General features: G+C 34.6%; 4 protein-coding genes across 5 annotated transcripts; 2 read left to right on the top strand and 2 right to left on the bottom strand.

The window, feature by feature from the left end:
* Positions 1-17,479: 17,479 nt before the first annotated feature.
* On the top strand, positions 17,480-17,907 carry LOC139857075 (uncharacterized). The gene is made up of 2 exons (XM_071845791.1): positions 17,480-17,666; positions 17,739-17,907. The coding sequence occupies exons 1-2, from the start codon at positions 17,519-17,521 to the stop codon at positions 17,846-17,848; spliced, it is 258 nt and encodes an 85-aa protein (XP_071701892.1). The 5' UTR covers positions 17,480-17,518; the 3' UTR covers positions 17,849-17,907.
* A 4,262-nt stretch (positions 17,908-22,169) lies between these two features.
* Positions 22,170-25,155, bottom strand: LOC139856932 (UDP-sulfoquinovose synthase, chloroplastic-like). The gene is made up of 3 exons (XM_071845641.1): positions 25,023-25,155; positions 23,402-24,459; positions 22,170-22,668 (listed from the first exon to the last, which is right to left on the bottom strand). Exons 2-3 carry the CDS (start codon positions 24,437-24,439, stop codon positions 22,267-22,269), a joined length of 1,440 nt encoding a protein of 479 aa, XP_071701742.1. The 5' UTR covers positions 24,440-24,459; positions 25,023-25,155; the 3' UTR covers positions 22,170-22,266.
* Positions 25,156-26,854: 1,699 nt separating this feature from the next.
* LOC139856873 (T-complex protein 1 subunit beta-like) lies at positions 26,855-31,682 on the bottom strand. 2 transcript variants are annotated; one of them, XM_071845580.1, is made up of 12 exons: positions 31,601-31,682; positions 31,160-31,208; positions 31,001-31,057; positions 30,845-30,910; positions 30,642-30,753; positions 30,321-30,449; positions 30,090-30,161; positions 29,821-29,936; positions 29,575-29,651; positions 29,004-29,489; positions 27,896-28,211; positions 26,855-27,237 (listed from the first exon to the last, which is right to left on the bottom strand). In XM_071845580.1, the coding sequence occupies exons 2-12, from the start codon at positions 31,163-31,165 to the stop codon at positions 27,091-27,093; spliced, it is 1,584 nt and encodes a 527-aa protein (XP_071701681.1). In that variant the 5' UTR covers positions 31,166-31,208; positions 31,601-31,682; the 3' UTR covers positions 26,855-27,090. The 2 variants fall into 2 exon arrangements, with proteins under 2 accessions (XP_071701681.1, XP_071701683.1); XM_071845582.1 differs by having other exon boundaries at positions 31,608-31,681.
* A 1,173-nt stretch (positions 31,683-32,855) lies between these two features.
* Positions 32,856-35,800, top strand: LOC139856874 (zinc transporter 4, chloroplastic-like). The gene is made up of 3 exons (XM_071845583.1): positions 32,856-33,008; positions 33,879-34,648; positions 35,175-35,800. The coding sequence occupies exons 2-3, from the start codon at positions 34,067-34,069 to the stop codon at positions 35,628-35,630; spliced, it is 1,038 nt and encodes a 345-aa protein (XP_071701684.1). The 5' UTR covers positions 32,856-33,008; positions 33,879-34,066; the 3' UTR covers positions 35,631-35,800.
* The last annotated feature ends 36,289 nt before the right edge of the window (positions 35,801-72,089 follow it).

Here is a 72,089-nt window from a genome sequence, read left to right on the forward strand (position 1 = left end):
CGTCCCCATCATAATTTCTAATCCATATCTCGGTTTCTTTTTCATTTAGTTATCAAGTGGGGTTACATGATACAATTGGACTTATGATATTGGTAGTTGGATCTTTCGGTGGTGTGGGGTTCGAGTGAGAAAGAAATAGAAAGACAATTATAAATGCAACCTTCATTGATTCCATTTTCATCTCATTCTTAACGAACTAAAAAAAATAAGCGTGCAGTCGACTTGTTTGGTGTTCATGGCGTTTTTAAAAAAATATTTTTAGAGAGAGTGTATAGAGAGAGAGAGTGTCGGTTTGTGTGGTTTGTGGTGGAGATTGGCCACGGTTTGTGGTGAGGAATAATAACCGAGAATAAATAAGTAACCACGAAGCAAGTGACAATATAAGTTTGATAATTTGTTGGTGTTGAATAGTTTAATGAACAGATAGTAGCATGGTGGCGGTTTAGGGTTTTTGTGATGTTTTTGGGTTTGATTGTAATCACAATAGAAAGAGAAAGGAGTATGGTTGTTTATGGTGGCGACATATGGTGGTGATTCATGGGATGGTTAATGATCGAATTTAGAGAGAGAGACAAAGGTGGTGATTGTGTTTTGATCGAAATAGAATTATATAGCAGCGATGTATCAATCCTTGTTGCAGGAGATTGATGGTTAATGGTTGTCGAGTTGTAGAACAGAAATATAGAAACAAGGTTCGGTTTGTACATGGTGATGATTCCCGAATAGTTAGTGGTCGATGGTTATGGGTTTACGAAGAAAAGAGGTGAAGAGAGTGGCTACTTGGGTTATATTCGAAGTGAAGGCTAAATGAATAAGAGGTGGTTAAATGGGTGTCGTCAAGGTGGTGGCTTACTATGATGATCGTAGGTGATAATGTTTGGTGAGGATGGTGAAGATAAAAGAGTTAATTAATTGAAATTGAGAATCGTTTGCTATATAATCTGAAGGTGTCGACAGATTTTATTTTAGCAGGTACAAGAATAATAATAAAAAATAAAGAAAAGGAGAAGTCGATTGATAACAGAATTTGGACTGGTTCCAATGCTTAAAGTTGATTTGTACAAATTTGTTTGCTAACATCACTTAGTTGAATTCGTTGAACCAGTTGGTAGCCAAAAATCGATTTACAGCACAGTTCAACAAGGATTGGAAATAGATTACCTAATTATATGTATTTATGTACGTATATACAGCATCCATATATATTTAATCGTATCTCCGTATTTTATACATGTATATGTATGTATTTATAGAACTTTATACATATATTGATTATATTTCTGTATTTATATATATATATATATCTAATTCCTATTTTTATATGATTATCTAGTATAATCATATTAATACTATTAATATTAATAATAATAATATTAATAATAATATTAACAAAATCTAATAATAATAAAGGACAATTAATAATATGTTAATATTAATACTAACAATAATGATAATTTCAATTATTAGTAATGTTATTAATAATAATAATAATAATCTTATTGGTTATAATAATATTGGTATTATTAATGATACTAATAGTATCATTAATATCATCACTCATACATCACAAATGTTATAGATACATATATACTTTATTTTATAATTGTTTAATATTAAAAATACACGTATTAATATTAACAATAATGATAATGATAATAATGTTAATATACTAATTATATATTCATCTTGTAATTAAATAAAATATATTAACATTTATTATACCATATCTATATACACATTACTGTTCGTGAATCGTCGAGAATGGTCGAAGGTCAATTGAACATATGAAATAGTTCAAAATTTTTGAAATTCAATTTAATAGACTTTGCTTATCATGTCGAAACCATATAAAGATTGAGTTTAAATTTGGTTGAAAATTTCCGGGTCGTCACATTCTTCGCTTATCACCATGAATAATTAACTCTCCCCACTAGGGGTCTTCATTCGAATAGATTTTTCGTGGCATGCAATATCGGCTCTATTATGATCGAGCCAATCCATACCAATAACGATATCAAAATCACCCAAACTCATCGGAATGAGATCAATTTTAAAGTTTTCGGCACCAAACACAACATCACAAGTTTTACATACATCAACCACTAGCACCGTCTTGTCGTCTGCTATTTCGACTTCTACCGGATGACTTAACTTAGCTAATGGTTTATTAAGTTTAGGCACAAATTTTGGTGACACAAACGACAAGTTAGCACCACTATCAAAAAGTATCCTCGTCGGATTAGAATTAACCATGAAAGTACCTGAGATAACTTCATTGCATTGCTTGGCCTCCTCATTAGTCATCAAATAGTTTCGCCCCCTAGCCGTACCCGCCGCCTTCTCTAACCGCTTAACATGATCATTATTCAAATCGGGATATTTCGGCCTCTTGTGCCCTTCTTTACCACAATTATAGCAAGTAAATTTGTTCGGGGCATTGGTACAATCACGAGCCATGTGTCCTTTTTGTTTACAATTGAAACACGTGGGTCTGAAATCCCCGGAAGCACCCTTCTTCACACTATTAACATTTTCGGAGCCTTTCTTATTTTTCTTGTTGGAAAAGTTAGAATGACTTGACCCCTCAAACTTCCTCTTAGAAAAAGAGAAATCACTTTTCCTTGGAACTTCCGACTCGAAACCCCGAGCCAATTCGAATAACTCTTCAAAAGACTTAGCCATTCCCCGACTAATCTTACCCTTCAATTCATCATTCAAGGTACGGTAGAAATCTTTCATCAACTTGTGATCATCACCAACATATTCCGGACAAAAACGAGTCTTTGCCAAGAAGGTAGACTTGAGAGTAACCAAGTCCATTGAACCTTGCCGCAAATTGTGCAACTCGTCCCAGATTCTATCAAGGTCGGAAGAAGTTCGGTATTCTTTGAAGAATTCTTTCTTAAACTCCTCCCACGTCAAACTCATGCATTGCTCTTCACCATATAATTGGATTTTATCATTCCACCACAACTTGGCCTCTTCTCGTAACATGCTAGAACCATACCTCGCCTTCTTCTCGGGAGGACATTCCGCGGTACGAAAAGCTCCCTCGATATCGGAAATCCAACATGTGCTTTTCAACAGATCTCGTACCCCATTAAACATCGGGGGTTGAGCATCCTTGAAATTTTTGTAATGGAAGTCCCGCCTTCCATTCCCACTGTTACCATCACCCCCTTCGCCACGAGGATGAATGTTTCTAGCTTCTAATGCCTCCTCGATCGCGGCATTCATTCACTCATTAATCATTTCGGTTACTTGCCCATCAACCAATTCTTGGAAAACCTTTCGGACATCGTCAAGAAATTCCGTTTTTAGCCTTTTAAAGATGGCCTCAACCTTGGTCGTGAGTTCAACGTCCTCGCTCGTGCCTCCTTCATTGGTATCATGTCCATTTCTCATCTTCATTCTATAAAACGAAGTAAATTAAATAACGAATGAAAAGACATGACACAATATACATGAACAGCTCACCGCCCCATCTTGCTCAACAATCATCGTATATCGCTTGTTCGACACGATTTGAACCCGTAATAATGGTAGCTAATCATTGCTACGCGATCACGTCGCATTAACTCGCTAGTACAACGTCTATCTAGCTTGATGATTTCAAAAACACAACATAAAACAATTATCGCATAGTTAGTTCACCTAAAACTAGGCACTAACCAATCCCCGGTCCGACCCGTCTCCTACAAGTCCCGCATAACGCGCATACAAAATAAAGTCTAAGTCTAGGCACCTATCTCAAGTCGCCTAAATCCCTTAGACCATGCTCTGATACCACTTGTAACAACCCAAACCAATAACCAACCGATTACGCCAAACAAATTTTTTTTTTATATATATCAGGAGAGTGTGCCACGCGCACCACCTCAGGGTGCGCGTTGCGCACAGGCCCAAATCAGTTCTGTCCGGTTTTGTCCATTTTCAAATAAAGATCTCCCACTTCCTGACATATTGTGACGATCGCTCCAAATCCATATGGACGAACACGTCATTCATCGATTTCATTGCGAGGTATTTGACCTCTATATGATACGTTTTGTAAACATTGCATTCTTTTGAAAAGGCACACCATCAATGAATATTTAAATCAAAGGCTCTCGACATCTGATGATTTCTATATATAGACAATCACCGTAAATAATAGTTTACAATAGTAATTCCGTTGACAATGCAGTCAAAATAAGATACATGGTGATGATTTTTGTGAATGCAACGTTTTCTTGAATAAAGCATGCAAGACTCCATGCACATAGCTTGTATAACATGTAAGCAAATAGCGGAAGACTTCTAGCAAACCTGAGAATAAACATGCTAACAAGTGTCAACACAAAGGTTGGTGAGTTCATAGTTTTAGTGTTTTGCATAATATGTATATAAAAGTGATCACAAGATTTCAGTTGTTTCATCCAGAAACGTTTATCAATAGATTCTACATAACAGAGCACCCTGATAACTAAGCTTTAACGTTATAATGATAAATACCCCATTCGTTTTAATACACGCAAACCAACGTGTCCTAAACTCAAATAACACACGTCCGTTAAAAGGCTAGCGCTCTAGGTCAGACGGGGATGTCAAGCCCTATGGATCCATATACTGTTATTCGCGCCCACCAGTCCATATCCTATGTACTGGCAGCTACTAGTTACCAAAGCTAAGGGATTTTCGGTTCAAACTCAGTGTAGAATTTAGTATGTACTTGCATCCATTGCGTTTTAAATAAATTGCATGTATTCTCAGCCCAAAAATATAGATTGAAAAAGCAATTAAAAAGGGAGCAATGAAACTCACCTTAGCAGCATATAAAGTTGTTCATCAAAATGTGACCGAAACTCGGATTACCAATTAATCGTAGATCTCAACCTAGAGAACATATGTTGGTCAATAAATGTCTATCAAGCTAGGTCAAGTCATAGTGTATCACAATTCTAATGCTCGAGATCGACATATAATAGTTATCCAAAGTCGTTTCAAAAAGTCAATTTTGACAATAGTTCAACAAAACGAGACGTGCCTTATATAAGGATTCATTTACTCGGTTGGTAATATTTATAATTCACTTTATCAATCTCATAAACAAGTTGTTTAAATCTTAATTGCAGATTCAAAAGCAATTTCAATTAACGTCAATCATAATTCAGTTGATCATATCTTTTAATCCGTTCATCGAAACTATTCGATATCTAAATGAAAAGTTATTGATTTTTCGCCAGCTTTCCAAAAACATGTATATCATATACCTTTTACCAGTAATATATGTATTTAATTAGTGATTCATTATAAACTGTTTAACGACAAAATTTAGCATACAAGCATATATAAATATATATACTCGAGCACTAGACATGGATACATAATTAATATATAAAAGATAAGATATGAGTGCTTACGTATCAGTATTGAGATTCAATATTGTAGGAAAGTACGTAGACGTAACGGAGATGATAAACACTAGGTTTGATTTACAAATATACCCTCGAACATTACCCATAACCTCCTTGGCAATAACCCATAATTTCCTTAGCTCTATCCCGCTTGAAAACCATTTTGAAAATAACCCACTCATGACCTCGTCGTAGTATTTTATGTATAATACATAATTAATAATACTAATAATAATAAGATTAATAATAATATTAATCTTAATAATATAAATAATAATAATAATAATAAAATAAATTAAATAAATATTACAGAGTAATAATACTAGAGAAAGAGAGATAGATTTAATTGAGCCAAAAACTGGGCAATTTATAGAACATTTTCTGAAAAAGTACCCCATGCGATCGCATGGGATTTATGCTTTAAGGCCATGCGATCGCATGGCCCTCTGATCCAGCTCACAAACTTTTAACTTTTTGTTTGTCGACATAATTTTATATAATATATATAATATATTTAATTTATATAATTAATTATATATTATATTAAATTCACATGCATAGTTGACTTGTAATTTTTGTTCCGATAAGTCGTACGTCATCACTCGACTTATGTCCCGGTTCCGGTTTTTCAAATGTCCTTTCGTACGCTGAGAAGACTTGTATTTTACATTTCGTGTCACGTACCTTTGTCAAAATATAGCTTTAAATTATCCCTAAACTATACCACACAAAGTATATCTTAAACTTTCGAGTATTTTGATCATTTACTTCTATAAATCATCGTCTCGCTATTTGTTAATATATATATAATAACAATTCATTTTTATGACCAAGTTAATATTATATTTTATCGTATTGTTAAATATATATTTTCAATATTAATAAACACGTTTTAAAATACATATCGCAAGTTATTCATATATCTAATTCCAACAGTTGATATTCCTTATTATTGTATGTGTCCAAATTACGTTATTTAAACAAACACTTTACCATTTATTCTGAATACCGTTAAGAATGAATGATTTCCCAAATCAACGTGGACCTTACAATAGAGACCCGTAATAATATCATAATCCTTAAGGAACTCAATAATTATCTTTTAATTCAATCGTTTGGCATAATCTTTTAACTCTGTATCTAAATATATCAATCAGATAATCAAACCAATAAGTTTAATGCACAGTATCATATACTTAATACTTTATTACGTTTTCAAGTTATGGTATATATATGTATCTATTTACATATAATTGTTCACGAATCGTTGAGAACAATCGAAAGGTAATTGAATAGTTCAAAAATTTTGAGATTCAACTTTACAGACTTTGCTTATCGTGTCGGAAACGTTAAAGATTAAGTTTAAATTTGGTCAAAAATTTCCGGGTCATCACAGTACCTACCCGTTAAAGTAATTTCGTCCCGAAATTTGAGTGAGGTCGTCATGGCTTACAATAAAAATATTTTCATGACGAATATGAGTTGGTAAATAGAATTTTATCACCATTGAATAATACGGATAAAACAATTCGATTACTCGAAGCGTATGAGAGAAGTTATCGTAATAGAGTGAAATGGAGAATAGAGATTCGTCTTATCTCTTGATGTAGTAACGATTTATTTCCGGAATTTAAGGAATAGAAAATCTTCATAATTTAAATAAGATTTGATTCTTCGGAATTTAAGGAAATTAGGATTTCCTTTGATTAAATGCGTAATCTGCCTCGATTGCTATGTCTGATATTTTGCTATAAATTAACCTCTTCCGTTTCATTTATTTTCACCACTCCTATAATCTTCTTTCTTATTTCATACTTACAAAAGATTTGTGAAAATGCTTCATCCAGTTCTGATTCTTGATATTTTCTTGGCTATCATATCATTCATTCTTCTTTTTCATCTGCCACCAGAGGAGGTTATTTTCTTCTACTATTACCTTGGGGTTATATTGTTTTTCATTCTCCCGTGTCTTTATATTGCTATACGCATTGATATACACGGTTTGTAATTTCGGGGTTGTTTTCGGGCTTTATATTTTCCATTATATTTCGGAGCTTCATGCTTTCGTTTTCTCTTCCCGACTTTAAGTCAAGCGAATAATGGTCCAAAATTCGTAGGTATGGATTTTGAAATGAACATAGTTAATGTTCTAAGAAAGAAACGGTAATGGCACAATCTGACTTGTCAAATTACCAGAATATCCGAAAAAGACCGAATCATCAAGAAAAATATTTTCTTGATATGTTTAGAGGTTAAATAGAATAAAAGAGTTATGTAACATGGTTCATGATGAGGGTATGATCTGTGAACCTTTATCACATTCCATTAGAAACTCAGCATGACTTACTGTAATATAATCACGTTGATCAAGTGTCATTATATTATACAAATTCATGCTTCAGTTCCCAACATTACTTCAAAACATCCATTTTTCGAATTTTTCAGATTTTAGAAACTAAAATAGTTTCTTTTATGATGTAACAAAGATAGCGTAAAGAGATAAATGATTTCAGATAAGAATAGTTATGAAAATATGTTCAGAAATATGGAGGATATTTATAATGGAAGATACGATGATATCTTAGAATGTCTAATATCAGAGGATGATGCGGAAAATCTGTCTGTGAAGGTTTAGAATAAGAAGTAAGGTTCTTATTAATGGTTTCAGCAGACACTGAATCATTTGGATTATTTGATGGTAGATTTCGTCTTTGTGATTTGTCCACAGCCTCCTTCATGGTCTGCTCAATCCGTTTTCCAGTTCCAAACCTTCTATTTTTCTCAGCTTTACCACCATACTATTCTTTATCATCAAACTTTTGACTGTTAAGGTCGTTTACAGTTTTTGCTGCTTCATCAACATTTTTCCAAAATTCGGAGAACTAGTTTCGTAGTTTGGGGTGTTTTTCGGAAACTTCACATTCTATGTATGTAAGTTCAGGAGGTAGACGTTATATGTACACATATAACTGTTGGCGTAGACGTGCTACAAGATTTCAAAATACTGATTGCTAATTCCCGATAGTTGGTATGTCAATTGCTGTTACAAGATGTGGATGAGTACATGATACGGTTTCAATGAGTATAAGGATTTTTCGGAAGGTCAAAGATCAATGAAGTTGTTGGTAAATTTACTGCTAATGTGGTGGAACATGAAAGGTTCCCCAGTAACAAAAACGTATATATCAAGGTTATAATAAGGCTAATCTGAAAAGTCGAAGTTGACTGGTTGGAAGTGTGGTAAAACTGGATACTTTGAAAAGAAATTGCAAGATTATTTTCGGTAATAACAATGCTAAAGGATCTTTCACCGTTTTGAAGTCAAAGTATAGCTTTGAAAGATGTAGAGATCTAAGAATGATGTCACTTGTTAAATCTTGACTTGGATTCTGCTCTGTCAATATCAGAATATGTAATTGAATTTGTATGGAAACGATTGTATATCACTGTGAGCATAGTTAATAATTTTTGAATCAAAGTTGAAGAATGTACAGTGTAACATATTAATTGTGAACTTATATATTTCCCAGGTATTACCTACCCATTAAAGATTTCACAATTAATACTTTGTACAAAAGATTTTTTTATTACCGTCTTTATGAAAATATATGTATGTTTCAGATGTAACACAGATTTAATGAGTTAATATCATATTAAGCTCATTTAATTTTCGGCTTAACTTAGAAATGATTAATCTCTAAAACATTAAAGATTACATAATCTTTGCGGAGTATTTCGCTAATGTAATCGATACTTCATTATTTATTATTATTGATATTCCTCGGTGAAGGATGTTGGTGCTCGTGGAATTTTTGTGAACCTTACAAGGCACAGATGATGTTTTCTGAAAAGTTTCGAGTATATCGAAATTGAAAATGTAAAATCAATTATGTAATTAATTAATACACTTGGTTTATTATGAAATGGAATTCATTGGGTTGAAACAGAGATTGTAGTTAACAATGGTTAAGTTGTTAAGGAAGGATGTACATCATTGTATATTAGTAATATGAACTAACTGAGTAGTACCTACCAGTTAAGATTCACACATAATAGCTTAGTACGAAAAGATTTATTTTGATTTCAAAATTCATATATATTAAATATACATAAAATTTCTTCAGGGAGAAATGAGTTAATACTTCATCGATTATTGTTGCTGGTTTTCTTGGTAACTATGGTGCGTATGACGTTTGTGCTCGTGGAACAGATTGTGAATTTGAGGTTTGCGATGCGGATGTGATTGTTGGTGGTGGTAATGATCCTGTTGGTGTGGATGATGGTGGTACCAGTTATGCTGCGGGTGCTGCTGCTGGTGTTCGTAACCCTTGCACCATATTCTCCAAAGCCACTACCCGAGCACGAAGCTCATTGACTTCTTCTATTATACCGGGATGATCGGTGGTTCGGACGATCGGATAAATAAGATTTATAATATGGGATAGTATATAATCATGATGAGATACTCTGGAAATGAGAGAGAAAATAGTATTACGAATAGGTTCGCCGGTAAGTGCTTCAGGTTCTTCGCCAAGAGGTGAATGTGGTGGATGGAAGGGATCACCTTCTTATTGTCTCCAATGATTAAGTAGTCTACGAACCCATCCCTAATTCATCCAGAATAGGTGATGGCTGATTGGTTGGTCCATTTCGATTACACTTTCTTCAGAGTTCAGGTGAATATCCATATCAGAATAGCTGTCGGAATTTAAGGAATTTGAACTAGATACGGGATCCATCTTGTATAATTAGAGAGATGATTTTTGATATGAAATAGATTATAGAATTTAGATTGGTACTCTTCAATACATAATTTACATATGTATATATAATACCAAAATTCCATAAATCACGGAGGAATTTTCAGAAGATGTCAGGAAAAGTTTACAGTAACAGATACGCTAAGATATGAATCTTTGTCTATACACTATTTATGCAATAAATGCAGGAAAACGTGTCTAGACTTAAGAATGATAAGCAGGTAATTTCCGACACGAAATGATAAGCAAAACTTTTGACATGCAGACACAGTCGAAGTCCAGACTTATGAATGCATCCTAACAACTATCAGTTAGACACACTTATGCAAGACCTGGTTCACTATGACCAACGCTCTGATACCAACTGTGACGATCGCTCCAAATCTATATGGACGAACACGTCATTCATCGATTTCATTGCGAGGTATTTGACCTCTATATGATACGTTTTGTAAACATTGCATTCTTTTGAAAAGGCACACCATCAATGAATATTTAAATCAAAGGTTCTCGACATCTGATAATTTCTATATATAGACAATCACCGTAAATAATAGTTTACAATAGTAATTCCGTTGACAATGCAGTCAAAATAAGATACATGGTGATGATTTTGTGAATGCAACGTTTTCTTGAATAAAGCATTCAAGACTCCATACACATAGCTTGTATAACATGTAAGCAAACAGCGGAAGACTTCTAGGGAACCTGAGAATAAACATGCTAACAAGTGTCAACACAAAGGTTAGTGAGTTCATAGTTTTAGTGTTTTGCATAATTTGTATATAAAAGTGGATCACAAGATTTCAGTTGTTTCATCCAGAAACGTTTATCAATAGATTCTACATAACAGAGCACCCTGGTAACTAAGCTTTAACGTTATAATGATAAATACCCCATTCGTTTTAGTACACGCAAACCAACGTGTCCTAAACTCAAATAACACACGTCCGTTAAAAGGCTAGCGCTCTAGCTCGGACGGGGATGTCAAGCCCAATGGATCCATATACTGTTATTCGCGCCCACCAGTCCATATCCTATGTACTGGCAGCTACTAGTTACCAAAGCTACGGGATTTTCGGTTCAAACTCAGTGTAGAATTTAGTATGTACTTGCATCCATTGCGTTTAAAATAAATTGCATGTATTCTCAGCCCGAAAATATAGATTACAAAAGCGATTAAAAAGGGAGCAATGAAACTCACCTTAGCAGCATATAAAGTTGTTCACCAAAATGTGACCGAAACTCGGATTACCAATTAATCGTAGATCTCAACCTAGAGAACATATGTTGGTCAATAAATGTCTATCAAGCTAGGTCAAGTCATAGTGTATCACAATCGTAATGCTCAAGATCGACATATAATAGTTATCCAAAGTCGTTTCAAAAAGTCAATTTTGACAATAGTTCAACAAAATGAGACGTGCCTTATATAAGGATTCATTTACTCGGTTGGTAATATTTAAAAGTTCACTTTATCAATCTCGTAAACAAGTTGTTTAAATCTTAATTACAGATTCAAAAGTAATTTCAATTAACGTCAATCATAATTCATTTGATCATATCTTTTAATCCGTTCATCGAAACTATTCGATATCTAAATGAAAAGTTATTGATTTTTCGCCAGCTTTCCAAAAACATGTATATCATATAACTTTTACCAGTAATATATGTATTTAATTAGTGATTCATTATAAACTGCTTAATGATGAAATTTAGCATACGAGCATATATAAATATATATACTCGAGCACTAGACATGGATACATAATTAATATATAAAAGATAAGATATGAGTGCTTACGTATCAGTATTGAGATTCAATATTATAGGAAAGTACGTTGACGTAACGGGGATGATAAACACTAGGTTTGATTCACAAATATACCCCCGAACATTACCCATAACCTCCTTGGCAATAACCCATAATTTCTTTAGCTCTATTCCGCTTGAAAACCATTTTAAAAATAACCCACTCATGACATCGTCGTAGTATTTTATGTATAATACATAATTAATAATACTAATAATAATAAGATTAATAATAATATTAATCTTAATAATATAAATAATAATAATAATAATAAAATAAATTAAATAAATATTACGAAGTAATAATACTAGAGAAAGAGAGATAGATTCAATTGAGCCAAAAACTGCGCAATTTATAGAACCTTTTCTGAAAAAGTACCCCATGCGATCGCATGGAATTTGTGCTTCAAGGCCATGCGATCGCATGGCCCTCTGATCCAGCTCACAAACTTTTAACTTTTTGTTTGTCGACATAATTTTATATAATATATATAATATATTTAATTTATATAATTAATTATATATTATATTAAATTCACATGCATAGTTGACTTGTAATTTTTGTTCCGATAAGTCGTACGTCATCACTCGACTTATGTCCCAGTTCCGGTTTTTCAAATGTCCTTTCGTACGCTGAGAAAACTTGTATTTTACATTTCGTGTCACGTACCTTTGTCAAAATATAGCCTTAAATTATCCCTAAACTATACCACTCAAAGTATATCTTAAACTTTCGAGTATTTTGATCATTTACTTATATAAATCATCGTCTCGCTATTTGTTAATATATATATAATAACAATTCGTTTTTATGACCAAGTTAATATTATATTTTATCGTATTGTTAAATATATATTTTCAATATTAATAAACACGTTTTAAAATACATATCGCAAGTTATTCATATATCTAATTCCAACAGTTGATATTCCTTATTATTGTATGTGTCCAAATTACGTTATTTAAACAAACACTTTACCATTTATTCCGAATACCGTTAAGAATGAATGATTTCCCAAATCAACGTGGACCTTACAATAGAGACCCGTAATAATATCATAATCCTTAAGGAACTCAATAATTATCTTTTAATTCAATCGTTTGGCATAATCTTTTAACTCTGTATCTAAATATATCAATCAGAAAATCAAACCAATAAGTTTAATGCACAGTATCATATACTTAATACTTTGTTACATTTTCAAGTTATGATATATATATGTATCTATTTACATATAATTGTTCGCGAATCGTTGAGAACAATCGAAAGGTAATTGAATAGTTCAAAAATTTTGAGATTCAACTTTACAAACTTTGCTTATCGTGTCGGAAACGTTAAAGATTAAGTTTAAATTTGGTCAGAAATTTCCGGGTCATCACACATATTTAGACGAAACGCTTTTCACAACATGTTCTAGTATGAAAAACTCATACGATTCAATCATAAAATGAGTTTTACAAAATGGGGCCCACATCGGCCGTTTTACGAGTTTCGTTCAAAACATCCAAGTTCGACCATAAGAGTTTAAATTCCAAACGACACTATGAACATGGTGTTTAGGGGTTAAACTACCCAAATCTCGGTCAAACTCCAAAAGCTATAACATCCAAAAGCGTCCCCTACAAACAAAGCAGGATCTCTAATCCATACGAATGCCCTTACCCTTGTCTCCGACGGAGCCTATAAAAAGATAAACAACGAGAGGGTAAGCAAAGCTTAGTGAGTGCAACAATTATACATATACGTATATAACCCATCTATTTGCATTCGCACCCACCAAATACCTCATACGAGAATATAACTCAAATAGCATGCCTTCTTACTCATAATGCTAACAACTCGTACACTATCACAACATCACATTAGCATATACTCAACACAATATATATATATATATATATATATATATATATATATATATATATATATATATATATATATATATATATATATATATATATATATATATATATATATATATATAGCATGCTAAAGAATATCCATCAACATAATATGGTTAACCATAACGCTATGGTGCTACCGGCACGTGGTTCACACCATACGCATTTGAGTCTCACTCTTTTATAGTGCTACCGGCTCGTGGTTTACACTTTGGCGCTACCGGCACGTGGTTCACGCCTCATTTTATAGTGCTACCGGCACGTGGTTCACACTTGATGCTACCGGCACGTGGTTCACATCCAAATTTTATAGTGCTACCGGCACGTGGTTCACACTTGATGCTACGGGCACGTGGTTCACATCATAATACTCGTCACATACATGTTATGGTACTACCGGCACATGGTTCATACCATAACATTCATAAATAAACACGCCATATACATGTAAGCATAATTATTCCACTCACCTTAAAGATTTGGTGATGGTTTTATCCTTCCGCAAGCTTCAAAGCCAAGTACCTAATGCAATAAGTACTCGATCAACAAAAAAAACTTGTTGGACTAAATACCAACACTTCACTCATGTGCATTTAATGACTTAATGCATTAAATGTCCCATTTTCATCAAAACCGCCCCTTAAGGGTCAAGACCATCATTAATCACTTAAAAGCTAGTGATTAAGGTCCATCAACACTAACTAACACACAATTAGGGTATTTCATACCCATCTTTCCCAACTAGGTCAATTATTACACACTTGACCATTTTAAAACCAACACACCCATTTCGGGTTATCCACTAACCCAATGACACCCATTTACATTAATAACCAGGTGTGCTAGTAATTAACTAACCAATTATGACTCATAAACCCATTCATCATTTTGAAATCCTAGGTTAGTCATTCTTGAGTCCTCATGACTCAATCTTACCCAAGAACACCCAAAATCATCAAATATGGGTTTATGTTCTTCATTTACCCAAACCCTAACCCTTACACAAAATTAAAGTAAGGAAATTAAAGTTAGAACATACCACTATAACCAAAACGTAGCTAGAGAGGAGATGAACAACTTTATAACTCGAGCTAAGACCCAAAACTAGCTCTTTCTTCCCTTGCTTGAACTTTCTCACACAAGAATCTCTCTCTCTCTAAAATTGAAGTGGAAAAGGATAAGGTTGGTGATAATGGAGTTATGACTCACCCCAAACTGATCTGGTAGCCTTTAACTCGTCCCCAAGTGAAATTACCAAAAAGCCCATCAAAATATCTGATTAAAACAAGCAGAACCCGGCTACAGTGAACAGTGCGCCACGCGCACCATTAGGTGTGCGCTGAGTGCACCTATGCCTGGACAGTTTCTGACTTCTGTTTATTTACACATTTTCACCCACACTTCATGTACTCCATTTACTTCTCTGTACAATAAATATTAGGGTCTTACAGACTGAGAATACATGCGCTATTTTTATAACTGCTTTATTAATGCTTTTGAAATATATTTTGAACTGAGAATACATGAAATGATTTTATAAATGTTTGACGAGATAGACACAAGCAAAACATTCCTCGAATGAATTATTATGCAGACAGAAGTTCTGTGAATTATTATTGAATTAGTTGGACGTTATAATTGCCACTAATTGTTGTGAATATTTCTCCTGATTATTATTGCTTAGTAACCTAAGAATTAGAATCGGGTATGGCCCTAATTCACGCGAATCCTAAAGGTAACTACCGGGTTTAACACCCCCACCCAGAATGTTCACTAGACGGAAGAGCTAGTGGGCGTGGTGTTTAGTACTTCGAAGTTTATATATTTATACAGACGAGATGTTCTGTTTTTGGGGATATTATTGATGCGCATTATATGTTAAGGTCGGTTACCAAGCCAAGCTATGAAAGCAATGAAAAGTGAATGTTATGTATCGAGAGAATGATTTTATACACAGGTTATGTGTATGTTATTTTTGTGCACGAGATATGTGTACGGTTACTAAGATTTATGAAAGATGATTTCGTACACGAGAAAGGTGTACTGTATTTAAAATATATCGCATGTACATTACAGGTGGGTATATGATTCGGGCCCATTTGTACCATGCAGGATTTAAATCTTGTGGTCTATCAAAATGATGAATTTTATTGTTTTATGATAAACCTATGAACTCACCAACCTTTTGGTTGACACTTGAAAGCATGTTTATTCTCAGGTATGAAAGAAATCTTTCGCTGTGCATTTGCTCATTTTAGAGATATTACTTGGAGTCATTCATGACATATTTCAAAAGACGTTGCATTCGAGTCATTGAGTTCATCAAGAATATTATTAAGTCATTATAGTTTGGATATATTATGAAATGGTATGTATGCCTGTCAACTTTCGATGTAATGAAAGTTTTTCTTTTAAAAACGAATGCAATGTTTGTAAAATGTATCATATAGAGGTCAGTACCTCGCAATGTAACCAGATGTTGAAGATTTCATCCAGATGGATTAGGACGGGTCGTCTCACTCTCGGTCCAACACCAACGGAGGTTTCGGTCCCAAGACCTATGTGAGGTGTACTGGTTGGTCGTAGGGTACCGATCCCGACACTGTGACAAGGTGTCGGTCCCATTACCTTTTTGGTGGCCATGACGCTTGTTATAGAGTGCTCTTTTCGATCGTTTACTGTTCTGGCTTTGGTTTTCGCCCCATACGAGACACGGTCCAATTTAGACGGCAGGTAGACGGAGGGACGTGGATTGCCAAATTATGCAATTAAAAGGACTCGAAAATCCAATTAAAAACTTGAGGGACTCGAATTACAATTTCGTGTATAACATAAGAATCAACGGAGTAAAAAGTCTAAATTACTATAACTATATTATCTAATAGACAAAAATGGTGAATAGTAACTAGAGCATTTTCGTCATTCCACTTTTTTTCCTTCTAAATTCTAATTAAATTTCACTACACCAACAAAGACCCCCACACTTTTTTCAAATATTCAAATCGACCCCCCAAACAGGGGGTAAAGTGTCAAATAAACATTTTTTATAAAACATCTTAAATAAATTCCACCCAAATATTCAACAAGTCATATCTTCTCGCTCGCAACGAGTTAAATTTTTCCGACATCATCGTTAAATTCGAAATAATTTTAGGAACACAATGTCACTAACTATACGCAAAATGGACGCTTTTTAAAAAAACGCTAAAAAATTGGGATACTTTTCATACACGTTGATTTTGCGTTTAATTTTTAAAAGTCGATAATTACATAGCTAAACGCGGAGATAGACATATATTATTAATTTAAAATAACATTTAAATCTTTTATGGCTTATACATTTTAGTTCGACTCGAGTTGCGCTTCAACGACATCATTCTTTAGCCACGAAATAATTTTACAAACTAAACACAATAAAATACATTGAAAATCGAACCCGACGCCGAAGCTAGGTTTCAACAACTAGTTAAAATTAAAAGTAGAGATAGAGATTAGAGATTATTATTATCATTAAAAATTAAAAGATACGGCAAAAGAAAATAAAATAGGGAGTACTATAAATATAAATGTACGTGTCAAAAGAAACAAAAACAACACGTAGATCCGGCATCGGAGGTAGTCTCAATTGAATCCTTCAATCTTCCAACAATGGCGTCTTCAATCGCTAGGGTTTTATTCCGTACAATTATCATCCTTCTTCTATTCTTATTCCTGTTTTACGTCGGCCGTCCTCTCTACTGGAAAATCTCCGCCACTATTCACGATATTCATCAGCACAAACAAACTGTCTCCGGAGGTACTTTATTTTTGTTAATTAATTGTTAATTTCTGCAAGTAATTTTATTAATTTTGTGTTTAATGTGTACAGGTTTTTCAGAAATTGTTATGGAAGCACAAAAAACAGTGGGTTGGTATCATGATGAGTCTGATTCAGGTGTTAGCGAGACCATACAAATCGTTAGAAGGAAGTTACGATGATTATGTAAAAAATACAGTCGATTAGATTAGATTTTTGTTTCGAATTTTAATTCCATAAGTAGATGTGTTACGATTAGTGTTTAAATATATTTGAACATTTGAATAATGCCAACCCAGGTTCGATTCTTACGTCTTGTGGTTTTTCTCAACCTTCGATTATATTATCAATATCGTCGCAAATGGAGTTTACTTCTAACGCGTGTGGGTGACAAACGAGAGCATTCTATGTTGATATCATTGTTAAAAAAAGAAGATAATAAATTGTTTTTATCAAACACAACCTGTTGTTAATGGTTCAGTATTTTGTTTTCGTGTATAACTCGAGTCAAAGCAAAACACTTTAACTTTAAATATATGAGACTTATGAACTAATAGACTTGAATTGATACTTAGATAATTGATAATTTCCTTACAAAAACACAAACTGTTTGTTTCTCCTTTGGTTCTGGTTTTTCGACTCGGCTAATTTGGTAATTCTGATTTCGATTTGGCTTTTTTGATTTTTGTGCACACCCCTAGCTTGTTACCCGGTGCTAGCCTTGTGTCTGGCACACACCAAAAAAAAAAAAAAAAAAAAAAAAAAAAAAAAAAAAAAAAAAAAATCTTACGAGGTTCAACTTCTACTCTAATAAACTTGGACTTTATAGTAGCCTGAGCTCTAACATGAAAAACTGGATCGTATTCAAGTCGAATAATTTGATAAACACTTAGATTCGTTCACATTACTAGCTCTCACATATATTTTTGAAGGAGTAAAACAACCTGGCCTGCAGCCCAGCAAGAATATTTCAAACTAAACAAAAATTGATGAAGATAATATTAACTTATGTATCATGTAACATTACTTAATAATAATGCTTAACACCATTTGACAGATTCTAATAGACTAGTCCTATATTTTTTTTCGAAAATAACAAATACTCGTATAGAAACAAGGTCGTTTTTTTTAAAGAAAAACGCCATCAATAGAGAATACAAAAGGACATGGGATAAACGGGTAAGTTCGCACCTAGAAAGCAACCATCAAAACAAAAGCTATCTATAAAACGAGCTTCCCTAACTTTCCCGAAAATTACAAACAAACTAAACATACAAAAACCGAGAGAAACATGAAAATACAAGAACTAAACCAATCGAAGAGCATAAAGCATAAAACGGGCCTCAACATTCAACCTCGAGGACCCACCCTTTTTAATTTTTCATTAACCGTCTCTTTCATAGCATTCTTCCCGGATCGGTTCTCAATCTTTTAAGATAACACATTAGCGGATCCATCGCCCGACGCGCTCTCCCCCGCCAAAGGTGTCATCATAGCATCGAATGCCGCGAAAGTCTTTACGGACATATTTTCTCTCCCGATTGCCAAAAATCCGCTATATCTACCGTCTTGAGGACCCATAAACAAGTTTTGAATTGCGTCCCCGTAATCTAAGTCGTCAATGTTGTCTTTTAGCTTAAAATCACCCGAAGTGGAAGCCTCGTTAACATGTGATTCAAATTAAACACTTAAGTATACACATTTCTTATTAGATAAACATTTAAATTTAAATGAATAAGGTTTTTCGTGTCTATGTTATCCGTATTATTTTGTGACAGTTTTTGACCATTTCCCTTGCCACTTCAAGATACGCCGTTAGTGAGATTTAAACAACGACGTGGATTAAAACATGTTATACAAGACAACACACAAAACTGCCAAATACAAGATTCCTAAACAACTTCATTCTTTGGTTTCATCATCCTATAGTATTAACACATCAAATAAGCCGGCAATTCATACATGTCTTTATCTCTAACACATCAAAATCTCATCTTTCATCTCCTTAAAATAACACAACATATGCTATATAACCTTAATTTTCACAGTTCAAGTTATTATCTACATTCATCGATCAAGAAAACCAAAAATGAACGGTGGTAGTAGCGCACGTAGGAAAATGGGTGCACCATTACCGAACCGTTCAAAAGATAGAGACGAAGATCTTATTTTGTTCCAAGAAATGCATAAGCGTGACAAGAATCGAGTTGTTAGCCTTCTTCAGCCTGTTTCCGATGAATTTGAACCCAATGGTAATAAAAGTGTTATATCTAAATCTTTATATCGAGCCTATTCTTTTCACTAAGCATTTAGTTTTTATATTGATATCGTTATGACTGCAGGAAACTATCCACTGTACGCCATGGCGACCGCAAAAAAAGGGCCAGGATTCTTCGGAGAAAGCCATGATAAAAACGACTACGATTGGTAACACACTGTTATTAACTATTGTATATATACACATATTATTATTGATTATCGTTTATTGATTATTATTAATTATTAATTACTAATTAATAATTGAAACAAAGTGAATAATGGTGTGTTTGTAATGAAGGTTGAAGACACCACCTGCAACACCTTTATTCCCATCCCTTGAGATGGAAACGAAAAAACCTCATCATGAACTTGTCGTTCAACGTGAATTGCCCATCATCCAGCCGCTTTCACGGGTATGTTTCTCCTTTTAAGGTGGCAATTTCGACCCATTTACTTATGAATGGGTTGATTCAGGGTATCCGGATATGCTTATTTAAGACACATGTTAACTAGGTCAAGAGTCGTCAAAAGTGTACTTTAATGCACAAGACTTCCTTATCATTCTACTAAAACAAGAAAATGTTGTTAAAAATTTAACTTGACTATTCGATAGACAAGAACATGAGAAGTATACATTAAAATATGAATTTGAGTGACCTGTATAAAATCATTTTTAAATATTGGTGACCTACAAAAATAAAAATGATTAAATTTGGTAGCGTCCAGATATATAATCCCTTACTTTTAATAAGGTACGATATTTTTACAAAAAGGGTTTAAGGGTCAATCGCGCTGTTTCATTTCGACCCGTACCAAACCCATTTTGACCACATTTGCCACCTTTTTTCTTGGCCTGACACCAACCTCAGTTTGCAGAAAAAGCAGAAGAAAAGGAAACAAAGCAAACACCAACTGTAGCCAATTTAGGAAAGCCAAAACCAACTACTTCGATACCAAGGGTTCCGCCAAGATCGGTAACCCCTATGGGGAAATCAACCAGTTTGTTTGCTGATAATAAGAAAAACATAAAAACCGCACCGATCCCATTAATCAACAAGACTAGTGTTACCGATATCCCTAACAAGCCTAAGACAACTTCATCCATGTCAAAACCATTAGGCGAAAGAGACGGTCGGTTCAAATCGACCAATTCAAATCAATCGAAAAGTTTGCAAGGAATGAACTCTTCATCAAAAACTACACATAAAACTAGAGGGGTTTCGCCACTTGTAACATCACGCGCAACGCAAATTCATGGTTTTTCAGATGAAACACCACCCAATCTACGGACGGATCGATCCATTTCGGCGTCAAGAGGAAGACCCGTTAACCAAAGTGGTCAAACCGCTCCGGTTCAGAAACCGGATGTTTCGGTTATGAAAGGAAGAAGGCAGTCGTGTTCACCGAGTGTAACCAGAGGTCGAAAAGTGGGACATGGTAATGAAGAAAGTACAAACGGTTTGACTGGTCAAAAGGGTAGTAGTAGTGGTAGTAGAATGTTTCAAGGGGGAAATGGAGGTCAGTTTCTTGGAAGTAAAATGGTGGATAAAATGATGAATGCTCGAAAATTAAACATAGAAGAGAAGAAACTCAACAGTTCATTAGATATGGTATACATTCATCTCCTTCGTCGATTATTTCAACTAGTGAAAGATACAGAATTTAGCTTTTAAAGTTGACACTTTGATGTTTTACGATTTGCAGGAAACTAAGAGAGATTCAGGTTATTCGCATCCAGTTGGATTATCGTCGGGAAGGAAATCAACGTCAACAACGCGCAGGCTTAATCCCACTCTTTAGTAGCAAAAGTTAACGACCCAAATGGTCCGAATTCCTTTTTCATGTATCCGAATCACTGCAGTTAATTAGTGGATCGGTCCAACTCTTGTCAAGTTCTTCGGACTCATCTAAATTGGCTAGGTTGAATGAAACCTTCTCATCAGCCTTTTAATTTCGCTTACTGAAAAAATGTATATCTATATCGATTGTTTGAGTTGTTTGTATTTGTTGTATAGAATTGAAAATGTGATGGTTTATGATTTGCTACATGATGGAAAATGTGAAATTTAAGCACCAACATGAAGGTCCGTAATATGGGCTTCAACTGGTTCTCTTTTTATAAAAGTTCTCGTTATTTTCTGCAAAAAAGCAGTTTATATGCAAGGCATGATAGTTTGTACGTATTTATGGAGACGGATAAACACAGTATGTTGAGTATAATCAACATAACATAAGTACTACAAATTATCATAAACTATCACTTAATCATACGCTCCGTAGTAACATAAGCCACAACAAATACCATTCGTAAACAACACTTTAAAACTCGACTATTACATACTTAAGCAGACACAGTTTTTGGTTTTGCCCCAATCTTTCTCCAAGAAACACTCGGCATTATTTGTTTCGTATCCACACGATCTTTAAACTGAACCGCAACATTAAGCAGCGAGTCAAGAAGTGAGTCCGACAAAAGGTGCGGTTCGAGTCCTAATTCAATCAGTTTCGTGTGTTTGGCATTGTAGTAATGTTCCTCTGCTTCGACTCTTGGGTTTGGAACAGATATTGTTTTTACTTCGATTCCGAGTTTCTGTCCGGCTTTTGTAACGAGTGACGCAAGTTGGTTTACCGAGAACTGTTCGGTAAATTGATTAAATACGCGAAATTCGCCACGTTTTGCAGGATTAGCGATTGCAAGCTCGACGCACTGGACTGTGTCTCGTATATCTAGGTAACCTCGAGTCTGTATATATGCACATAGAAAACGTCAACAAAACTTGCAGCTTAATATACAATACCACAAAAAGATATAGTCAAGGTTGGAAAAGTCGCGAGTCGATCGGGATTTTGAAACGATTAGTTGGTCGAGTCGGGGACTAGTCGGACGTTGACTAACATTGACTTTTAGTAATATATATATATATAACAAGTATAGTACACATAAATATATCAAAGATATATATTTCAAATGTAAATATTTCAAACATATGTACAGAAAATATTAAAAATATGGCATAACTTTGACCAACCTTGACTTTGACTGATTCAAACCGACCTTGACTGGACTCAGACCAACCTTGACTGACTTTGACCTGACTTTGCGTTGACTTTTACCTGACTTTGTGTTGACCGACTAATTAGACGTTTTTGGACGAAACAGCACAAAATAGTCATCAAACCGACTAGTTGGCCGAGGCGGCCGCCATTTACAACACTGGATATTTTTGGTCATAATATTATCCTCAGGAAAAAGACCACGTGATAATTAGGAACAAACTTTAGCCCATTTAGCATCACAAAATTAGAAGACAATATCAAATCTATCAATAATGATCAAATGGGTATAAAATATTAAAGGCTGCAGCTTTTGACTCATTTAACTTATCTCTAACAGGTAAAACTAGAATAATTAGCTAGAAAATAGAACGGATCAAACGTCGGTAGTAAACTTTAACTAGCAAGATTTAAGATCTAACCTGGCCTCCTTTGCCATAAACGGTAAGCGGATGGCCCACAGCTGCCTGAACACAAAACCTATTCAACGCCGTCCCAAAAACCCCATCATAATCAAATCGGTTATAAAGTTCATCATGCATTTCGGTCTCATTTGTCCTCACACCATAAACCACACCTTGGTTCAAATCGGTTGCACGTATACCCCACGCCTTACACGTAAACGCTATATTATTCGAATCGTGCACTTTACTCAAATGGTAAAACGAGCTAGCTTGTTTCGGGTACGGTAACGTATCGGTTCGTCCATTATGAGTTATTGTTATATACCCTTCTTCGATATCTATATTTGGCGTCCCGTATTCTCCCATTGTACCAAGTTTCACAAGATGACAATCTTCGGCGTATTCTTTTATAGCAAATAAAACGTTAAGTGTACCAAGAACGTTGTTTTGTTGCGTGTATACAGCTCTCGAACAGTCGATCATGGAGTACGGAGCGGATCTTTGTTCTCCGAAATGAACCACAGCATCCGGTTTGAACGACGTGAAAGCTTCGGATAAAAACTCAAAGTCACAAACGTCACCAATGTAGAGATTTATGTCCTTTTCGGTTAACGATCTCCACCGTCGGATTCGGTCGTGAATCGATGAGATGGGTGTGAGTGAATCGAGCCCGAGTTGGTGATCAAAATGGCGACGAACAAGGTTATCGACAATGGCAACTTCGTAATTTTTGTTGGATAAGTGGAGTGAAGTAGCCCAACCGCAATAACCATCACCACCGATGACCATCACCCGAGTTGGCCTAGATTGTTGACCCGAACTTTGGTCAACGCCAGAGCTAGCCTTTGTTTCGGGTTGTTGAAGAGTGGTTGCACGTACCGTGAATATTCTTTGTGCATTCTTTTTGTTTAAGGAAAGGCTTTTTAATGGTTCGTTCGATGTGCGATAAGTTAGCGAAGTAGGTAACGAAACGAAGCTTTGTTTTAACGAGTTGGGGCCAGTTTTGGAACAGGACGAAATGTTCAAGGGGCAAGAAGCAGTAAGTAAATTTGCCATTTTCACATCAAAATCAGTACCTACAACATGGATATATAATACAGATCGTCAATTATTGTCTTAATACCATATGAAAGTAATTCATATTTTTTTATTTCTATCAGAAACAAATATAGATCTTGCTGCAACATTTATATACTCTCAGTGCAGATAGTTAAATCTTGCATTTATTTAATAGTAAAAAGTTTACAAAGAATAAAAAGCATTTAACTGCTTACTCGAGTGTCTAAATGTTATCAGATACACAATCACAAACACTTTATTTGAAAACTGATTAGTCTGGATTTAATAATTAATAAACATAATTAAAATAAACAGGTTTCAAACTAACTTTTATAATCCAAAAGTCAATAAGGTTTCTAACAGAATCAAACTTCAAGGCAACAAAAAGATCTAAACTTTAAAAGGATATACTCTACCTGAAGCAACTAAACCCTAAATATCAACAAACAATTATAAAGTTAGGTTTATTATTAGCTTTACTGAAAGCAATCAAATCAAACTATATATGAAATTAAAATTAACTTCAGTTCATAAGTGAATAATTATACTGTTGCATATAATAATTTTAAGGATAAAATACCTGAAGATAAGTGCAATTATTGATGAAAACAGTATAAAAATTTGTTGCAATGTTGATTATGGACTTGGTTACTCCGTTTATCTATTTTGTCGTTGGATTAAATATCCAACATAAATAAAATTGGGCATCGGAGCAGCTTTGTGATGGATATTCCCTTTTTACCCATTTCCGCTTGTTTATATATGTGCAAGAAAGGTCCTCTAAAATTCTAAATTTGTGAAATCGACCCTTTAAGTTTGCTTTATATGATTTTTATTGATGACATTTGTAAATGAATTGTGACGTATTCTCATTCAATGATAAAATGCATTGGAGGCACCCTTTTGGTTCCTTTCATCCGGCCGTGACGTCATTCCGTTGATCTTTGATGTTTGTTAACTATTTTGTTATTATTTTGTTTCGATGTTTAGGCTACATCGTATTGCGTTTGTGCTATGTTTCGTTCACTTAGTTTTTCTTGAGTTTGGTGGTTATTCCCGTTGTGGCTCAGTTAAAGTTAACTAGGTCTAGGTTTATTTTTCGTTCTTGCATGTTTTCTTTTAACGAGCCGTTTTGTTCGGATTGGTTGTATCGGTTTTAAGGTGCCTTCATTTATTGATAATGGTTTCCTAATTTTAATAGTAATCGTTATTTTAGTCGGAAAAAAATAAATGAATTATCACGATTAGGTATTGTACAAGTACTGAATGAGCAACTATGACGGATTTATCATTTTCAATGCCTCTTTGTTTGATAAGTGTTGATCCTTAATATGTACACGTAAAATACTTTTGCTCCTAGATGCTAAAAAATAACTAATATGCATTGGATATTTGGATGTTAGCTTTCTGTATTAAGATTAGATATCCGAGATATTCAAAGACACCTTTAATATTGCATTATTGATATTTTACACGATTGAAAGAGAAGTATATGTGCTTCATACCTCTCGATTGCGTACAAATTATAGACGAATCCAGATGGTAGTTCCATCGAATATTACGACACAATAATCATAAAAGCATACACGACTTGACTAAAGCATACATGACAAGACTCGGATACTATCCGCATACTTGTCTTGACTTACAATTACAAGATATTATCTATAGTATCTTGTATCAAAGCTTATAATTAGAGATGACTTATCAAAAATACATGATAGAAGCAAGATTATAAAACTTTGTTTATAGAAAACAAGGACAGGATATTTTTGAAATATAGAAATTTCAAAATGGTAGTTCCATCAAATGTTATGACCCAGTAGTTATTAAAGCATGCACGACTTGACTAAAACATACTCCGTACATGACAAGACTCGGATACTATCAGCATTCTTGTCTTGACTTGACTAAAGTATACATGACTAGACTCAGATACATCGAATATAATTGAATATTATGACATGATAATTATAAAAGCTTTTAAACACAATGCTCATGAATTAGAAGTATAACTTGATACGTTGAATTGTGTACATTTTATCATGTGCAACTTCAAAAAAAATGTTTACTTTGATATGTTCAGACATATTATCCTAAAACTCTAAAAGCATAAAATTCTTATCTATTTGATGGAAATCCAATTATTAATAAGTTGAGATCTTCATTCATGACCAGACGTCCTAGAAAACTTGTTTGGCCCTAGGCTTAAAAGTTAGAGGTATATATGTCACATTTCACTCAACTTGAGCACAGCCGTTGTAATTACAACTTGCGGAGTTGCAGAATCCACTACAGTTAGTATTTACCTACACAGCAAGTTTTTATGTAAATGATGATTTATTTGACAGCACAGTAACACCTAGTTTCTAGTTGTTGGTTGGTTCATGCCAGAGTCGTGAGTAAAAACAGTTAAAAAAAAGAAACACACTTTCAAAACCGAAAAGAACGCATGAGTAGACAACTAAAGCATGGTTCTGCTACAGCATACAAATCAAACAAAACTTCAGAGTTTAAGCCAACTACACCCCGTAGAACTACTACAAACCAAACACACAATTCTGTCTCAACCAAAAGTTGGTACCTAGTGATACCTAACGTAATAACCGCGAGCACAAAATCCAAACGGTCAATCACAAACGTTGTCTTCACATTCTATCTTCTCTCCTCCTTGGTGCACAAGTGATGATTTCATCAACTCTCAGAATCATTTCTGCAGCTTCTGTTGCTGAGAGCAGAACAGCCTGCTTCACCTTAAATGCTTCCGATATTCCTAGCTCTGACATGTCTCCAACCTGTTCAATATTCAGACGCTGATTATTTTCATTTTGATGAAACCTAGCCAATCAATCACTTCCATCAAGTACACAATTCAAATTCTAATTTCATACGATAGTAGGGAATTTTATTTAGTATAAATTAACGTATCCTGTAAAACTTTAAAGATTCGGGCTTATTTCACGTTAGGGCACTGATATAGAAGTCAAAGAAAAAGCTACAGCTGACATTTGAGGTCAAACTATATGTCCTGTTTGGATACCACATACATATAGATAAGAGACTAGGACACTATTTTCTTTCTTTTTACTTATCAAAGTTGCCAAAATATTAGATGAAATTTTTAATTAGTACAAAAAAAGCGTAAGAGTAGTAATGCTACTGATTGCCCACATCTCACCATCTCACTATGGCGTTCATAACAAAATATTGAATTACCATTTTAACAGTATAGTTGTAATCATATTTAATACTTCTATAGTGCCGAAAGTTCAGATCATAAAAAATAAACAAAAGAAAGTGTAAACTGGTGAACCGAACCCGTATTATTTTTAGTTGGTTTACCTTTTCCAACAATATTCTTCATTTATTTTGATAGGCTTTATAACATATGTTTATATTTATATTATAAATAATAAACTAGAAAAGTTAAGTTTAACCCATTCATTTACTTACATTGCCTGTGATCACATCAATCCCTGCGTTGCTCGTCTCTTTGTGGTGCTCGGCACGAAGTCGAGCAACTAATTCAGCACTGTCTAAACCAGCATTGTCTGCAATAGTAGTAGGAATGGCAATTAGTGCCCGAGAGAAAGCTTCAATGGCATGAGATTTTTTGCCAGGTGTCTTTCGCGCCAGCTCATCAACTGCCTTTGCCATCACCATTTCAGGCCATCCGCCCCCTAAAAGAACCCTACTATCATTTACTGTCTGAGACAGAACACATAAGGCATCATGCAACGATCGTTCAGCTTCATCAAGAACGTGGAAACTGCCAAATTTGAGATTCAATTGTCATTACACGTGTCAGATATATATAATATAACACAACACCAGATAAGAGAACTTATTATCGAAAAATAAAGTCACGAAAATTAGCTTTCAAGTAAACGAATATCAAGTTTTATACTAGCTGCAGCAAAAGAATATTATAAAGGGTAAAATGAATAAGGAATATCTCATATTTCTCCCCTCATAAACATGTAATTTACATATTTCCCCATAATACAACTTTTCAATGCATAATGTACAACAATTTTAATGCATATTTAGAGAAATATGTAATTTATGTGTTTATATGAGAAGGAAATACGAGTCACCCAAATGAATAAACCTATTTATATTTTCCATAAACCTAATTTTTAAAGAGATTTCCAGTTTTACCGCCATATTACAAGACACGTCTCCCTGTTTCACCTAAATGTTCTTTTCAACTTTGTTGGCCATTTTACATCTCAGAACATAGTAAGATTAGAGCTTTTCGATACTCGACCAGTTAAATTATTTGACCATTAAGTTATTACCACTTCAAAGATTTTTTTTTTTTTAAATCTAATCACTATTAATACAGCCAAATTCATTGCATATTATTTTAATTTGACCATTCAACATATATAATCACCTTCAAAACACACCTCCCACCACTCATTAACCGACCATGGTAAATCGACAATCCGAGAATAATGCTTATAAATCAAACATGATGAAAATGTTAGTTAAAGGAGTAATGTGAAAAGTGAAACATAATGTAATAAGGTAAAATAAATAAAATAAATGGGTATACCTCGCCCCTCTTAGAACAATGGTACAGGCCTGACCCATTTCGACACCTGAAAAATGGATCAACTTGTCTTCACCAATCATAATCTCCTCAATAAGTTTGCAATGCCCAAGTTTAACCGACTCCGGATTATCAAACGTCGATGCGATTTCACCACCAGTAACTAACGCAAGACGTTCAATACCATCAAAATCAGCATGTTCTATTGCAAGAACACCTGCATCAGCAAACAACTCCTCGGGGAAATTATAGATTAATTGTCTGTTAACAAAACAGTTGATCCCATGACCAATTATCTTTTGCACCTTCTCTCTCATTTTGTCTTTTTCCGCCCCTTCAATTTGGGCGACCTTTGCCATTGAATCGACCCGTACTCGTGCTCCGTAGATTTTTACTTTATCTGTGTCCATTGCTGTATTTGCAACCAGAATATTTGCATTTTCAATGCGTTTTGGCTGCCCAAGTCCGATCTTTTTGTCTAGAATAAATCTGCATAAGCAATAAACAATATGACACAAATTACATTTACAAAAATTCTTTTTTCACATTAATCAATGACTACAAAAAAACGCACCCCTCATCCAAAAATGAATCCTTAAGTGACCCGCCAGGCTTCTTGATAATTTGGATGGATTCCAAGTTTGTGCTTCCCTAACATAATTGAGGACGTCATCAGAAACTATTTATTATAATCATCAAAAAATCGATACTATTAACATATGTTATCACGCTACAATTTTTCCCATTTGAAGTCATAATGATGTTTATGAATTTATCAACTTTTGAAGTCAACAAATAGTCAAATACAACCATTACTCACTTTTAGCCTCATAACAGCATCGACAGCCAAAGTTGCAAAATGTTCCTTGTCTTGTGAAAGAATTTTAGAACTCAAAGTGGTCATTGCAATCCTCATCAAGTCTAACCTGAATTTTTCTGCACAAACAAGTATATCATATATAATATGAAAAAACAAAGCAATATCAATGAATTAAACTTGAAAAACACATAACGGGTGACATACAAATGCACAATCATAATATAAAAATAGTGAATTAAATTTGATATAAATTATATCAGCAAAAAAACCTGCATCCTCTTTGTTATCCTTGACTCTCTCCAGCAATGCTTTACGAGCACAATCAGCAGCCATTCGGTAACCTAAAATAAAGACAATATTTTAACATACAAACACTCAAGTGAAAACTGACATTCCTGTTTAGTTTCTGCTACATCATAAAAATACGAGTAAAATTACAGTTGTATATATTCAGCATATGAAAATATGAAAAAACAACAATATAAAACAACGAAACAAACCTGAGATTATTGTCATTGGATGAATTTTAGACCCAACTAACTTTTCAGCCTCCCTCAATAGCTCTCCAGCCAAAACTACCACTGAAGTAGTTCCATCACCCACTTCATCATCTTGCACTTTTGAGATATCTAACCATTTGATTAAGAAACATAACAAACAACTTTTTTGCTGCAAATCTTATATGCATAGTAATCTCCACCATCATGTATCATGTATTAACTCACATATAAAAATGAATTTGCATAAAGCAATTAAAATTAATTCCAAAAGCAGTTGCTAATTAATTCAACCGCATAACAATGAAAACAATTCAAGGATACCAATAAGGACCTTAGCAGCAGGATTATCGATATGAAGAGACTTTAAGATAGTAGCACCGTCGTTAGTCACTGTGACACTATGTCCTCTACCTGTGGACTGTAATATTTTATCCTACAAAAGAAAAATACTTCAAATGATTACATAAATAAAAACAAAGATAAAAAATCTTGACGGGAAAATAAAAGTTTAAGAGGAAACTAACCATTCCTTTAGGCCCCAAGGTTGTTTTGACCAAGTCAGCTATCGCCATGGCTCCAACAAACGATGCCTAAACCATAATGAATAACGACATCCAGTAATCATTAACAATTATTAGAGTAAAGTAAAAAGTATAAGAAGCAGGGTTCATAAAGCTCACCATACGAGCACGTTCACCCTTCTCTTCGGTAGCCTCATCTTTAAAAATTTGTCCAATCTGTGATAGAAATCAAAAGTACACCGCTTAAGACCAGAACGATTGTGACAACTATTTCAAATATATTATATTGCAACTCAGCTAGTATTTAGTGAAACATACCGCCATTGAACGTAAGCCGAAACTGAATAACTTTGAAGGTTAATCAAATCTAAATCAAAAGAGATAAAGCTTCTAGTTAGATACAAGTTATCATTATCATATAATATAAATAACACAATATATATACTGCGGAAGAAGTTCAATTTGCACAGCTCCAGTAACAAGATGACTAATAAAATTAGGGTTTTCAACATTTTTGTACCTAGGGTTTCTAATTTTAGCTGTCAAATATCATATTTCAGTAATCTGTTGTTGATAAATTAAAAGTTTCAGATTTCAACGGAGAATAAACAAATAAATCAAAATGTAACAGAGGTACAAAGTCGGTTGAGTATCAACAATACGACCACAAAAGTAGATCTCTGGAAATGAATAATAGTATTCGTTTTTTGTAAACACAATTAAAATTAAATATATAAAGAAACATGATGAAGAACGTACAACGTACATGATTTTGCTCGATCTAGGGTTCTGGAAATCGCTCGTAAGATCAGAGAGATACGTCAGTAGTGAAGAGTTCAAATTCGGTTAATAGGAGGGGATTAGGGCAATAGATCTGTGTTTCTTTAATCTATTTGGGCTCAAGCCCATATACAATTGGGCCGAAATTCAAATAACAAATGCAGAACTACAGATTAACATGCCTATTTTTTTTATTTTTTTTAACAACAATGGATGATTTCACGGTATATTTGGCGGAACAAAAAGAAGAAAAAAAAAAAAAAAATTGTAAGTTGTAACAACCGTTTCACATTTGATTAAAAAAGAATTATGAGTTCCTTAGACCATTTTCACAATTACACACTTTCATATCAAAATAAATAGTCACGTTAACATCACGTCTATCGTTTATTCTCAAATTTCCTCCCAATGACACAATAACTACCATCACACACTCCAAACACCATCACTTAGACACACTATATTAATTAAATACACGCATTTACATCTATTAAGTAAAACGTTATGTACAAGTATATATAACAAGAACTCCGTGTTAAAATCCGCTCTCCAACCACAAAACTCTTGGATAGAAATGAAGGCGGAGTGAGGGCACCCTCCGTGTCATTGGTGCCCTCGTAGTGGTTGATAAATATTCCATTCGTCACAGACAAAAAATAATTTTTACCTTTTTTCTTCCTTTAACGTTCTTAGCTTTGGTAGTTGCCTTAGGATTATTAATCTTCCCCTCCACCCGAGAACATTCGAGATCCTTTTTGAGCAACTCGAACAAACTCGTATGCGAACCGACATCACCGAATTCTCACTTCCTGACTTCCGCCCACACCTTCCAACGCAATCCCGAAAGATCTAACACCATCATGATCACGTATCAAATATCCATTAATATGTGAGGCCTTGAGGGGTATTAGATAAGGAGAGATGACCCTCACACACCACTTTTCGATTAATCTAAGGAGTTGAACTTACAGTTATACCTCTAGATTAATCTAAGGAGTTGAACTTATATTATTATTCTAAATATAATTAAAGTTAAAATATATAATTAGGTGTACATAGATTAAAAAGTGATGATAAACGCTCCATCCCTTTTAACTCATCATAAATAGATACACACTTTGACTTTTTGTAAAAGTTTGACACAGTCTCCAAAGTCAACTTGATATATGAAACAAAAAAGAAAGAAAGAGGAAGAGTGTGTTCACCATCTTCCTTAAAACTCCATTAAATTAAATAAATGATATTATCCTATTCAATTCTTAATACCAACGCTATCTCAAATCCCCAAATTCACACCGCTTAAGGTTTTCCATCTTCTTAAAAGAAATTCGTAACTCATACTCTGTTTCTTAAATCATACCGAGTAACAAAAATTCTTTTTTTCCGGGTAATTTCGTCAATTCTTTAATTACTAATTATTGCTTGTGGATTGATAAGAATTTTACTTTCTTTCTTTTCTTGATTATCTGTTAAAAGTTCAGTTTGTTGATCATGTGTGTGTCTTAGAACCACCATAAACTTACCATTCACCATGAAGACTTATAGTAATTCATTTTAACACAACATTTTATCTTAAAATTAGAGAAATAATTCTAACAAGCCTATCAATGATCCAATATGTACTTTTTTTTCATCTGAAGTGGAAATACAAATTTTTGTATATGTAGGCCCAAATGGGTTGCATTTTCCATTTAAATCTACTGGCTTTCCTGGTTTTAAACAATAATGACCACGTTTAAAAAAATTCGTAAAGGAACATTATTCTTGGCATGAATGAACTTTAGAAAAACATGCCAATTGAAGTGGTTGGTTTTGCATCTACATTTTCATAATTTGTATATATATTGAATAAATTATCCTTGTCTTGTTGGTCAAGTGGTAATGGCCTATACCTCGTTGATAGAGGTTGGGAGTTCGATTCCCTAGAGCGGCAACATTGCCTTGATCTTGAATTCCACCCAAGGTCGCATTTACACATCGTTGCGGGGGCAGCAGGAAAGGGGGTTTACCGGCCATGCCCTTAGATTAGTCCGGGTTTAGGGCAGCACAGCAGTTGGGGCGGGTTGTGCAACTGTGACGGGTTGTGCAACTGTGAGAGATGATCGTGTGGATGGTTTAGTCCACTGGGTGATCCAAATTGTTGTTTTAATAAAGAAAAAAAAATTGAATAAATTAATATCATTTATTACTTTACAATGCAAAACAATATACAAAGGTTTAGAAATTTGTCTAATTATTTCCAGTTTTTCTTTTTCAGGATCTTAGATGACATTGAAAGGGCGAATCTTCAGGGTGTTTAGATAGAACCGTACGTACTTTGCAAGATTTGAACTCATACTCTCTACCTATATTCAACCGTTCAAACTAACTAATTCTTGATCACCGTCATTCTAACTACCAAATTCAAATTTACTTGGATTTTGATCCGAAAAAGGCTTTCTTTAGATGAATATTCTGTCTTCAATGTCCGCCACTACTTGCATCGACTCACCGACCTTAGAAGCATGCCGGGATGAGAAAACCGCTTTCGTTCTTAAATTTGTAGCCATTGCTTCGATCCTTTTGGCGGGAATATTTGGGGTATCTCTTCCATTGGTCGGCAAAAAATGGCGATTTCTAAAATCGGACTCGAGTTTCTTCTTTGCCACTAAAGCCTTTGCTGCGGGTGTCATTCTCGCTACAGGATTCGTGCACATGTTACCAGATGCCACGTCAGCATTGTCCAACCCTTGTCTCCCTCAAATCCCTTGGTCTAGTTTCCCGTTTTCGGGTTTCATTGCAATGATGGCTGCTTTGGTTACATTGGTAGCTGACTTCATTAGCTCTCAATACTATGAGAGTAAACATGAAAAGCGTATTGAGAGTGATCGAGTTGAGCCCGATGGGTTGGCGTCGTTGGTGCTACCGTTATTGGATGATCATGCTGATAATCATGAACACACCCTTGAAAATGGTCATGTGCACGAGCACTCGGAGGTGTTTGGTGATGATACAGACAACGTTGCACGAAATGCTGTCGTTTCACAGGTAATCGTGATCGTGTGTAACGTTTATGTGCGATCTTATTATAGGTGCAAAATGGGCGGGTTGGGTAAGTGATCAAAATAGGTTCTAGTCGAATTGGTCACTTATAGTACCAAATTTTTGTGAATAATGTTTACAAATACAATATTATCAACATTATTGAAGTAAGTTATACGTTGTGAAATAAAATGATTTCGGTGGTTGTAATGCAGTAAAAATATAGAATTCGCCCTGATTACACGTTTGACCCATTTCCTTTTCAGGTATTTTGTATAAATAACCTGTCGGAAATAAAAAGCAACCCAAATTGACCCATATAGAATTAAATAGGGTCAAATTTGTCACCAAATGGACTGCACACATGGGGTTGGATTACTCGCCCTCCTGAGTAACCCGAACAGGAAAAAACTCTTGGGACTTTAAATAGAAAGCAACCGAAATTGATCCATATAGAATTAAATTGGGTCAAGTTTGTCACCTTTAAGATTGGTTAAACAACATCGAACTCACCCACATCACTTCAACACAGGTATTGGAACTTGGAATCATATCACATTCGATCATCATCGGGTTATCACTTGGCGTTTCACAAAGTCCATGCACAATTAAACCATTACTCGGAGCATTATCCTTACATCAATTCTTTGAAGGTTTTGCACTTGCCGGCTGCATTTCAGAGGCCAGATTCGAGATCCTTCGTTCAACAACGATGGCAGGTTTTTTCGCAATAACCGCACCAATAAGTGTCGGAGTAGGAATATGTATCTCATCTTTTTACAACCCTAATAGCCCTAGAGCTCTTGTTATTGAAGGTGTTCTAGATTCCATTTCTGCTGGGATTTTAGTTTACATGGCTTTAGTGGATTTAATTGCTGCTGAATTTTTGAGTAAGAAGATGAGAAGCAATTTGGGTGAACAAATAGTGGCGTTTATTGCACTATTTCTTGGGGCTGGATTAATGGCTTCTCTTGCAGCTTGGGCTTAAATATGTTTTTCATTTATGTGTATCTAATCTAACTGGTTTGTTAATTTTTAATTATCGCCCTGTGCTGTAAATTATACATGGAAATGTAAACAAACAAATTGCTAAAGTTCATAATGCACAATGTGGTCTTCTTAATTTTTACAACAAGCATATAATGTGAACTTTGGTCTCTCACGAAGCTAACTTTTAAGTACTGATGATGTATAGTTTAGGAGCCTCATTTAGCACTTGTTTTTGTAATGTAAACTGACGATGCCATAATGTAACATATTCACTATTATAAAAGTCGGACAAATTGGCTGATGCGTCGGTTTAGGGACTAACCCGTCTCGTTTCACCCATAAACACCTAGAAAGTCGGCCAATGCTAACAAGTAGGGTCAAAGTTGGCTAAGTCGAGTCTTATGTAACAACCCTGCTTTTTCCGTTACTTCCGTTAACTTTCCGTTAGTTTATTTAACGGCGATTATTTAACTTTTGTGCGTTTACGTGTAATAAATGCGTACTTGATCTTTGGAGGGTTATAATAATTAATATGGGTTGATATTGATTCAAATAAATATTTCGAATGATGAAATACGACAAAAACGATACGATTTTGATAACTGCTTTTTGAGCAACGAAACGCTCGGGTTTATTTTAATAATTAATTTTATTAATTATTAACTTTTTAAAAATAATTAATTTATTGGGTTTTTAATAAATTAACGTTTGGTTGCGTTTTAACGATCGGTTTAGCGTTCCGGGCCTTCGGTACGACTAAACGACACTTGAAACGGACCACGATTACACGGAATTGCAAAACAAGAACCCGGGATCCCCATGGTGGGCCCCATCGGCCGAAACCCACCATCCCACCCCTTTTCTTTCCACTTTGGGCCATTAACTTGTGTTAATCCATGACTTATTAGTGTTAGGCCCTAAGTATATAAGATTAGTTAAACCTAACTACTTGCAAACCCTCACAAACATATTCCAGTCGACATTTTTCTGCCCCTTCTTCCTCCCACGACCGTCGCCCCACTCCACCACCACATCACCTTCAATTTTGATTTTTAGAGCAAGCCTTGAACACGAAAGTTACAATTCTCGATCCCCTCTACGCATTGATATAATTCTTTTCTTGATCAAAGGTATATTTAGCTAAACCCTAATCTTAAAAATCTGATTTTTATGAATGTTTCATAGTATTGTTGTCAATTGCTCAAGTCTATACGCGTACGTGTTAATTGTAATCGTTATATTGATTGTTTGATGCGCTAGGGTTTAAAAACGAATTTGTTTTTGCATGATCAGAAAAATTAAGTTTTTCAAATGTTAATTATTATGTTATATTCAGATTCCTTGCGAAAAACTATTGAGTTTAGGCTTTGGATTCGCTTGATTTCGTTTCCGGATGATCAAGTTATGCTTAATTGAAATTAACGTTGTGTTTTCGTGATTGATCAGAAATCTGGAATTGATAGACAACGAATTGGCATGTTAGACTTATACCAATAGAAATATAATTTAAAAACACTCAATTTAGACTAGGATATCATGTCGTTTGCTTATGTATAACCCGAGATATGCTTGAATTAGTGTAAAAGAAGTTTTATACAGCACTTGCATGAAAATAACTTTGTATGATAAAATGTGGTAACTTCTGTGATTAAAGCTTTGCATATTTGAAATATACACAAAAAATAATTCATCTTTCATGTAGATATCATAGGCTAATTGTATCTAGATCTTCGGATAATCGCGTGCGAATGTGACTAACTAAACTAGAATCGAATCTGTAAATTGCTCTCTGTTTTATACTCTGTGGATTGTGTTTATTGTTTGAGAATGTAAGCTTTTGGAATATGAATTTTAAGATGATATGTGACTTATTGTTAGTTTATGTCAATCTCTGAAAACTTATGCATTGGACACAATAGAGCCGTACTTTATGTGGATTCTGATTTGAGCTGAAAAACTGAACATCCAACTTGCATGAATAAACTGTACAAATTGGCTAAACAAAAGTTGCTATATTTTTTATATGTGTTACTTTGACTTGTCCTTGAACTATGGCTACTGGTCTTGTATCAATTGCATGTTCCTAACTCCGGTTATAGCCAAAACGAAATCAGTACGCGGTCAGAAACTGACTGGGCAAACCCCAAATGTACCCCTTCTGATTCCTGACTTTTAATTATCGTATGAGTCCCTGGCCAGACTTTTTGGAATTGATTTTAAGTATATTTATGATTTGGAGTTTTCCATGTTTACGTGAATTTTTTACTATGAGATATTGTGCTAAGTATGCTACGTGTTCATGAACTTTGTGCACAACGATAAACTGAAATTGTGAAAATGATTATTCATGACCTGAAACGTATTGTTTGACTTAGGTTTGACATGTTGACAAACATTTGACATGAACCTACTGATTTTGACTTTAGTTGACTACTTTGACCAAGTTTGACTTTCGGTTTGACTTCAGTTGACTTTGTTTGTCTGGCATGATATAGTTGACTTTTACTGGGAAACGCGTCAAGTCGAGCAATAAGACAACTTATACTATGAAACCACCCTTATTTAAGATACATATATTGACCAACCTAAATACGTATACTTAGGTTGTATTATTCAGCTGTAAACCGTACAAGTTTTTGTCAGTCATCCAAGCTTATTCAAAGGTGAGTCTACAGTCCCGCTTTTTACATGTTTTCAGGGATGAGAATACACGCTGTTATACTTACATTTTCAAATGCTTTTTGTATTGACATGAGTACTATATATGCATATTGAGTTTTTTCAAAAAGCCTCTAGCTTGAATACTTTTAATACCATCGGTGTAAGCACAATTTAGATGGACGGATCCGTTAGGTTGACAACCTCACCCACTATAAAAACTGTGGTGCATTTACTTTAAACATTAAATACATTTGAACAAGTGTATAACATTTTACGAGGTAAAGGCGGGTATAGTGGCTTCTATACTCGGGTCATTTCTAGTATTCAGGTGCTCATATTATGCAAACGTTTTTACAACTTGGTGTTGTACTTGTAAAATCTCGTAGTCAAGGATATTTAAACTACTTTTCTGATAACTGTTTTTCAGATGCTATACAACGTTATGTAAAATTGTGGTTTACGATCAAAATGAGATAAAACTAGACATGGTATTGTTTACAGATATTTGAAACTTCACATAGTAGTGTCAACAAACTCTTGGAACGAGAAACGGTGTTGTCTAAAAACTTTAACATTGAACCTTGGTGGTCTTCCACTAATAAACGTTTTTCGAAATATTATTTCTTAAACATACTGTATTGTTTACCTAAAACCTGTTGATTCACTCAACATTATTGTTGATCCGTTTTGCGTGTTTTATTCTCATGTATTAATTGCTTCCGCTGTAGAATATTGATGTTACGTAGAAGTCAAGCCAAGCACTGGGACCAGCGTTAACATTCCGTTAAAGGGATTTTTGACGGGGTGTTACATTTGGTATCAGAGCTGTGGCTATAGGGAACTAGGATACATTAGTGTGTCTAACCGTAGGGCGCATTAGTGAAGTCTAGTCTATAGCCGGGTGTCTTGGACGACTTTTATACACCATACCTGCACTATTTGCTTCACAATGCTACATGTAGGGCTACACATTACACCACATACATATACACCTTATACCATACAACATGGACTTGGACTAAATATACTATATCACGAAACACATGCGTACACACGAAGCTAAATTTAACTAAATTAAGTTGACTACGCCATCTTGAACTTATGGAGTGATGTCGAATGGAAATGTGAGATAGCGTAATGTAATGACCGGGATTACATTACGGTAACTTATATAGAAGTTCCAACATCGCAAAATAAGGAATTGGGGCCGAGTCAAGTAGGTTACTTGGGTAAGCAACGCTTAGAAAACAAACCGTGTAATCTTAAATGTGAGTAGAAACTTACACTGTGCAAATTAATTGTATTATAACTTGTAATTTTGACCCAACTCATCACTTCTCGATACTGCCTACCACCACCGATCACTACTTGTCACTACTAAGACACTACTTGAATACACTCGTCATCTCATACCACTACTCAATACTGTTTATCGCTGCTAACTAGTATTAACGCTGCCTCCGACTGCTAGTCACGACTGATCACTATTTCTCACTGCTTGTCATTACTAAATACCACTTACCGCTACCCCTGCTACTTGCTACTACTCAATACTACTGATAATGCTAAAAACGAACATATATTTCATAGCATTATTCCTCAAGAAAGACAAGCTTTTAGTTGCAATTGTTCTATTTAAAAGTGATATTCGTTTAAATAATAAAAGGTGAAGACAAAAGATAGATTCGACGAATTGAAGACGCAAACGACCAAAAAGCTCAAAAGTACAAAATACAATCAAAGTGGTTCCAATTATTGATAAGAAATGTCTCAAAATTACAAGAATACAAGATTCAAAACGCAAAGTACAAGATATTAAATTGTACGCAAAGACGTTCGAAAATCCGGAACCGGGACCAGAGTCAACTCTCAACGCTCGACGCATCGGACTAAAAATTACAAGTTAACTATGTATATAAATATAATATAATATATAATTAATTATATAAATTATATATATATATATATATATATTATATTTATATATTAAAACCGTCGGCAGACTAGGATCCAAACTTGTGTGAGCTGGGTTTACGAACTCCGCGACTTGCGGAGTTTGTAGTGCAAAGGGACCGCGACTCGCGGAGATACCCTGGACAAAAATGCCTATAAAAGCTAACGCATTTTGATCGTTTTATATATCCTTTTATCAATCTCTCTATAAATGTGTGTATATATATATATATATATATATATATATATATATATATATATATATATATATATATATATATATATATATATATATATATATATATATATATATATTTATATTTATATTTTAATTTTAATTTTAATTTCTAATAATAAGGGTATGTTAACGAATGTTGTAAGGGTGTAAGTCGAAATTCTGTCCGTGTAACGCTACGCTATTTTTAATCATTGTAAGTTATGTTCAATCTTTTTAATTTAATGTCTCGTAGCTAAGTTATTATTATGCTTATTTAATACCGAAGTAATCATGATGTTGGGCTAATTACTAAAATTGGGTAATTGGGCTTTGTACCATAATTGGGGTTTGGACAAAAGAACGACACTTGTGAAAATTAGACTATGGGCTATTAATGGGCTTTATATTTGTTTAACTAAATGATAGTTTGTTAATTTTAATATAAAGATTTACAATTGGACGTCCCTATAAATAACCATATACACTCGATCGGACACGATGGGCGGGGTATTTATATGTACGAATAATCGTTCATTTAACCGGACACGGGAATGGATTAATAGCCACTAGAATTATTAAAACACGGGTGAAATTATGTACAAGGACACTTGGCATAATTGATAACAAAGTATTAAAACCTTGTTACAGTTTAAGTCCCCAATTAGTTGGAATATTTGACTTCGGGTATAAGGATAATTTGACGAGGATACTCGCACTTTATATTTATGACTGATGGACTGTTATGGACAAAAACCAGACGGACATATTGAATAATCCAGGACAAAGGACAATTAACCCATGGGCATAAAACTAAAATCAACACGTCAAACATCATGATTACGGAAGTTTAAATAAGCATAATTATTTTATTTTATATTTAATTTCCTTTATTTTATATTTAATTGCACTTTTAATTATCGCACTTTTATTTATTGTTATTGTATTTAATTGCACTTTTAATTATCGTACTTTTTAATTATCGCAATTTTATTTTATCGCACTTTTATTTATCGCAATTTCATTATCGTTATTTACTTTACGCTTTAAATTAAGTTATATTTATTTTTAATATTTTACATTAGGTTTTAACTGCGACTAAAGTTTTTAAAATTGACAAACCGGTCATTAAACGGTAAAAACCACCTTTTTATAATAATAATATTACTTATATATATTTGTATTTTTATAAATTAAAACTAATATAGCGTTAAGCTTTGTTTAAAGAGATTCCTTGTGGAACGAACCGGACTTACTAAAAACTACACTACTGTACGATTAGGTACACTGCCTATAAGTGTTGTAGCAAGGTTTAAGTATATCCATTCTATAAATAAATAAATATCTTGTGTAAAATTGTATCGTATTTAATAGTATTTTCTTGTAAAATTTAATAGTATTTTATACCCCTTAGCTTTAACTATCAAGTATTTTTGGCACCGCTGCCGGGGAACGACGAAGCGAAACGCCACACACATAAAAAAAAAGAGAATTTTTATTAAGTTTTATTTAGTTTTTGTAAAAATACATTTTAAATATTAAAAAAATATAAAAATTTAAAAACTGAAAAAGAAAAAATATATATATATAAATCTATTTTTAAGATTTTTATTTATAAAATTATAAAGTATTTCTATTTTTTTATTTTAGTTTTTAAAATATAAGTTTTTATTTATTATATTTTACATAATTATTAAAAACAGAAAAATATATAAAATATAATTTAAAAAAACTACAGAACCTGTCGAACGATATTCGTGCATTTAAAATTTTAACCTCCGCGACTCGCGGGGTTTTTTGGTACGTGGCACCGCAACTCGCGGAGCCACCCTGACACGAGCAGAAGCCCTAATTCTGCATTAATTACGTGTAATTATTATTATTATTTATTTAAAAACCCTAATTAGGTTTTGTTAATTAATTAATTTAGTTTAGTTTTAATTATTTTATATATTTAGTTTAATTAGTTTAATTAAATTGTAAAATTAATAGTTTTAATAAATAAATAATATAAAAATAATATTTTTATAAAAATTGTACTTTTTACAACTTTTAGTATATTTTTATATTTTGTCCCTTTTTAATTGTTTTAGCGTAATTTTTTGTATTTTTCGCTCATATTTAGTTTTAATCCATAGTTTTTGCCATAGTTATTTTTACTTCTAAATTTTTAGGTTTTGCCGTAAAATCCCTTAAGTGCTTTCTCTTTAGACTAAGATTTAGGTGCTTTAGAATTTTACGACGCCTATCTAAGTTTTAGTATTTTTTTAAAGATATTGCCATTTGGGATATAGTTTTACTTGTAAGCTTTAATATTTTTAGACGCAACTTTTAATTTTTAGTTTTTAGTTCCTTTTTAAGTTTCGACGCGCTACTTTCTTATTTTTATTTTTCGACGCCTTTTACCTATGTATCAATTATCACTCCAATTAGTAATCTCAATTTGCAATTTTAATTTTAAGTTAGTGATAGTAATAAGGTTGGGTTAGTCGAGTGTTTTAAAGTTTTATAAGTCACTCTTTTTCTTTCTTATTTTTCGACGCCTTTTATTTTTTTTTCTTTCTTTCAACCCTTTTCTTTTTCGACCTTTTTCGACGCGCTCTTTTTCTTTCTTATTTCTCGACATCCTAGTTTTTAGGACATAGATTTTTATTCTACTTCTTATCTAAATTTCTTAAAATTACGAAAATTTATTTTAAGTGGTTAAATTGATAGACATCAAAATTTTCTGATTCGTAGTAATAGTTGGATTTGTACGTGGACCGGGTTATTGGAGCCAAACAGTACTCAATTATATTGAGACCAAACGAATCCTGCCCCTCTGCTGCATCTTTTGGCTATTCGAAACGTGGGCAAAATCAGAAAAGTCTATTAATTGGATAACTTATATAATTTTTCTTTTCTTTTAAAAACTAATAGGATATTCAGTGAATGCACCGAGCAAGACGTTCACCACCTTTTGTACGTTCACCACCTGTAACCAGATCAAGACATCTAGCAAATATTGTCGCCGTTGATTTTTCTTTAGAATCGTCATCCAGTCGACCAAGTACTCCAATTCAAATTTCCGATAATCCATTTTTTGAACCCGACCTCACAATTGAGAATCCGGAGAATATTCAGGGACGATTCATAGATCCTGAACCATTAATTTTTCCTTCGGAACCACCAATCATTCAAACAGAGATTGTTGAGGAACGAACCATTAAATCAGAATCCTCTAGTGATTCAGATTCAACAAATTCAATTATGGAGAATCTGGAACCTCTAAGTATGGAAGACCGAATGCGAGCTAAACGCACTGGCCAAGGTCACGTAATTACTCATCCAGACATTAATGCGCCAGATTATGAAATCAAAGGACAAATTCTACACATGGTGACTAATCAAATGACGCTTATTTACATGGTGAATCTGAATTACCTGTAATAATATCGTCTTCTCTTACTGAAAATGAAAAATCACAACTCATTTCTGTGTTAAAAGCTCATAAACCAGCTATTGCATGGAAGGTTCATGATATTAAAGGAATAAGTCCTTTGTATGGCACATATAAAATCCTTATGGAAGAAGGTCATAAAACGTATGTGCAACGCCAACGAAGACTAAATCCTAATATGCAAGATGTAGTTAAAAAAGAAATTATTAAACTGCTTGATGCAGGTTTAATTTATCCAATTTCTGATAGTCCATGGGTAAGCCCAGTTCAATGCGTGCCTAAGAAGGGTGGCATGACTGTCATTACAAATGAGAAAAATGAGCTTATTCCTACTAGGACTGTAACAGGATGGCGTGTATGTATTGATTATAGAAAATTAAATGACGCCACCAGAAAAGATCACTTTCCCTTACCTTTTATTGATCAAATGTTGGAAAGATTAGCCGGAAATAGTTACTATTGTTTTCTTGATGGTTTTTTCGGATATTTTCAAATTCCAATAGCACCTGAAGACCTAGAGAAAACCACTTTCACGTGCCCTTATGGTACTTTTGCTTACAAACGCATGCCATTTGGACTTTACAATGCCCCTGCAACCTTTCAAAGGTGCATGATGGCGATTTTTCACGACATGATAGAAGAATGCATGAAAGTTTTCATGGATGACTTTTCAGTCTTCGGTGATACATTTGAATCATGTCTAGTGAATCTTGAACGAATGCTTAGTAGATGCGAACAATCAAATCTAGTACTTAATTGGGAGAAATGTCATTTCATGGTTAAAGAAGGCATCGTTCTTGGACATAAAATTTCAAAGGAAGGAATTGAAGTGGATAGAGCTAAAGTAGATGTAATTGCTAAACTTCCACATCCCACCAATGTTAGAGGAGTTAGGAGTTTTCTAGGGCATGCCGGTTTTTACCGACGTTTCATAAAAGATTTTTCTAAAATTGCCACTCCTATGAATAAACTCCTAGAAAAGGATGCTCCATTCATCTTTTCAGATGAATGTATCAAATCTTTTAATATTCTTAAAGAGAAACTCACTAATGCGCCGATCATGATAACACCAAATTGGAATCTACCGTTTGAACTAATGTGCGATGCAAGTGATTTTGCAATGGGAGCCGTTTTAGGACAAAGGATTGAAAAACGATTTCAACCTATATATTATGCTAGTAAGACGTTACAAGGAGCACAAATGAACTACACAACTACTAAAAAAGAACTCCTTGCTATTGTCTTTGCTTTTGACAAATTTCGTTCATATCTCGTTCTAGCAAAAACGGTGGTCTATACCGACCATTCTGCTCTTAGATACCTATTTTCGAAACAAGATGCCAAACCACAATTAATCTGTTGGATCTTACTATTACAAGAGTTTGATATTGAAATCCGAGATAAAAAGGGAGCAGAAAATCTTGCCGCTGATCATCTTTCTCGTCTTGAAAATCCCGAATTAGAAGCTCTAAATAATCGGCCATATAAGACAACTTTCCTGATGAATATCTATTGAAGATAGATTATAATGAAATACCATGGTTTGCAGACTATGCAAACTACTTAGTTTGTGGATTCCTTGAGAAAGGATTGTCGTTCCAAAAACGAAAGAAATTCTTCAGTGATATAAAACACTATTTATGGGAAGATCCACATTTATTTAAAAGTTGTCCCGATGGAATAATACGTCGATGTGTATTCGGAGATGAAGCTAGTAAAATCTTAAACCATTGTCACACAGGACCAACAGGAGGGTATTATGGGCCTCAACTAACAGCAAGAAAAGTTTATGATGCTGGATTCTATTGGCCTACAATTTACAAAGACGCACACCTTCTTTGCAAATCCTGTGATGCTTGTCAAAGGGCCGGAAAAATAAGTCAACGTGATAAAATGCCACAAAATGTCATTTAAGTATGTGAAGTATTTGACATTTGGGGTATTGACTTTATGGGTCCATTTCCAAAATCTCATAATAATCTCTACATTCTCGTAGCCATTGATTATGTATCTAAATGGGCGGAAGCACAAGCTCTCCCAACTAACGATGCACGAGTTGTAGTCAACTTTTTAAAACGTCTTTTTGCAAGGTTTGGAACACCGAAAGCTTTAATAAGTGATCGGGGAACTCATTTTTGTAATAATCAACTTGAGAAAGTTCTTAAAAGATATGGAGTAACTCATAAAATCTCCACTGCATATCATCCACAAACAAGTGGACAAGTTGAAAATACCAACCGAGCTTTAAAACGTATTCTAGAGAAAACCGTAGGATCAAATCTGAAGGAATGGTCCATAAAATTGGAGGATGCACTCTGGGCTTTTAGAACAGCCTACAAAACTCCAATTGGAACCACACCTTTTAGACTCGTTTACAGAAAAGCATGTCATCTTCCAGTAGAAATTGAACACAAAGTATTTTGGGCTTTGAAGACATGTAATCTTGATTTACATGAAGCTGGACGTCTACGGTTAAGTCAATTAAACGAATTAGAAGAATTAAGACATGAAGCATACGAAAATTCGTTAATCTATAAAGAAAGAACGAAGAAATGGCATGATAAAAGAATCAGAAGTTCAAAAGAATTTAAAGAAGGAGACAGAGTTCTTCTTTTCAATTCACGATTCAAGCTATTTCCTAGAAAATTGAAATCAAGATGGTCTGGACCATTCATAGTCAAAAGAGTTTTCCCATACGGAATGATAGAATTAATAAATTCAAATGGGATTGAATTTAAAGTTAATGGTCACAGAGTTAAACACTACATAGATAGTCCGATGGAAGTCAACAACGAAGTTAATCACAATTTCGATACCACAGCTAACTAAGTGTGGGGAGAATCAAGTCTTTAAAGGATAATATGTATTTCTGTTAGAGTTAGATTTTCTGTTTTCGTGTAGTTCTCGAAAATGGAACCCGAATGGTCTTTCCCTAGCAGACCCTAAAGAACTAGTCTTATCCCCCATTCTGAATTTTTATTTTTTTTTAGGTTTTTACGAAATGAAGACTTCCTGTGAACTAAACCATGGTCTAATGCTACACGCTTTGATCACTAAACGTAATAATGACACACTACCGAGTGAACTGGTATCAGTAATCAGAGAAAAATTGGACGGAGTAAGAAAAGAATCCAGATGCGAAGATAATAAGTTACAATTTAGTAAAGGAAAATCAAAATCTGCAGCGAAAAGAAGAGCACGACACCTTGAAAGATGTCACAAATACGGAAAATGGTCACACGAAGGTAAATGTTCAAATAATCAAACTTATTCAAACACCGAATTTGTTACTTTATGCAGAGATGAACCGTTCATATGTTTAGAAGAAAAAACATTAAATGCTAGAGGTTACGCCTATGTAGCCATGGAAAACCAATTAGTCCGACTATCTTATGAGTGGGCTAGAGCATATCACTAAGAAATATATTTCACAGGTAAGTTTGTACAGTTTTTATTTTTATTTTTATTTTTAACCTTTTGATAATAAACGCTAATTTATTCGCTATAAAGTATTAAATTGGTATTCGATGAAATTAGGTCTTGCGACCGAAATTATTGATATCATACAAAAATTTATTACATCACTGCGAAATTTAACGTTTATTCTTAAGGTATAAATATCTTTAATCAATCAACCCAAAATATTTCAAAAATTCTTCATGAGTTAAATTAGGTCATGGAACCGAAATTACTTTACCGAAAAGAGGGGCGTATATTTTTGATAATATTTGATTGATTAAAGTGGGATAAAAGACCAAAAAGATTTTTAATTTTATTTTTACTTCGTTTTTAAAATTAATATATAAATATTAATTTAATATTGTAAACTTATTTAAAATTGTAAATATTTAAAAAATTAATATAAGTTTGTATGTATAAAAACAAAAATATAATATAAGTTTGGTGTGAATTTTTAATTTTTAAAAAAATATGAATTTTTAATTTTATGCATTTTAAATTTAAGTTTGGTGTGAATTTAAAAACAAAAATTTACTTTATTTTGCTAAGTTAAAAATATGATTTTTAAAATTCGTCGTAAGTTGAAGACTAGGTCGTTGAACCGAAATTGCTTTACCCGAGGGAGGGACGAGAACTTTTATTATCATTATTTTTAATCTTATTGAATTAAAGTATGCCAAAAACATAAAAAAAATTTTTAATCAATATGTTATTGAATCAATATGTTTGAAAACTTTGGTAAAATTTAATCATTTTTCTACGCTAATCACCCTCAATAATTTAAATTGTTACTGATTTCTTGCAAATGAGGGCATTGCAAGATCTTAAGTGTGAGAAGGGGTTAAAATCTTTCGGATTTTAAATTTTTTTTTATTTAAACACTTGATTACCATTAAAAATACTAGTAACACAGTAGTTGTATTAGAATCTAGTGCTCTCTGATAACAAAGAACAACCCTAGTCTTATATACTGACTACTCAATTCTAGTAAAATTTTTCAAAATTTTCAATTAAATGAACTCAAAATCATGTTTATACATATTTATGAACGATAAAACTAGGTGATAACACCGAAATTATTGTTACCTTGGAAAGGACATAAATTGAGAAACAAACCAAAATGTTAAAATTCATTTAAAATGGAATAGAGGACAATAAAAAGAAAAAATAAAAGCCAAGTGTGGGAAAATTCACCAAGTTATCTTAAACATATGTCACATATTTCTGTAACAAATAATTGAAGATACTTTTGTTTTGAACTAATCTAATCAGTTTTACCCGATTTACTGTAATATATTTGAAAGAAAGATGGATCTACACGATGAATCAATTCCATCATTAAAAGGAAGTAAAGTCTTCCGAAAAAGAAACGCGCTTCTTGATTTAGGTCATGAAGTTGTCGTCCAGACCAGCTGTAGGTTGACGAAAAAACCTAGAAAAGTCATCTCTAAAATCAGCAGGAAATCTACGGACCTCAGCATCAAACAGGGTCGCCAAGTGGTCAGATTTATCCTAACCATGAGAAGGATTTATCTCGTACAATGGGGGGCACCGTGCAAATTAGCTTGATAAGACTAATGAATCAGATCCCCAGAAAGGATAATCTCCTTAAAGATCAAAAATCAGCTTTTAAGACTGATATTACTCAATCCTAGAGATTGACCTTAAAGATTGAGAATTACAAACTCATGGAATTCAATGATATCTAAACTCGAGCTTGAACGAGAAAATATTTTGATCAAAATTTCAAACCGATTTGTTTTCTGAAAACCTATTTTCAATGCGTTCATTACCATTGAACGTAAAATCCTAGAAATTCACCTGGAATTCATTAGGTCACCTGAACCAAATCGGGTGTCAACCGTAAGAACGGTGGTTGCATAGCATGGTCGAAGACAGGACCTTGTGCCAGACCAGAAAAATTATAGGATGATCTTTACTATTGCTCCTACAAAGGATAGTAATAGCATCCGACACGTTTTAGACCATGAACAAAAGCATGTCAGGGGACATTGCCTTAACAGTTGCTTGTTCAACGCTTTCCTTTACAACCGGATGGTAGTTTACCGAAAGGTAATATACGGAGCAAGTATACTGGACGTGTTGCTTTCCCAATACAAGGTTAGCAAGTGGGTGACACAAAACCGCAAGTTTTGAGCTAAAATTTTCAAATCTGAAACCCACTAAACCCACAAAAACAATTTGCAAACACCGGTGAAGGGTTATTCTGGAAAACTTAGCTAGGGTAAAAGCTAGAATGAATTTTCAAAAGATCAAATGTTTTCATAAAGATCCAATTTCCTTAATGGATCTAAATTTTTATAGTCATGTGAGACTGTAAACCACATCGTTACTACCATTGTTTATACCGCCGTATAGAAATCACTGATGTACAAAGTGTGAAGAATAAAGAAGTGATTCTAGTATTTCAAGACTATATTGCTTGAGGACAAGCAACGCTCAAGTGTGGGAATATTTGATAATGCTAAAAACGAACATATATTTTATAGCATTATTCCTCAAGAAAGACAAGCTTTTAGTTGCAATTGTTCTATTTAAAAGTGATATTCGTTTAAATAATAAAATGTGAAGACAAAAGATAGATTCGACGAATTGAAGACGCAAACGACCAAAAAGCTCAAAAGTACAAAATACAATCAAAGTGGTTCCAATTATTGATAAGAAACGTCTCAAAATTACAAGAATACAAGATTCAAAACGCAAAGTACAAGATATTAAATTGTACGCAAGGACGTTCGAAAATTCGGAACCGGGACCAAAGTCAACTCTCAACGCTCGACGCAACGGACTAAAAATTACAAGTTAACTATGTATATAAATATAATATAATATATAATTAATTATATAAATTATATATATATTATATTTATATATTAAAACCGTCGGCAGACTAGGATCCAAACTTGTGTGAGCTGGGTTTACGAACTCCGCGACTTGCGGAGTTTGTAGTGCAAAGGGACCGTGACTCGCGGAGATACCCTGGACAAAAATGCCTATAAAAGCTAACGCATTTTGATCGTTTTATATATCCTTTTATCAATCTCTCTATAAACGTGTGTATATATATATATTTATATTTTAATTTTAATTTTAATTTTAATTTCTAATAATAAGGGTATGTTAGCGAATGTTGTAAGGGTGTAAGTCGAAATTCTGTCCGTGTAACGCTACGCTATTTTTAATCATTGTAAGTTATGTTCAACCTTTTTAATTTAATGTCTCGTAGCTAAGTTATTATTATGCTTATTTAATACCGAAGTAATCATGATGTTGGGCTAATTAATAAAATTGGGTAATTGAGCTTTGTACCATAATTGGGGTTTGGACAAAAGAACGACACTTGTGGAAATTAGACTATGGGCTATTAATGGGCTTTATATTTTTTTAACTAAATGATAGTTTGTTAATTTTAATATAAAGATTTACAATTGGACGTCCCTATAAATAACCATATACACTCGATCGGACACGATGGGCGGGGTATTTATATGTACGAATAATCGTTCATTTAACCGGACACGGGAATGGATTAATAGCCACTAGAATTATTAAAACAGGGGTGAAATTATGTACAAGGACACTTGGCATAATTGATAACAAAGTATTAAAACTTTGTTACAGTTTAAGTCCTCAATTAGTTGGAATATTTGACTTCGGGTATAAGGATAATTTGACGAGGATACTCGCACTTTATATTTATGACTGATGGACTGTTATGGACAAAAACGAGACGGACATATTGAATAATCCAGGACAAAGGACAATTAACCCATGGGCATAAAACTAAAATCAACACGTCAAACATCATGATTACGGAAGTTTAAATAAGCATAATTATTTTATTTCATATTTAATTTCCTTTATTTTATATTTAATTGCACTTCTAATTATCGCACTTTTATTTATTGTTATTGTATTTAATTGCACTTTTAATTATCGTACTTTTTAATTATCGCAATTTTATTTTATCGCACTTTTATTTATCGCAATTTCATTATCGTTATTTACTTTACGCTTTAAATTAAGTTATATTTATTTTTAATATTTTACATTAGGTTTTAACTGCGACTAAAGTTTTTAAAATCGAAAAACTGGTCATTAAATGGTAAAAACCCCCTTTTTATAATAATAATATTACTTATATATATTTGTATTTTTATAAATTAAAACTAATATAGCGTTAAGCTTTGTTTAAAGAGATTCCCTGTGGAACGAACCGGACTTACTAAAAACTACACTACTGTACGATTAGGTACACTGCCTATAAGTGTTGTAGCAAGGTTTAAGTATATCCATTCTATAAATAAATAAATATCTTGTGTAAAATTGTATCGTATTTAATAATATTTTCTTGTAAAATTTAATAGTATTTTATACCCCTTAGCTTTAACTATCAACTACTCATTACTACTTACCACTACTAAGTACTACGTGTCACTACTAACACCTCCACATTTTACAACTCGCTATCGTGCATCACAACTCATTTCCGATACGTCTTTAGGGGAGGAATTCCTGATAACAGCCCGCACAATACGTAGTAGATGTTGTCTACCCGACTTCCAACTTACCAATCATTCAGCCACCCGCCGTTCATGATTTGTTTCCCAACTCGAGTCTACCGACTGATAACTATTATGCCTTATTGGGTACAATTGGTATACATATGTACATATACTTATGATTGAGCATGCGATCTAACAATTTATATGTCACTACTATCATCACAGCTTACCACAACCCATCGCTACTTATCGCTAACGTCATCACTCATTTCTACTAGTAATACTACTTTTACCGTATTCCTTATCATTCTTTTCCAATGTAATTTTCTTAAGCGGCAATCATTTTCATTATACCCACAACCATTACCAACCAACTTTGAACACATTGACGCGAACTACACTTCATCTATTTTCCCGCGAGGCACATACATTTGGAAGTTTGTACCAACTCTTTTCGATTAAATACCAGATTTTGTTTGAGTCACCATTACACCTTGTTCATTTTCGTTTTCCATGAAATTCGTCACGTTCTCACTCATCAACCATAACGTTTATATATGCTGTCAACACCGGTGCTGAGAGAAGCCTTACACTAGGGAAGTTTGGTCGCAACGTTTATAACCTTGTACCTTCCTTAGACAACGTGTACCCTATAGAACTATTAAACTGGGAAGTTTTAACCTCGTGGTTGAAACAAACTGGTTATCTGATGATACAACCAAGGCAGCTACGACCAGAAGGCTATTTGAATTCCTTTCACTGACGGTAATGGTGTACGGAGAGGAGATTAGTACACCGTCATGTTACATTAATTACTCGAAGGTCCAGAAGTACATGAGATGAGAATATCTCGCAATTCTGGCACATGTGAGTAAAGATGAGCCGACATATAAGAGACCCGAATATTTCCCAACTATTAGAGATTTTCCTGAGGTTACACGTCTACCCCACCGTGAAGTCGAATTTTGGATTGATTTGGTACCAGCAGCTGCACCCGTTACGCGTACAATATACGGACTTGCACCTTTAGAACTACAAGAGCTTCCCGTGGTGAAGAACATCAGAGTTGTAATGCCCTAATTTGTGACCGGTACTAGAAGGTGGGTCACATAGCCATGAATTTTCGAGTTGGAGCTCCAGTCTTATTTGTTAAGAAGAAGGATGGGTCGATGAGATTGTGTATCGACTATAGAGAATTGAACAAGTTGACAATCAAGAATTGGTATCCGCTACTGAGGATTGATGACTTATTTGATCAGCTACAGGGATCTAGATGTTATTCGAAGATTGATTTGAGAGCCGTGTATCACCAATTGAGATTCAAAGAAGTCGATGTCTCGAAGACAGCATTTAGAACACGTTATGGACATTATGAGTTTACAGTGACGTCGTTTGGTTTGACGAACGCACCAGCAGTGTTCATGGACCTCATGAACCGTATGTGTAAGCCATACCTAGATAAAATTGTCATTGTATTTATTGATGATATATTAGTGTACTCCAAGAATAAGGAAGAGCATGAACAACATCTACAATCGATATTGACCATGCTTAGAAAAGAGCAGCTGTATGCAAAGTTCTCTAAGTGAGACTTTTGGTTACCGGAGGTACAATTTCTTGGCCATGTCGTAAGGGCCAAGGGAATACAGGTTGATCCGGCAAAGATTGAATCAGTAAAGAATTGGGAAACTCCAAAGATGCCAACTCAAATCCGGTAATTTTTGGGTTTAGCTGGTTACTACAGGAGATTCATTGAAGGATTCTCTAAAATCATCCGACCATTGACCGCGTTGACTCATAAGGGCAAGAAGTATGAGTGGTCAGAACTGCAAGAGTCTGCATTTTAGTTGTTGAAAGAGAAGTTAACAACTGCACCAGTATTGTCTCTACCCGAGGGAAGTGAAGATTTTGTTGTTTATTATGATGCCTCGCGTCAAGGAATGGGTTGCATGCTTATGCAACGAAATAAAGTTATTGCTTATGGATCGCGACAGTTAAAGATTCACGAGCAGAATTACACTACGCACGACCTTGAACTAGGAGCTGTTGTCTTTGCACTTAAAATGTGGAGGCATTACCTGTATGGAACCAAATTTACTATCTTCACTGACCATAATAGTTTACAGCACATATTCAATCAGAAACAACTTAACATACGACAATGACATTGGATGAAACTACTTAATGATTATAACTGCGAACTTCAATACCATCCGGGCAAGGCGAATGTTGTGGCGGATGCTTTAAGCAGAAAAGAGCGAGAGAGACCTCCTAGGGTTAAAGCTCTTAACATAGTTGTCCGTACGAATCTCACATCACAAATCCGTAAAGCACAACAAGAAGCAGTGAAATAAGAAAATGTCGATGTTGAATTTCTCAGAGGAATGGATAAGAAATTTGACATCAAGGAGGATGGAACATGGTACTTTACCAATCGAATCTGGGTACCAAAATTTGGTGGATTGAGAGAACTAGTGTTGGAGGAAGCACACAAGTCAAGGTACTCAATTCATCCGTGATCAGATAAAATGTATCGGGATTTGAAGGCATTCTATTGGTTGCCAAATTTGAAAGCTGACATTGCTACCTATGTCGGTAAGTGCTTGACTTGCGCTAAAGTCAAGGCTGAGCATAAGAAGCCCATCATGATTATTAACTCAGCCAGAGATTCCCCAGTGGAAGTGGGAAGGTATTACCATGGACTTCATCACAAAACTGCCGAGAACGGCGGGAGGTCACGATACTATTTGGGTTATCGTGGATCGTCTCACTAAGTTTTCACACTTTCTACCGATAAGAGAAATCGATAAAATGGAGAAGTTGGCTCAGATCTACATTAAGGAAGTCGTCTCTAGGCATGGAGTGCCTATATCCATTATATCCGATCGCGACAGCAGATTCACTTCCAGATTTTGGCAGTCATTACAGAAAGCAATGGGGACTCGTTTAGATATGAGTACATCATATCACCCCAGACATATGGCCAAAGCGAACGAACTATTCAGACTTTTGAGGACATGTTGAGGGCATGTGTCATTGATTTCGGGAACGGATGGGATAAATATTTACCACTAGCTAAGTTCTCATACAATAACAGTTACCATGCGAGCATTAAGGCTACACCTTTCGAGGCATTGTACGTAAGGAAGTGTAGGTCTCCCGTCTGTTAGTGCGAGTTGGGAGATAGTCAGTTGACAGGCCCTGAGATTATTCAGGAGACAACTGAGAAAATCCTACAGATTCAGGAACGATTGAGAACGGCTCGGAGTCATCAAAAGAGTTATGTCGATGTTAGACGGAAGGACATAGAGTTCCAAGTTGGTGACAAAGTTATGCTTAAAGTATCACCTTGGAAGGGTGTTGTACGATTTGGGAAACGAGGTAAACTGAGTCCCAGATATGTTGGACCATTTGAGATAACTGAAAGAGTTGGACCGGTAGCTTACAGATTGGAACTGCCACAAGCTCTCAGCGGTATACATGACGTTTTTCATGTATCCAATCTAAAGAAGTGCTTAGCATAGGAGAATTTGACGATTCCTTTAGAGCAACTACGTATCGATGACAAACTTCATTTCATTGAAGAACCTGTTGAAATTTTGGGTCGTGAGGTCAAACAGCTGAAATAAAGAAAAATTCCTATCGTTAAAGTTCGGTGGAACGCGAGAAGAGGACCAGAGTTCACGTGGGAGCGTGAAGACCAAATGAGACTGAAATCCCCGCAACTGTTTCCCGAGGAAACTTGTTCAGAGGATGATCACTAAAATTTCGGGACAAAATTTTTAATAACAGGTGGGTAATGTAACAACCCTGCTTTTTCTGTTACTTCCGTTAACCTTCCGTTAGTTTATTTAACGGCGATTATTTAACTTTTGTGCGTTTACGTGTAATAAATGTGTAACGACCCTGGATTTTCCAACTTTTATTTATTAATAATTATTATTAATACTTGTGCTTTAATAAATGTATTTTTGTACATTTACTTGTTACCGTATTTAACTTTCCATGGCCCGACTGGTCTTTGTGACACGCGTACTTTTTACGAATAATATTTTTGAATATTATTTACATTCATGAATATTTATCATTAATCATTTTTAATTAACTAAGGTTAGTAGTTAATTACTTGGACTTTATTTATTTAAATTGCATACTTACTTGTACTTGGGCTTGGACTTTTATTTCATGGACTAGTAAGCCCACCCTACACATTTAATGGACTTGTAATCCTATGTATTATACTAGTATTACATTAAGGTTAAGCATGGTTTATTAAGCTAATTAGGAGACCAAGTTGTCTCAAGCATGCAAGGGTTATTTTAACTTATTACTCAATCTAGCTCACACCTTATTCCAACACTTGAAAGCAAGCTTTGACCTTCCTCTTTGGCTATAAGAAACCGTCCACTTTGTGCTAGTGTAGGAGTTCCATTTTCAAATTTTTTTTGATACATATTTACTTGTATTCTTTCATTTTTACACACACTTCCTTACTTGCATTTCTTTTCTCTCACATTTTCTCTGAAAACTTAGTAAGTAATAAGCTTTTTCTTCTTCTTTTCTTATTACAAAAACCGAAATATAATCATCATGTATCATCATCAAAATTGCTTGTTCTTTGTTTGTTGTTTACTTACTTGTTACTTGTTGTTGTAAAGATCAAACTTCCTAGTTTGAATCTTCATGGATCTTGGTTACTTCTATCTCTTGTTTGATGAAGAACCAAGAACAAGAACCTAAAACTTGTTAGTTTGTGGTTCTATACTTAAGTGTTTTCAAGATCTAGAGTTCATAAACTTGATGATCTTCTTTATGTTCATGTTTTGTAGACTTGAATTCTTAAGATCTAAACTTTGGTTTGAATCTTCTCAAGTATGAAGCAAATATGAACATAATACTTGTAACTTTAATTTATTTCTTCATTTCATGTACTTTAAAGTTGTGATTGTTGTAAGCATGGTCAAGTATTACTAGTTAATCTTGATCTCATATTTTTTGAAACCAAAGTTAACTTTGTAAGTTCAAGAACATGAAAGTATAACTTTCTAGTTATAACTTTATATACTTATGTTAGATCTAAGTTTATATAACTTATGGTCTTCTAATTTTGTTGTAAATAAGAGCTTACAAGCTTACATACACTTTACAAGTTGAAAATCTAAGTTTCATAACTTATGGTTTCATTAAAGTGTAGATCCAAGTTTTGTAACTTAGGATCTAACTTAAGAACACTAGATCTAGACTTTCTAGTCTAGGATCTTTAAGATCTAGCTAAGATCTAAGTTCTAAAACTTATGATCTTGATTATTTAGTTTACTTTCAAGTTTGTAGCTTAATATTACTTTTGTAACTCATGTATGTGTCGGATCTAAGATCTTGATGTAACTTTGGTTCATCAAACTACATACAACTCTTAAGTGAGTTGTGCAACTTATCTTAGACCTAAACAAGTGTTATGATGGTCAAACCTTGGTTAAGATGATGCAAACCCATCAACGAGTTGTACACTTGAAGCTATACGCATCAAGGATGAGAACCGTGATGAGCATCAAGCACCAAGAACCCACTAGAACACCTTTAGCTACTAATTCTGAACTTATCAGACTACCTGGGCTACTGTAAAGTTTATTTTCAGTTGGTTTGGTTCGAGTAGATGATTTTCCGTTTAGACCTCGTCTTAATCCGAGTTACGGTTTAGGATCTATGGCCTCCCGAAAGTCACTACACCCTATTAACGTTGTGCTGAAATTTCTGACCTACTCGCACTTAAACCGTCACCACGGTCAAACGAAGATGAGTTTGGTTCTGGAAATTTGTCGGTACCCAGGGGACTCATATACTGAGCCATGGCTACTAGTCTTACCTCATTTCAGTTTGTATAGAGGTCGTGGCGACTAAACGAAGTCAGCCTTTGTTTCAAACCCTAGTCTTTACTTGAAAACTTACTTTACCCTTTTGACTTAATGATGAATGATGATGATACTTAAGACCAAATTTACATACATTTAAACCTTTGAGAACGATTTACTGACTTAGTACCTTTTGACTTAGGTTGAGGACTTTCGGACCAACCACTTTGCTTACTTTACCGCGTACCGACTTTTACTACTTTATCACTGTGAGTTATAGCATCCCTTTTTACTTTAACTATTTTGGGAACTAAGAATACATGCGCATTTTATGTTTTACATACTAGGCACGAGTACTTAAACTTTATATATGTGTGGGTTATACAACGGCATAAACTTTCCCCTTAGCTCGGTAACGTTTAGTCATTGGTCTTTGAACCGGTGAACGCGAATCTTAGATATGGATCCATAGGGTTTGACATCCCCACTCGGGCTAGTAGCGCTAGCATTTAATGGGTGTTTAATACTTCGTAAACATACGCACTCTCCAAGTGTACTTTTAGGGGGTGATAAACGTTAAGTTAGTTAGCAAGTGCCCACGGTTAAACATATACTTTACATACTGTTTTGAAACGCTCTTTGAAGCACTGAAATCTCGTGGCATACCTTACATTACTGTTATACTTAAACTATAGCTCACTAACATTCGTGTTGACGTTTTTAAGCATGTTTTTCTCAGGTGCTTAAGGTTGTATGCTTCCGCTATTGTACTAGTCATGCCTTGTAGACTCCGCTACGCTTTAATAGAGATGTCACCGCATGAAACATTTTGTCTTGTATTCAAACTTTGTTACTTTTGAAACAATGTATTTGTAACGACCTATGAGTCACGTACTATTACTGCTTGCTATTCGTAGAAGCATACTTTTGGTTGTTAAACATTCGACGTTGGTTAAAACATCACCTTTATTCATGAATGCAAACTTGTTTTGAAATAGCATATAGTATTTGACCTTGTAATGATCCTGTTGTTGATGATTCGTACATGATGGTTTTGTACGGGGCATCACATTTGGTATCAGAGCATTGGTTATAGGGAATTAGGTAGCATTAGTGAGTCTGGACCGACCCGAGTAGGATTCACTAATAGGACTAATCTACAACTTACTAGTTTACTTGTTTCTGCGGAACTTACTGCATGCTGCTGCTTACTTTTGCTACTATATGCCGTGTATTGCTACATGTTTACTCTACTCATGCTACTATATGCTTCGATTGCATGATACTTCTGTATGATTTGCTATTATTGCCATGCTACTTACTGCTATACATGATCTAGACTGTCATAGTTACTTTTCCTAATACGTGCTTGATTTATGACTTACTGACATGGAAAAAGTTATTTTTCCTTGTTCAGATGTCGGATGCCCCGCCCACTATCATTCACTAGGAGAGCGACTCGGACTCATCGGACACCTCACCTACCGTTGTTGCTGACTCGATCCCGTCATCTACACCTTCCAGTGACTCTGGCGCTTCATCCTCCAGAGCTAGTAGCCATGCACCCGGCCCAGTGATTACCTCAGACGGAGCCGAGGACCTACAGGAGATTCCAGCTCCACTTGTCCCAGGACCCTCGGAGCCACAGCACCATTCTGGTGGTGCTGTGATTTTCGCGGAACTTGGGGAAGGTCCAGTCCGTAATGAGCGTAACCATTGGTGCCGACGCCTTCTTGATGGATGTCTCGTGCCGATCGGGCGCGCCAGATACCGACAGATGATGGCCGCCCGAGGCGAGCCACCCGTGCAGCCACCCCAGCCGATCTAGATGACCCATCATCCGTCGATTCTTCATCCGACGACTCATCCTCTGACGACTCTAGTGACGAGGATTCAGATGAGGACCCTGATGATGCACCTGTACAGCCACCCTCCACCCCGCCGAAGAAGTGGTACCGTTTCGATGGTACCGTCATTCCAGGAATTAATGAAGGTCGACCATTCGTTAACGCTCATGGTCGGCGTCGTAAGGTTACTGCCCGAAAGTGGCTTGTACCGTACCCTGCTGATCCTTTTGTGCGTAAGCCTTACCGCTTTGCAGCCTCCACTTCTGGAGCCGGACCATCTGCACCACCAGCACCACCTGTACCGACTGCACCGCCTGCCCCACCATCTCTCTCTGTCGAGGAACTGACAAGGGAAGTGGAGATCCTCCGTGCTCGGGTAGCTGAACTCGAGGACCAGATGTCCCACGTAATGGACATCCTACACCCACCATCACCTTAGGACTTTTGTAGTAGATTTCATTATGTAATCTCATTTGTAGTTTTATGTTTTACTTATGTATTGTACCAACCTATGCGGATGTATGCAACTTATTATTAATGAATGGAACTTTGTGTTGTTTAATTCTTATACAGTGTTCTATTTACGTTACTGTGTGATGACTTTGTGGTATCTGAATGTATTTGCGTTACTTAATTAGCATGTGTTGTGTTGATTCCATGCTGGTTACCATATAATGTATTATTACTATTTGAATACTAGATTTTGACTTGAGTCAAAATTTTTGTTTAGAACATCAATGGCCAACGGAAGATCAACACCTACCACAGCTCAAATCGAGGAAATGATCAATGAAAGAGTTGCCGCAGCTTTAGCGGAAATGAACCCCAAGCTCCACCGCCACCGGTTATCCAGCCCATTCGTAATGGGTGCACATACAAAGAGTTTCAAAGCTGCAAGCCCCACAACTTTAATGGAACTGAGGGGCCAGTTGGTCTCACTAGGTGGTTTGAGAAATTAGAATCTGTGTTTCGAGTTAGTAACTGCTCAGAGGTGAACAAAACCAAGTATGCTTCATGTACGCTGTCAGACGGCGCACTAACTTGGTGGAACACATTGGCTCAAGCAAAGGGTATTGATGAGGCGTTTGCTACCCCATGGGAGGAATTCAGAGGGGCCCTAATTGAGGAATATTGCCATAGGACAGAGATCCAGAAAATGGAGATGGAGTTTATGCAGTTGAAGGTTGTGGGAAATGATCTCGATGGTTACAACCGTAGGTATCTAGAATTAGCCCTGATGTGTCCTACCATGGTTACCCCAGAGTTTAAGCGCATGGAAAGGTACTTGTGGGGACTTCCTAAGTCCATTAAGGGAAATGTCAGCTCATCTAAGCCACCAAACATCCTGGAAGCAATGCGCATGGCGCACACTTTAATGAACCAAATCATCATCGATGAACCAGAAAAGGCTAAGTCCGAAGCGGGTAGTAGTGAAAAGTTCAAGTGGGACAACAACAACAAAGGGAGAGCCTATGATCAAACCCCCGCTAAGAGGCACAACAATGGTGGGAATCCCAATCCGAACACCAAATCGAACCCCAACTACAAGGGTACCCTACCGCAGTGCAAGAGGTGCTACAAGCACCATACCGGGTACTGTAACATTGTTTGTGAAAAGTGCAAAAAGATCAGGCATATTGGAAGAGACTGCAAGATCACCATCATGACTGGGAAGCCGAACCCCAATAGACCGAGAAAGTGTTATGAATGCTGACAGACGGGCCACTTCAGAAATGAGTGTCCCAACAAGCGAAAGGACGGCGGACCACCGCATGGATGAGCTTTCAATGTAAACGCAAGGAACGCCCGTGAGAACCCCGACTTGGTCACAGGTATATTCACTATCAACAATCTATTAGCTTCTGTTCTATTTGATACTGGTGTGAATAGAAGTTATGTATGTAGACACTTTTGCGATAAGATAAATTGGTCGTTAGTTCCTTTAAAGGAGAGTATGCTCGTAGAAGTAGCCAATGGAAAACTTGAGAAAGTTGACCAAATTAGCCGAGGAGCTATTATCAACATAGCTGGTGTAGATTTCGAGATTGACTTGATACCCATTAAGTTGGGAAGCTTTGATGTTATTGTCGGTATGGATTGGTTGACCAAGATAAAGGCTGACATTATCTGTGGAGATAAAGCTCTTCGTATACCACACGGAGAGGGTGAGCCACTGGTTATTTACGGAGAGAGATGTAGCTCGAGACTAAATCTCATTAATTGCATGAAAGCGCAAAAGATCATGAAGAAGGGACGTCTTGCTGTTTTAGCACATGTGAAAACGTTAGAAACTGAGGTGAAGAGCGTGGATGACGTACGAATTGTGAACGAATTTTCTGATGTCTTTCCGGAAGAATTGCCTGGATTACCGCCACCGAGAACAGTAAAGTTTCAGATCGATTTAGTTCCAGGAGCTGCACCTGTAGCTCTCGCACCTTATCGACTCGCACCTTCTAAAATGCAGGAATTGCAGAGCCAACTACAAGAACTGCTAGACTGTGGATTTATCCAACCAAGTTTCTCACCTTGGGGCGCACCTGTTTTGTTTGTGAAGAAGAAGGACGGATCATTCCGCATGTGTATCGACTACCGTGAACTCAAAAAATTGACGATTAAGAATCGGTATCCTCTTCCCCGAATTGACGATCTTTTTGATCAACTACAAGGATCGAGTGTTTACTCTAAGATCGATTTGCGATCCGGTTATCACCAGTTGAGGGTGAAGGAGAGTGATGTGATGAAAACTGCATTCAAAACTCGTTATGGTCATTATGAGTTCCTCGTGATGCCATTTGGATTAACCAACGCTGTAACGACCCGGAAATTTCCGACCAAATTTAAACCTTAATCTTTATATATTTCCGACACGATAAGCAAAATCTGTAATGTTGAGTCTAGGAAGTTTGAAATCTATATTCGGATAATCAGTTGCCCTGTAACCATGCCTGACGATTCACGAATATTAGGTGTATATACGATATATACATATTAATTGATAACGATAACAAAGTATTAAATATATAATATTTGGTTTCGATATATGATAATATAACATGTCAAGGTATAGTTATTAAGTTTAATCTAGTTATCTGTTTTAGAAATTATGTGATATGATTTAAATGACGCGTCTCCTTTAAAAAGGTATATAATTTTATAAATATCTGAAACTGCTTCTGTCAAATTATTAACGAGATATTTTAATAAGATTAAAGATTTTAACGTTAATTTTTAGTTGGGATTTTTCAGTGTACATTTATCCGCCACTGATTATCTACGAAGCACGATACACTAATCGAAATAAAATTGTCGACATGTAAATTGAAAAGTAGCCGTCTCTAATTATTGTTGTATCACATGTCGATATTTTTATTTAATTATCTATGATATGAAATGATATTATATATATGGGACATATGCATTGCATCTGCTTTTGCTTTGTGTCCACTTATAGCTTGTACAAACAAAACGTCATATGCTCATCTTTTTTTTTTTTTTTTTTTTTTTTTTTTTTTTTCAAGAAGATGATGCCACCTTTTTATTTCTTTTCCTCCCACTTGTGCTATTTTCTTTTAAAGATTTTAACATAATTTATGATATCATATATATAAATATATGTATATATATACTTGAAACTTGATCAACCGATAAAATCATCATTCTATTTTTCATTCATTAGCTACTACCCTCACCACTTCTATCCACCATAACACCACTAAACCATCTTCCATCACCACCGTAACAACCGTTGTAAACCACCATAAAACTGTTGCCAACCTCCACCACAAACCACACAAACCGATTCTCTCTCTTTCTCTCCCTTGTAACCGTGACACCATCGAGTTTCTACCATCATGAACCACACACCATAACCAGAAAAACCTAGAATATTTGCTTACTACCACTGTAACTGTACGAATACCATAACCACCATTAAGAACCTTCATCAAACTCACCAACTATTGTTACATACATATTCTTTTATGCTTGAAGACCGTTGCAACCAAGTTCGTTTCTGTTTTTGAACCGAAGCCATCACCACCAATAAACCACTTCAAAACTACTTATTAACTAATCAAGTATGCTACTGTTTAACTACTTGTGGTTACTGTGTTCCGGGCCAGTTAACACTATAAAACGAAGACTATAGTTCCACAATCATCTCACTCTCTCTCTACAACCCTTGTTTCATCGAAACCCATTTCACCACCTTGTAGCCAAAAGCCATCAACAACCCATGCCACCCTCACTTCGACACCATCTCAGCCGCCACCATTCTCCACCACATGGAACCACCGTCTGCCACTACAACCTGGGGCACCGATATCTTGCTAGAATTAAAACCAAATCGCCACCCTCTAATGAACCTGTCTTCTGTTCCTTTGAACCCACAACCAAGACCATTATTGTGTTCAAGTTAACTTCTGTTCCCTGCTACTACGTGATTTATGTGGCTCACGGTACATGTACAATATAATTGTAATAGAATAAGATAATAAATACTAAAATGTTGAGTGATGATGATGATCGTGATGTTGTGAAAAAGAAAAAGGAAACAGGAATGATTGGAATAAAGTGATTGAGGAGTAGTTGCAAAAAAAAAAAAAGAAAGAAAAGAAAGTGGTTAGGAGCAAGACAAGGACGTGCTCCTTGGATTCTAAATTCCATGTACAGCACTTTACCTGTTTTAAATCCATATACACGAAGCTAGTATCGGGTTGTGAGAAAATTGGGTTCATTAACTTTGTTGTTTGGATTAGTAAAATGGACTAATTTGAGTTGGGCCGAATTTATAGCATAAGAGAATTAAATGTGGAGATTAAAACAGAAAGAGTTGAAGTGGTTCAATGGTTAGGGGTAATGATGGGGAAACGGAGGTCGGGGGTTCGATTCTATGCCGTAACATTTTTTTTAAAATAAATCTGTTGGGCTGTGTTTAATCATGCTGTCTGTTGGGCTGTGTTTAATCATGCTGTTGGGTCGAGGGTTTTAGCCAGGATAATATGGATTGGCAAGTCAATAGATGATGATGATAAACACTGGAAACAGAAGATAGTTAAAATAAATTAGGACGAATATTAAAAACAGATAACCTGTAACAGAAGAATGGTTGGAGTGTGGTCTACGAATGAGAGGTCTCGGGTTCGAGCCTGGGCTGTGGTGTTGTTTTTATTTAAAGGGCCCAATCTTGAGGTAGTTAATTCTATTATTATTATTGTTATTATTATTATTACTATTATTATTAATATTATTATTAGAATTATTATTATTATTGCTATCATTTTTATTATTATATTAATTATTATTATTTCTATTATTAAAATTATCATTAAGAGTATCATTAATAAATTTATCATTTTATTATCATTAAAACTATCATTTTATTTTTATTAGAATTATCATTATTTTTTTTATTATTAAATAAGGATTTTCTATATAAAAATATATTTATGACATAACACATAATTATAACAATATTTTTGTAATAAATATTAACTATTCAATTAAAATATATAAAATAAATATTTAATTAAGTTATTAATATATATAAATTAAATTACAATAAATAATAAAATATATATATATATAAATTTGTGTGATTATAACTATATGTGTTAATAAATATATATACATGTTATAGGTTCGTGAATCTGAGGCCAACCATATACTTGTTCAATGATGTTATACGTATTTTTACTACAAAATACTGTATGGTGAGTATATAGTCCCTTTTTGAACTTTAAATATTTTTGGGATGAGAATACATGCACTGTTTTTATAAATGATTTACGTTATGGACACAAGTGACTAAAATTACGTTCTACATGGGTTTGAATCAAAAATCCCCTAGCTTGGTAACTTTAACTATTGGTTTATGAACTGGTAGGCGCGAATCCTAAAGATAGATCTATCGGGTTTTACACCCCCACCCAGATGTTGTTCTAGTCACTACTAAACTAGAAGAACGGGTGTTTAGTACTTCGAGGTTAACGGAACGCACTTGATTCGGTGCACATATTATAACTCAGGGGTACACACTCTTGTTAAGGCTAGTTACCGGGTGCCCACTGCTTAGAATGCTTTTCATACACTTGCGAGTGTATTATATTTTTATATATGAAATCTTGTGGTCCATAGTTATAACGCTGCTAGCATCAAACCTATATATCTCACCAACTTTATGTTGACATTGTAAAGCATGTTATTCTCAGGTACGAATTAAGCCTTCCGCTGTGCATTTGCTCGTGTTAAGGACATTACTTGGAGTCGATCACCGCAATGGAACCAGATATTGATGATTTCGTCCAGGGGGTCTTGGACGGGGTTTGACAGAATGGTATCAGAGCGGTGGTCTTAGGGAACCAGGTCTTGCATTAGTGTGTCTGACTAGTAGTTGTTAGGATACATTAGTGAGTCTGGACTTTGACCGTGTCTACATGTCAAAAGTTTTGCTTATCATTCCTAGTCAGAAACCATCTGCTTATTATCCTTATGAAGTTGCCTGCTTATCAACTTAAGTCTAGACACGTCTTACCGCATTTACTGCATTGATATTGTATAGACAAAATTCATATCTCAGCGTATCTGATAATTCATATGTTAGCGCATCTGTAGACTTGCCTGACATATGCCGTAGGTTTCTCTGTAGTCTACGAAATCTTTAGTATAATATATATATATATATTCTATATAACTAGAATATCATCCGATATCTGAAAATCATTTCACGTTGAAAATCCTTTTCATCCACCAAATTGCTCACTTGGCGATAAACCTGAAGCACTTACCGGCGAACCTGTTCGAGAAACATTTTCTCTCTCATTTCTAGAGTATCTCGTCACGATTATATACTATCCCATATTTCAGATCTTGTTCATTCGCTCACTTCAACCGCCAATCATTTCGGTGTACTAGCAGAAGTTAATGAACTTCGTGCCTGCGTGACGACTTTGGAGAACCTGGTGCGAAGGTTACAAACATCAGCGGCAGCACCGACAGCAAAACCAGTACCTCCAGTAACATCAACATCGCAATCTTCAGTACCAGAACCATCAATATCATCACCATCATCAACGTTAATGATATCTTTATCCCCCTCAAACCACAACCACGTCGTAAATCTCAACGTCATAAATTACATCTCGAGTATAATCACCGTTCTATGTATCGCTCTATCCACTTTATTTTCGTTCTACATATCGTTCTACACCGATTACCTCCTCTCTACGTATCGTTCTATATCATTTATCTTCGTTCGACATGACGATTATGTAATCTCTAATGTTTTAGAGATCATGTAATCTAGTGATGACGATAAATCAAATGAGTTGAATATTTTATTGACTCATAAAATTCATAATTACATCCGAAGAAAATATATATGCAAGTATATTTTTATAAAGATTGTAATTAAAAATTCTTTCGTACAAACTGTTAATGATGAAAATATTTTAACGGGTGGGTAGTACCCGAGGAATATTTAAATTTCACATTAATAAGTTACACTGTACATTCTTCGAATCTGATTTAACGATCATCTATTATCCTACTTACAACCACCGATATTCGTATCCGCTCATCACAAAATAGCCTTTTCTATTCAAATTTCATATTTGAATTTTGACCTATCAGAATCCAACAAGTGGCATAACGAAGAAAACATTGGACAAAAATAAAAAGTGTTAGAAACAAACGAATTAATTAATTGGAATTGTGATAGGATTTCACGCTAACTGTTCCGGCTAACTGTTCCCAGCTAACTGATTAACATTTAATTTATCGCAATTTACATTCTCGCAATTTTATTTATCGTCATTTAATTTCTGTTATTTACTTTTACGCACTTTAAATAACGGGACACGTATGCAAGGTTTCGACTTATCATATCGACCCATCTATATATATATTTCGGAAAAACCGTAGACACTCTATATGTGAAGGTGGGAGTTGGCTATACAGGGTCGGAGTTGATTCCAAAATATATATATACTTTGAGTTGTGATCGACACCGAGACCGGTACACGGGTCACGATACGTATTATTTAATTCGAATATTATATATTAAATTATATATGAATCATTGAACCATCGGACTATTGGACTGCTAACTTTGGACAATTAAAATGAATTAAAATGTTGGTTATAACATATGAAACTAAACTAATCTTCAAGTTTGCCACTTGATTTTATCCTAAACCTCATTCGTATCTTAACAATTACAATTCGCGTTCCAAATCTTTTCGTGATTTTTTTTAAAGACACATCGATCGAGAAGTTGAACCAACCGCACCTCGTCTATGAAAGAAAGATTCATGCATACAGTTATGCACCTGAAAAACTTTCGAAACCGAGGTTATAGTTAAAATATACCCGCATCGAATTCCATATCATTCATTAGCAAAAACAACCATACGATTCCTTTACAAAGTAGTCAATTTTGTCACAGCTCCACTTCGACTCCCAAAAAAAAAAAAAGACTACTCTTACTATAACCTCGATATTTATACCTTGTCCCTTCGCCGTTATTATCGGAGAACCTTTCATATTCCACGACATCATCAGCAGATGTACCAGCAGCCCGTTATCTCTTTGGTAGAATCAACAAATCGGTATTTCGAAATCTCGCAGAACTTCTCTAGTCATACCTATAACGCCTACCACTAAGAATTACATAATTTGGATGTGAAGTTTCTGAAAAACATCCTGAACTATGAAGAAGTTCTTGAGATGCTGATGAAGCAACAAAAACTGTAAACGACTTTAACAGTCAAAAGTTTGACTATAAAGTACAGTATGTTGGTAAAGCTCAGAAAAAGAGAAGGTTGAGAATTAGAAAACGAATTGAGCAAAGTATGAAGGAGGTTGTGGACAATTCACAAAGAATAAGTTTGACTTCAAATAATTCAAACGATTCAGTGCCTGCTGAAATCGTTAGTAAGAACCCTACTCGATATTCTAAACCTTTTCAAATGATATTTTTCATCTTAGATATTATAAGATATCTTCATATCTTATGTTATACATATTCTCCATATTGATGGAGACATTTTCACAACTATCCTTATCTGAAATCATTTATTCCTCCGTAATACCTGCGTTACAAAAGAAACTGTGTTATTTTCTAAATTCTAAAACCTTCGAGTTTAAAATAGGAATGTTCTGAAGCAGTGTTGGGAACTGATGCATGAATTAGTATAATATAATGAAACTTGATCAACTTCATTATATTACAGTAAGTCATGTTAAGTTTCTAATGGAATGTGATGATCCACAGTACCATCATCATGTGACATGTTACACGACTCTTTCATTCTACTTGATCTCTAAGCATATCACGGAAATATCACGGAAATATTTCCTTGATATTTCCGTTCTCCCGTAATTCCAACAGTTGCTAATAAATCGTGCTATTACATTTTCTTTCTAATTTGAAGATTTCCTTAAATTCCTTGAATTTCGAAAATCCACCGTGACTACGTCAAAAGTTAAATTTCTATCTCGATCTTTTGTGATAGCTCCACTCATACGCTTCAAGTAATCGAATTGTTTTATCTATATCTCTCAGTAATGATAAAATTCCATTATTACCTCATAATTCGTCATAAAAACATTCCTATTGTTATCCATGACGACCTCTATCAAATTTCGGGGACGAAATTTTTTTAACGGGTGGGTACTGTAACGACCCGGAAATTTCCGACCAAATTTAAACCTTAATCTTTATATATTTCCGACACGATAAGCAAAATCTGTAATGTTGAGTCTAGGAAGTTTGAAATCTATATTCGGATAATCAGTTGCCCTGTAACCATGCCTGACGATTCACGAATATTAGGTGTATATACGATATATACATATTAATTGATAACGATAACAAAGTATTAAATATATAATATTTGGTTTCGATATATGATAATATAACATGTCAAGGTATAGTTATTAAGTTTAATCTAGTTATCTGTTTTAGAAATTATGTGATATGATTTAAATGACGCGTCTCCTTTAAAAAGGTATATAATTTTATAAATATCTGAAACTGCTTCTGTCAAATTATTAACGAGATATTTTAATAAGATTAAAGATTTTAACGTTAATTTTTAGTTGGGATTTTTCAGTGTACATTTATCCGCCACTGATTATCTACGAAGCACGATACACTAATCGAAATAAAATTGTCGACATGTAAATTGAAAAGTAGCCGTCTCTAATTATTGTTGTATCACATGTCGATATTTTTATTTAATTATCTATGATATGAAATGATATTATATATATGGGACATATGCATTGCATCTGCTTTTGCTTTGTGTCCACTTATAGCTTGTACAAACAAAACGTCATATGCTCATCTTTTTTTTTTTTTTTTTTTTTTTTTTTTTTCAAGAAGATGATGCCACCTTTTTATTTCTTTTCCTCCCACTTGTGCTATTTTCTTTTAAAGATTTTAACATAATTTATGATATCATATATATAAATATATGTATATATATACTTGAAACTTGATCAACCGATAAAATCATCATTCTATTTTTCATTCATTAGCTACTACCCTCACCACTTCTATCCACCATAACACCACTAAACCATCTTCCATCACCACCGTAACAACCGTTGTAAACCACCATAAAACTGTTGCCAACCTCCACCACAAACCACACAAACCGATTCTCTCTCTTTCTCTCCCTTGTAACCGTGACACCATCGAGTTTCTACCATCATGAACCACACACCATAACCAGAAAAACCTAGAATATTTGCTTACTACCACTGTAACTGTACGAATACCATAACCACCATTAAGAACCTTCATCAAACTCACCAACTATTGTTACATACATATTCTTTTATGCTTGAAGACCGTTGCAACCAAGTTCGTTTCTGTTTTTGAACCGAAGCCATCACCACCAATAAACCACTTCAAAACTACTTATTAACTAATCAAGTATGCTACTGTTTAACTACTTGTGGTTACTGTGTTCCGGGCCAGTTAACACTATAAAACGAAGACTATAGTTCCACAATCATCTCACTCTCTCTCTACAACCCTTGTTTCATCGAAACCCATTTCACCACCTTGTAGCCAAAAGCCATCAACAACCCATGCCACCCTCACTTCGACACCATCTCAGCCGCCACCATTCTCCACCACATGGAACCACCGTCTGCCACTACAACCTGGGGCACCGATATCTTGCTAGAATTAAAACCAAATCGCCACCCTCTAATGAACCTGTCTTCTGTTCCTTTGAACCCACAACCAAGACCATTATTGTGTTCAAGTTAACTTCTGTTCCCTGCTACTACGTGATTTATGTGGCTCACGGTACATGTACAATATAATTGTAATAGAATAAGATAATAAATACTAAAATGTTGAGTGATGATGATGATCGTGATGTTGTGAAAAAGAAAAAGGAAACAGGAATGATTGGAATAAAGTGATTGAGGAGTAGTTGCAAAAAAAAAAAAAAAAGAAAAGAAAGTGGTTAGGAGCAAGACAAGGACGTGCTCCTTGGATTCTAAATTCCATGTACAGCACTTTACCTGTTTTAAATCCATATACACGAAGCTAGTATCGGGTTGTGAGAAAATTGGGTTCATTAACTTTGTTGTTTGGATTAGTAAAATGGACTAATTTGAGTTGGGCCGAATTTATAGCATAAGAGAATTAAATGTGGAGATTAAAACAGAAAGAGTTGAAGTGGTTCAATGGTTAGGGGTAATGATGGGGAAACGGAGGTCGGGGGTTCGATTCTATGCCGTAACATTTTTTTTAAAATAAATCTGTTGGGCTGTGTTTAATCATGCTGTCTGTTGGGCTGTGTTTAATCATGCTGTTGGGTCGAGGGTTTTAGCCAGGATAATATGGATTGGCAAGTCAATAGATGATGATGATAAACACTGGAAACAGAAGATAGTTAAAATAAATTAGGACGAATATTAAAAACAGATAACCTGTAACAGAAGAATGGTTGGAGTGTGGTCTACGAATGAGAGGTCTCGGGTTCGAGCCTGGGCTGTGGTGTTGTTTTTATTTAAAGGGCCCAATCTTGAGGTAGTTAATTCTATTATTATTATTGTTATTATTATTATTACTATTATTATTAATATTATTATTAGAATTATTATTATTATTGCTATCATTTTTATTATTATATTAATTATTATTATTTCTATTATTAAAATTATCATTAAGAGTATCATTAATAAATTTATCATTTTATTATCATTAAAACTATCATTTTATTTTTATTAGAATTATCATTATTTTTTTTATTATTAAATAAGGATTTTCTATATAAAAATATATTTATGACATAACACATAATTATAACAATATTTTTGTAATAAATATTAACTATTCAATTAAAATATATAAAATAAATATTTAATTAAGTTATTAATATATATAAATTAAATTACAATAAATAATAAAATATATATATATAAATTTGTGTGATTATAACTATATGTGTTAATAAATATATATACATGTTATAGGTTCGTGAATC

Source organism: Rutidosis leptorrhynchoides, chromosome 7 (genome assembly GCF_046630445.1).
Source record: "Rutidosis leptorrhynchoides isolate AG116_Rl617_1_P2 chromosome 7, CSIRO_AGI_Rlap_v1, whole genome shotgun sequence".
NCBI lineage: Eukaryota > Viridiplantae > Streptophyta > Magnoliopsida > Asterales > Asteraceae > Rutidosis > Rutidosis leptorrhynchoides.

What these genes read in the sequence shown, in the direction of transcription:
- LOC139857075 (XM_071845791.1), top strand. Translation starts at nt 17,519, where the DNA reads ATGGCGTCTTCAATCGCTAGGGTTTTATTCCGTACAATTATCATCCTT. An exon ending in CAAACAAACTGTCTCCGGAG is followed by an intron (nt 17,667 to 17,738) that starts GTACTTTATTTT and finishes TAATGTGTACAG; the next exon opens with GTTTTTCAGAAATTGTTATG.
- LOC139856932 (XM_071845641.1), bottom strand. Translation starts at nt 24,439, where the DNA reads ATGGCAAATTTACTTACTGCTTCTTGCCCCTTGAACATTTCGTCCTGT. An exon ending in TTTATGGCAAAGGAGGCCAG is followed by an intron (nt 22,669 to 23,401) that starts GTTAGATCTTAA and finishes GCATATATACAG; the next exon opens with ACTCGAGGTTACCTAGATAT.
- LOC139856873 (XM_071845580.1), bottom strand. An exon ending in GATTCATTTTTGGATGAGGG is followed by an intron (nt 29,490 to 29,574) that starts GTGCGTTTTTTT and finishes TTGCTTATGCAG; the next exon opens with ATTTATTCTAGACAAAAAGA. An exon ending in ATTGTTCTAAGAGGGGCGAG is followed by an intron (nt 28,212 to 29,003) that starts GTATACCCATTT and finishes CAAATTTGGCAG; the next exon opens with TTTCCACGTTCTTGATGAAG.
- LOC139856874 (XM_071845583.1), top strand. Translation starts at nt 34,067, where the DNA reads ATGAATATTCTGTCTTCAATGTCCGCCACTACTTGCATCGACTCACCG. An exon ending in GAAATGCTGTCGTTTCACAG is followed by an intron (nt 34,649 to 35,174) that starts GTAATCGTGATC and finishes ACTTCAACACAG; the next exon opens with GTATTGGAACTTGGAATCAT.